Raw genomic sequence first — 55,009 nt, forward strand, 5'->3', positions numbered from 1 at the left:
TGGCCAACTACTTGTTTTCTTTCTTGTTCTAAACAAATACCATCATGACCTCCAGTTGTGTCAGGTTACATACTGACTGCTGCTGGTCTACTGCCCATTGGTTCACCTCAGCTTATAAGAGAATAGAGTTTTACATTTAACATTGCAACCCTAAAGGACTGGTGGAGGAGGCACTCCACTTTACATGAGTTACAAGACAATAATATCCTAATGGAGTGGAAAATTCCACAGCTAATCTTTTCATGTGTAATAACTGATAACTAGTTGTAAGCCGATATTAAACACTATTAAACTGCTTGAACCTCAGAACAGCCCGCCACTAGCTTGCGAGCTTCTAAGAAATACACACAAAATGTTCAAGTACAATAGGTCATGGATTTCTGCATTAAAATATCAGTCTGTTTGGCAAATAGGCCAATCAAGTACCAATCGAGCAATGTATGTACTGATCGTGCAATGTATGTTGTCCCGAGAATGGACAGTTTGATGAGCTGGTGATCTCTCTTCTCTGCGTCTGAGGGCATTGTGTACATCAACAGGGTACGGATATCATCAGCCTGAGGAAGGAGGAGGATGTGGTCAGAGGGAGAGTTACTGGGTGATAAGGGGTTTCCCTAACCATGTGTGTCAAAATATATTTGATGGGAATTATTATGAACAAACTACGTCCTTGTCAGACAGTTGTGTAACTAGAAAAATATAGCACATGCATACATTCACTATGTCTACCATTTTGAACAAAAAAACTAATGACAGCTCTTGTTTATGTTGAAAATCAACATATATTACTGATAGTAACACTTTTCATTTCACATCTTTGTTACGTTCCCCAGTTTCTGTGTTGTGGTTTTGTATGTGTGTGTTGCAGGATGGCTTCCTGAAATTCCCACAAGCAGCTGATTGGTCGGCCTCAATGATGATTGGAGAGCTGACCCCGCCCCCTCGTCAGGATACAGGTGTATCCCATTAGACTCCTTCTCCAGCTATATAAGCCAGTGTTCTGTGGCTCAGAAGAGAGCTGAGGGTTACATCATATGTTGGTTGTTTCTCAGAAAGAGATTTGGTATGTACTATGTTAGTTGTTGCTAAGGGAGCTGATTGTTATGTGTTAGTTTGTTGCTCAGAGAGAGAGTGTTTCTTTAATGTCTTCAACACCCTGACTAGCTGCAGGGTGCTAGAGTGGAGGGAAGACCATAAAACACAACATAAGTAAATAATTGTTACATATCCAACAAATAAGGTGAATACAATTGTTCCCTCAAGTGACAGCGAGGAAAGGAGGGGGAGAGGATTTTGATTTAACCTAATGACTTGCCCAAAAATGTATGACATCCAAGCGGTTACATAGCTAGGTGTTTTTCCATTGTATGTGCTGTACGGTTTTGTAAACAAAATAATCACACAATGTCTCATAAAGCCTGATGACACCTAAGCTGTCAAATATCCTAGGCCACAAGGTCACCCTGTAGGTATTCTGTATCAGGTATGAAGGTAAGATGCAGATGCAGACAATGTCGAATTAACAATGGTTTAATAATCCAACAGGGGCAATAGACAGGCAGGGCTCAGTAAACCAGAGGTGGGTACCGGACGGCAGGCAGGCTCAGGGTAGGCAGAGGTCAATAATCCAGAGGTGGGGCAATGGTGCAGGTCGGCAGGCAGGGTCAGGCAGAGTGGTCAGGCAGGCGGGTTCCGAGTCAGGACCGGCAAAGGTCAAAGAAAAGGAGAAACTGGGAAAAGCAGGAGCTGAGGCAAAACTGCTGGTTGACTTGACAAACTGGCAACAGATTAACAGAGAACACGTGTATAAATACACAGGGGATAATAGGGAAGATGGGCGACACCTGGAGTGGTGTGGAGACAATCACAAAGACAGGTCAGACAGAAACAGATCAGTGTCAATTCTGTATGCACTGTCTATGTTATAAAACCATATTACAAACCGTACAGCATGTAAAACGTCTTCAAAAGCCTGATGTAATCTTTGAGTTGACGGACCATGTATTAGGCAGCGTGCAAACGGATGAGGCCTCCCTTGTCCTGTGCGTTAATGTCAGCCCTTTGCTTCTGGAGATACTCTGCCACCTCCAGGTTGTTGTAGCAAGCTGAGGTGGGAAACAAGAGGAATGTCAAAATAAGTCAGTCTGCCTTCCAAAAAACTTTAAAACGCAAGATCTTCCTGTAAAGGCCGTCAAAGTAATAACATAGCTCCACATTTCCCAAAGTCCCCGGGTTTGATGACCTGGCTGTCATCCTTTCATGCATTTCTGTTTATGAGTAGGTGTCTAAACGGTGTGCTGTCCACATTTGCCTTGAAATTAATTGAATTTAAAAAAAAATGTAAACAGTCAGTAGTCTATTTTTATTTTCACATCCACATGAAATAGCCTATGTTGAATAGGCGGAACTAAGCTATTCACAAGTTGTAACATGGCTGATTGTGTTGTCTTCGCGTAATGTCAACCAGACCTCTTTGAATGCAAAATATTTTAAATGATTAGTCAAAGTATATTAGCTCATGTTCATTGTCATGAGCCAATTTGTGTCAGATAGAATGCACGTTTCATGGCACTAGTATTCCACGATGAAGTTGCTGTTTCTGGGGCAAAGAAGAGGCTCGTAGTGTCAACATCTGACACCTTGGGTTCAGACACAATAAGTTGGTTTATTTTATAACACTTTATAAGGTGTTTTAGCCATTTTCAGAATGCATTGAGTTCAATAGCAATGTTGACAACATAACATGGATTGACAATTACATCAATAACTCCAATAATCCACTAAAAACAATACATTGGAGATTCTACAATTAAGGAAAGAGTGATAAAGGGTCCACATTTAAAAACCGAGGATCAACTCTTTTTAATGGTACAAAAAGTGAGTGACCAGCCATAGAAAATTGAGTTTACAAAAAGTGTAGATTAGAGAAATGTTACCATTCTCAAATTCACAGAAAAGGCTCTGGATGCAAGTCTGACATCCAAATAACTGTTATAAAGATATGTTGAATGCAATACATTTTTATTTACAAATGTTTGTAAAGTCATTATCTAGTCTAGTCATAATCTATTACAATCAGTGGCTAATGGCTATATCATAAATGTTGGCCCTACAAAACCTTCCTTAGTCTCCTTTGATTGTGAGTTTTGTTTTCACATACACATGAAATGACCATGCATGTCATACTGTACAAAACAATTATTCATGTTGAATAGGCGTAAGCTTTGCATTCATATTGTCTCACATGCATGCACAGGTTATAGCTAACACATGGCTGATTGTGAAATGTTCATGTAATAGCAACCAGAGCTCTATGAATGTGAATTTATTTTCATGATTGATCTAAATATTTTAGCTGACGCTGGATTTTGTAGTATATAGTACCGCACACTTATACTATCAGTGACACGCGCGTACTAATACAGGGTTGTCATACAGTTGGAAAGTGGTTCTGGTCTAGAAGCTATCGATGAATGAACATGTAATCTGAGGTCAACTAGAGCCTTGCAATGCCAGTGTAGTGGGTTTGATTCCTGGCACCACCCATAAGTAAAATGTATGCAAGCATGACTAAGTCACTTTGGATAAAAGTCGTTAGATTATTATTATTTTGTATTTAAAGTCAAGCTTCACTAGTCATCTATATACCTACCTAGTCCTCCAGTCATACGAATCCACAACATGGTCCGGTTTCAGAATTTCGTCGAGCACAAACAACAGAGTTAACATAAAAACAGCTGCCAAGCTAAGGGGGAGAGGCTATATGGACATGCCTGGTGCCCAAATTGATGATGTATGTCGAATGGATTTGGTTCAGTAAATTGTCCTGACGAACAGTTCTTAGCTAGCCAGCAACAATAGCATGGTGCGAGTTAAAACTTGTAAAAAAAAGTCTTTATTTCGATGGGCGAGGGAGAAATAACTTGCAGTATTGGTTCACCATCTAGAATCTGGATGTCACAGTACTGCTGCTCAAAGGGAGCGTTTGCCCTGCAAGCCGGCAACACAACAACACGGGGCACAGTGTGTCCTTCGCTCCTGATTCCCACCTGCTGAGCACTGCTGTCCTGCAGTAACTTAAGAGGGAAGTAACTAGATACTGTAGCTTAATATCAGGCCAGGGTGACAGGCAGCTAAAGCACATCTGTTGATTTTGTAGTCCGATAAGTTCCGACTTCGGGCAGACAAGTTTCAAATTCTCACTGAAGTTTCTAGCCACAAGCATGAACTAGCTAGCTGGGTAGGGCTCATCAAAGCAAATGACTGAACTGACTGAAACTAATCCTGGAGAACATCACATCCATGTAAACCCAGACGTCCCACCTGTCATACATGGTTGCAGAAAGATTCAATAGGCAGTCATGGACAGAGTAAAAAGATCACTGAATCAGCTACTGGAGGCTGATGTCATAGGATAGACCATGTGACAGAGCCCACTGCAGGGTATGCAGTCACAGAGAAGATTGGGAAACTACGAGTTTGCTTGGATCCCCACGACCTGAACAAAGCTGTTCTCTGGAAACACTACTCCATCCCAACTACAGAGGACATGCTGAGTGATCTGATTGGAAATATATTCATCATCTTGGTTGAAAAGGACGGCTACTGGCAAGTGAAGCTAATCAAAGAGTCCTCACTGCTGTGTACATGTAACACTCCATGGGGACCATACAGGGTCAAATGCCTACCCTGCAGGATCAAATCATCCAATGAAGTGTTCCAGCAACACAACTGTGACACATTCAGAGACATCGAAGCTGTTCACACCATTGCAGATGACATGATCATCGCTGTAGTCACAGAGCAAGAACATAACAAGATACAAAATGTGATGGGAAGAGCTGAGCAGGTCAACGTGACATTCAAAAAAGGGAAGATAAAGTACAAGGTGAGCACTGTCAAGTTCATGGGCCACGTAATTACACTAGATGGCGTGAAAGCAGATGAAGGGAAGATGCGAGCAATAGCTGAAATGCAGCCAGCTGCTAACAAAGCAGCACTACAATGACTGCTGGGCATGACAAAGTATTTGACAGTACATCCCTGATGAAGCATCACTCACAGCATCACTACGACAGCTGCAACGCAAAGACATGGCCTGGCAATGGCAGCACGAGCTCCAGGAAGTGCTGAAGAAGCTCAAAACAGCTCTGATCCCTGCTCCAACACTGAAATTACTTGATCCACAGAAACAACTTGTCATACAGGCCAGCGTATCCAAAGACTGAGTAGGGGCGTGTCTACTGTCTATTACAAGAGGGACGACCGATCGCCTACGCATCTGTCTTCTAGAGATGAACGTACTTTGGTGCGAAAAGTGCAAATCAATTGCCGAACAACAGCAAAGGACCTTGTGAAGATGCTGGTAAAACAGGTACAAAAGTATCTATATCCACAGTTAAACAAGTCATATAATGACATAACATGAAAGGCCGCTCAGCAAGGAAGAAGCCACTGCTCCATACCCGCCATAAAAAGCCAGACTACGGTTTGCAACTGCACATGGGGACAAAGATCGTACTTTTTGGAGAAATGTCCTGTAGTCTGATGAAAAAAAAAAAAAACTGTTTGGTCATAATGACCATCGTTATGTTTGGAGGAAAAGGGGAACGCTTGCAAGCCGAAGAACACCATCCCAACTGTGAAGCATGAGGGTGGCAGCATCATGTTGTGGGAGTGCTTTGCTGCAGGAGGGACTGGTGCACTTCAGAAAATAGATGCATCATGAGGATAGAAAATTACGTGGATATATTGAAGCAACATCTCAAGACATCAGTCAGGAAGTTAAAGCTTGGCCGCAATTGGGTCTTCCAAATGGACAATGACCCCAAGCACACTTCCAAAATTGTGGCAAAACAGCTTAAGGACAACAAAGTCAAGATATTGGAGTGGCCATCACAAATCCCTGACCTCAATCCTGTAGAAAATGTGTGGGCAGACCTGAAAATGTATGTGCGAGCTAGGAGGCCTACAAACCTGACTCAGTTACACCAGCTCTGTCAGGAGGAATGGGACAAAATTCACTTTATTGTGGGAAGCTTGTGGAAGGCCTCCCGAAAATGTTTGTCCCAAGTTAAACAATTTAAAGGCAATGCTACCAAATACTAATTGAGTGTTTGTAAACCTCTGACCCACTGGGAATGTGATGAAAGAAATAAAAAGCTGAAATAAATCATTCTCTCTACTATTATCCTAACATTTCACATTCTTAAAATAAAGTGGTGATCGTAACTGTCCTAAAACAGGGAATTTCTACTCAGATTAAATGTCAGTAATTGTGAAAACTTAGTTTAAATGTATTTGTCTCAGGTGCATGTAAACTTCCGACTTCAACTGTACACCTTTTCTGGGATATTTTATTTCAGCTCATGAAACATGGGACCAACACTTTACATGTTGCGTTTATATTTTTGTTCAGTATATTTTTCTAGACATTGAAGTTAGGTTAATTTTATTTTTTTAATGAAAGGTGAAAATACATATTTTCCGGACGTTTGAATCAGGTTAATTTCCGGTTCTGAATAAAAGTGTCATGTATTGTCATGTATTGTCATGTCTTGTCCCTGTGCTTTCTCTTCTCTTTGTTTCCCCCTGCTGGTTTTATTAGGTTTCTTTCTCTCTCTCTATCCCTCTCTCTCTCTATCGTTCTGTTCCTGCTCCCAGCTGTTCCTCATTCTCCTAACGACCTCGTTTACTCTCTCACACCTGTCCCCTATTTTGCCCTCTGATTAGGTCTCTATTTCTCTCTCGGTTTCTGCCTCTGTCCTTGTCGGATTCTTGTTTGCTGTGTCCTTGTTCCGTCCTGTCGTGTTTTGCCTTTTCATCAGATGCTGCGTGTGAGCAGGTGTCTCTGTCCGCTACGGCCCGCGCCTACCCGAAGGGACCTGCAGTCTGTTGCCGCTTATCCTGCAATTCTCCTCAACAACTATAGAGGATTTATGTTTTCCCTGTTTGGACATTTCCTGTAAAGGATTGAGGATTATGTTTTCTCTGTTTGGACTTTAATAAACTCAGTTTCTGTTAAGTCGCTTTTGGGTCCTCACTCACCTGCATAACAGAAGAATCCGAGCAATAATGGACCCAGCGACTACGGATCCTCGCTACTCAGCCGTCGAGATCCAGGGAGCGATGCTCGGCAGACACGAGCAGGAATTGTCTGCTGCTCTGCATGCCGTTGAGACCCTGGCCGCTCAGGTCTCCGACCTCTCAAAACATTTTCACAATCTCCGTCTCGATCCACCAGCTACTTCCTGGGCTTCCGGGTCTCCGGAGCCCAGAATTAATAACCCACCATGTTACTCTGGGCAGCCCACTGAATGCCGCTCGTTTCTCACCCAGTGTGATATTGTGTTCTCTCTCCAGCCCAACACATACTCAAGGGGTAGAGCTCGTATCGCCTACGTCATATCTCTCCTTACTGGACGGGCTCGTGAGTGGGGCACGGCAATCTGGGAGGCAAGGGCTGAGTGTACTAACGAGTATCAGAACTTTAAAGAGGAGATGATACGGGTTTTTGATCGTTCAGTTTTTGGGAAAGAAGCTTCCAGGGCCCTGGCTTCCCTATGTCAAGGTGATCGATCCATAACGGATTACTCTATAGAGTTTCGCACTCTTGCTGCCTCCAGTGACTGGAACGAGCCGGCGTTGCTCGCTCGTTTTCTGGAGGGTCTCCACGCTGAGGTTAAGGATGAGATTCTCTCCCGGGAGGTTCCTTCCAGCGTGGATTCTTTGATTGAACTCGCCATCCGCATAGAACGACGGGTAGATCTTCGTCACCGAGCTCGTGGAAGAGAGCTCGCGTTAACAGTGTCCCCCCTCTCCGCATCACTACCATCTCCCCCCACTGGCTCAGGTGTTGAGCCCATGCAGCTGGGGGGTATTCGCATCTCGACTAAGGAGAGGGAACGGAGAATCACCAACCGCCTCTGTCTCTATTGCGGTTCCGCTGGACATTTTGTCATTTCATGCCCAGTAAAAGCCAGAGCTCATCAGTAAGCGGAGGGCTACTGGTGAGCGCTACTACTCAGGTCTCTCCGTCAAGATCCTGTACTACCTTGTCGGTCCATCTATGCTGGACCGTTCGCTGATCGATGATTTCCTCCGTTGCCGCCAGGTTTCCTCCTCGAGTGCGCCAGGAGGCGCTCGGTGAGTGGGGGGGTACTGTCATGTATTGTCATGTATTATCATGTCTTGTCCCTGTGCTTTCTCTTCTCTTCGTTTCCCCCTGCTGGTCTTATTAGGTTTCTTTCTCTCTCTCTATCCCTCTCTCTCTCTATCGTTCCGTTCCTGCTCCCAGCTGTTCCTCATTCTCCTAACGACCTCGTTTACTCTCTCACACCTGTCCCCTATTTTGCCCTCTGATTAGGTCTCTATTTCTCTCTCGGTTTCTGCCTCTGTCCTTGTCGGATTCTTGTTTGCTGTGTCCTTGTTCCGTCCTGTCGTGTTTTGCCTTTTCATCAGATGCTGCGTGTGAGCAGGTGTCTCTGTCCGCTACGGCCCGCGCCTACCCGAAGGGACCTGCAGTCTGTTGCCGCTTATCCTGCAATTCTCCTCAACAACTATAGAGGATTTATGTTTTCCCTGTTTGGACATTTCCTGTAAAGGATTGAGGATTATGTTTTCTCTGTTTGGACTTTAATAAACTCAGTTTCTGTTAAGTCGCTTTTGGGTCCTCACTCACCTGCATAACAAAAAGTTGAAAAGACATATTGAGTAGAGTGCATTAGAGTAAGGCAGGATACAATGCAATCAATGACTGTATATATGAATGGACAAAGCCATCGATCACGTGACACCATTCATTCCTATGTGAAGACTCAATTGTGCATTGAAGCCAAATGAAGTTGGTTAAGATGGCTTCTCATAGAAACATAACATGCGTAGTTTGAGCTACTTCAGAAAGTGCCATTGCAGGCTAGGGCTCAGGTGATTTGCTAAATCATAAATGATTATTATTACTTATTCTGTGTGAGGTTTTAAAATAATTTGCAGGGACATACACAGATTGATTACTTTTCACAAGCTCCAACAGTGCAGGTCAAAAAGATAATCTGGTGTATTAGAATAAATTATTGGTACCATGATTGTCTCGAAAACAAATTTTATTTACACGAAGATTGACCACTAATATTGACATTTTTTCATTCACTATAATGGGGGATCCTGTTTTCTGATAACAATGTCTGCAGTACAAAAGTTGGCCTTGAACTTCCGTGGTTTGAATGAGGGGGCAGTCGCTCTCCCCTGAATACGGTACTATAATCTACTGTGCTGGACTGTTGAACTATACTTTACTGTACTTTACTGTGCTCTATTGTATGTTGCTGTATTATACTCTTATTTTCTTTACTGTACTGTAAATGTACTCTGATGTGCTGTACTTTGCTGTCCAAATTTGTGAAACATAGATGTATTTATTTAACTAGGAAAGACAGTTAAGAACAAATTCTTACTGTCATTGACGTCTATGATTGGTTAATATTTGGTTCGGTCAAAGGTTTGAGCCAAATCACGATCGGGCCAGACACACCCAAGAAATACCCACATCAAACCACACCCCCAAGCTAACTCACGTTTGGTTTCTGTCATGGGCCGCCAGCATTTCTTGAAGAGCAAGCCAAATAAACAAAGTGAAATCAGCAGGTGAAGTTCCCCTTTAACCTTTTACTGCAGTGGGCTGAATCAGGTTCACAGCGAGTGTTTTTTGGTAAATCTACTTTGAAACAAAAGTATACACCTCACACACATGGTTATGGGCTTAAAAAAAGAAGACACCTGTACCTTGTCAGATATAGAGTTGAAATGTACTACATTTTGAGAATTTTTATATACATCACAGATGACTGAAATATAACAACCCGTTTGACATAGAAACACTGGATGTTCTGTTTAAAAACAAATTATGTTTATTAATTCTGAAATTCTGAAAAATATGAATAACAGTCCGCCCATGAGGCCACTAAGTAATTCAACTGCAGGAAAGGGCTACAGATAATTTCCTGCAATTCTACACATTTTGCATGTTTTAATGCAAAATGTGGCTCAGTTGGTAGAGCATGGCGCTTGTAACGCCAGGGTAGTGGGTTCGATCCCCGGGACCACCAATACGTAGAATGTATGCACACATGACTGTAAGTCGCTTTGGATAAAAGCGTCTGCTAAATGGCATATATTATTATTATTATTATTATATCAGAGTCGAGAGTGACAAACAAAATAAAAGGGGGCAGTTTACTGTAGGTCGGTGGATACACTAACTTACCAATCTAAAATATTTTAGCCGAACATGGGCTAATGGAGTGACTGTCAGTAACTGACATAACATGAAAAAACAGGTGATGCACAACCAAATTAGAAATTGTACTATTCTAACTCTCCACAGTAGGTTGAGACCCTGAATGAAAAACACCAAAAGAAAGATGCCCAGGGTCCCTGCTCATCTGCGTGAACGTGCCTTAGGCATGCTGCGAGGAGGCATGATGACTGCAGATGTGGCCAGGGCAATAAATTGCAATGTCTGTACTATGAGACGCCTAAGACAGCACTACAGGGAGACAGGACGGACGTCCTCTCAGTGGCAGACCCCTTTTTTTAACCTTTATTTAAATAGGCAAGTCAGTTAAGAACAAAATCTTATTTTCAATGACGGCCTAGGAACAGTGGGTAAACTGCCTGTTCAGGGGCAGAATGACAGATTTGTACCTTGTCAGCTCGGGGGTTTGAACTTGCAACCTTCCAGTTGCTAGTCCAACGCTCTAACCACTAGGCTACCCTGCCGCCGTGTAACAACATCTGCACAGGATCGGTACATCCGAACATCACACCTGGGGGAAAGGTACAGGATGGCAACAACAACTGCCCGAGTTTCACCAGGAATGCACAATTCCTTCATCAGTGCTCAGACTGTTCGCAATAGGCTGAGAGAGGCTGGACTGAGGCCTTGTAGGCCTGTTGTAAGGCAGGTTCTCACCAGACATCACCGGCAACAATATCGCCTATGGGCACAAACCCACCGTCGCTGGACCAGACAAGACTGGCAAAAAGTGCTCTTCACTGATGAGTCGCGATTTTGTCTCACCAGGGGTGATGGTCGGATTCGCCTTTATCGTTGAAGGAATGAGCGTTACACCGAGGCCTGTACTCTGGAGCGGGATCGATTTGGAGTTGGAGGGTCCGTCATGGTCTGGGGTGGTGTGTCACCATATCATCGGACTGAGCTTGTTGTCATTGCAGGCAATCTCAATGCTGTGCGTTACAGGGAAGACATCCTCTTCCCAGGCTCATCCTGACATGACCCTCCAGCATGACAATGCCACCAAATCAAATCAAATCAAATTTTATTTGTCACACACACATGGTTAGCAGATGTTAATGCGAGTGTAGCGAAATGCTTGTGCTTCTAGTTCCGACAATGCAGTGATAACCAACAAGTAATCTAACTAACAATTCCAAAACTACTGTCTTATACACAGTGTAAGGGGATAAGGAATATGTACATAAGGATATATGAATGAGTGATGGTACAGAGCAGCATACAGTAGATGGTATCGAGTACAGTATATACATATGAGATGAGTATGTAGACAAAGTAAACAAAGTGGCATAGTTAAAGTGGGTAGTGATACATGTATTACATAAGGATGCAGTCGATGATGTAGAGTACAGTATATACATATGCATATGAGATGAATAATGTAGGGTAAGTAACATTATATAAGGTAGCATTGTTTAAAGTGGCTAGTGATATATTTGACATCATTTCCCATCAATTCCCCTTATTAAAGTGGCTGGAGTTGGGTCAGTGTCAATGACAGTGTGTTGGCAGCAGCCACTCAATGTTAGTGGTGGCTGTTTAACAGTCTGACGGCCTTGAGATTGAAAAACAGCTTCTGTCTCTCGGTCCCAGCTTTGATGCACCTGTACAGACCTCGCCTTCTGGATGATAGCGGGGTGAACAGGCAGTGGTTCGGGTGGTTGATGTCCTTGATGATCTTTATGGCCTTCCTGTAACATCGGGTGGTGTAGGTGTCCTGGAGGGCAGGTAGTTTGCCCCCCGGTGATGCGTTGTGCAGACCTCACTACCCTCTGGAGAGCCTTACGGTTGAGGGCGGAGCAGTTGCTGTACCAGGCGGTGATACAGCCCGCCAGGATGCTCTCGATTGTGCATCTGTAGAAGTTTGTGAGTGCTTTTGGTGACAAGCCAAATTTCTTCAGCCTCCTGAGGTTGAAGAGGCGCTGCTGCGCCTTCTTCACGACGCTGTCAGTGTGAGTGGACCAATTCAGTTTTTCTGTGATGTGTATGCCGAGGAACTTAAAACTTGCTACCCTCTCCACTACTGTTCCATCGATGTGGATAGGGGGGTGTTCCCTCTGCTGTTTCCTGAAGTCCACAATCATCTCCTTAGTTTTGTTGACGTTGAGTGTGAGGTTATTTTCCTGACACCACACTCCGAGGGCCCTCACCTCCTCCCTGTAGGCCGTCTCGTTGTTATTGGTAATCAAGCCTACCACTGTTGTGTCGTCCACAAACTTGATGATTGAGTTGGAGGCGTGCGTGGCCACGCAGTCGTGTGTGAACAGGGAGTACAGGAGAGGGCTCAGAACGCACCCTTGTGGGGCCCCCGTGTTGAGGATCAGCGGGGAGATGTTGTTGCCTACCCTCACCACCTGGGGCGGCCCGTCAGGAAGTCCAGTACCCAGTTGCACAGGGCGAGACCCAGGGTCTCGAGCTTGATGACGAGCTTGGAGGGTACTATGGTGTTGAATGCCGAGCTGTAGTCGATGAACAGCATTCTCACATAGGTATTCCTCTTGTCCAGGTGGGTTAGGGCAGTGTGCAGTGTGGTTGAGATTGCATCGTCTGTGGACCTATTTGGGCGGTAAGCAAATTGGAGTGGGTCTAGGGTGTCAGGTAGGGTGGAGGTGATATGGTCCTTGACGAGTCTCTCAAAGCACTTCATGATGACGGAAGTGAGTGCTACTGGGCGGTAGTCGTTTAGCTCAGTTACCTTAGCTTTCTTGGGAACATAGTGCTCATTCTGTGCGTGATTTCCTGCAAGACAGGAATCTCAGTGTTCTGCCATGGCCAGCGAAGTGCCAGAATCTCAATCCCATTGAGCACGTCTGGGACCTGTTGGATCGGAGTGTGAGAGCTAACGCCATTCCCCCGAGAAATGTCCGGGAACTTGTAGGTGCCTTGGAAGAGTGGAGTAATATCTCACAGCAAGAACTGGCAAATCTGGTGCAGTCCATGAGGAGGAGATGCACTGTCGTACTTAATGTAGCTGGTGGCCACAACAGATACTGACTGTTACTTTTGATTTTGACCCTCCCTTTGTTCAGGGACACATTATTCCATTTCTGTTAGTCATATGTCTGTGGAACTTGTTCAGTTTATGTCTCAGTATAATCGTATGTTCATACAAATATTTACACATGTTGAGTTTGCTGAAAATAAAAGCAGTTGACAGTGATAGGACGTTTCTTTTTTTGCTGAGTTTATTTGAACCAAAATGACAGAATCTTATAGCCCCGAGATCTCGAGTTACTGGTAGGTAGGTATGTGTGGTTTATCTACAAAAGTAAAAAAGGTACAAATAATAAAACACAATAATGTGCATAATTATGTGGCTGTTAACTTGTATAATATGAATATCAATGCAATGACAATATACAAATACAATGTAAATGAGTAAAGTTATACATAATTAGTGCAGCAATGCAACAAATCTCATGGCCAAGAGGCTGCAATAGCATGTGGCATAGAAGACAAAAGCTAGAGCAAGCTAGCGGTGGCTACATAGGATAGCATATGGCAGGCAATCAAACAATATAAAGCTCACGAAAAGGTTTCAAGCAGCAATGCAATAGCCACAAAAAAAATAGGCCTTCATTAGCATAATATAAACAAATGCTCAAAAGGTGTGTAGTGATTTAAGGTGTGTCAATTAGCAACTACATGTAACAGAAAAAAAACAGATAAATTAATCAAAATGGTTACGTGACTTGGTGTTGGTACCATAGAGATAGTTAGAGGACGAAACATTGTAGATATCCCATTATGTCGTCTGTGAGAGAAGACTCCTTTCTGCGTTTGCAAACATTGCTGCACAAGGGTAACCGAACCTAGAAAGTGAAAAAAATCTGTGGATGTGCCCTTGAGCAAGGCACTTAACCCTAATTGCGCCAGGGTCGCCGTTGATAATGGCCATGACCCCACTCTCCGAGGGTGTATCAGGGGGAGTTGGGATATGCAAAAAACATTTCCAAAAGGAAAAATATAACCCACCATTTATTATATTGGTTGCAGAACACGGGGGAGTTCTCATAGAGCACCAGCAAAAGAAGGATCCATTTACATGTTGTTATGAGTACATTTCAGACTACTTTAGGATTCAAATTTGATTTTAAGACTTGTATGAATGTCTTGCTTAATATAATGTAAAAACTGCATTATACTTAAAAAGCTCAACTTCAACCAGTAAAATGGGTGTTAGCATTCTAGCTAACAACTGCTGGATCCAAATAGGTATTTTTGCAAAGGTCACAAACAAATATAATCTTAACGACTGTTCATGCAATAATCAAAACAACATTGTAAGCATACAAGAACCCAAAGTAGGGTTTTTGTTTAGACGTAAATCTAGATATTACTTATAAACAAAAATGGGTGCAGTTGACAATGGGGTCTTTCTGCCTCCAAGAATCCTGTGCATCCTTGCCTGATGTGAGTGTGTCATGTACTGAAGAGTTGACTATGGGCAGCGCCATTGAGGGTATCTCCATTTTGAAGTAGTACATTTTCTTCTTCTACTACTTGAAGTTAGGGCTGGGCATGGCCTAAAAATTATATCTCGATTTTATTTTTTAACTTGTGGGTTTTTCCCGATATATTTCCATTTAAAAAAATGTTTTCTCTAAATATGCTTTGTTGTACAATTAATGGTAAAATACACTGCATTTTAAACAGTCAGCAAAATTATATTTAGGCTCAATATAAGCCTTCCACAAGCATAAGACCCACTAATAAATGCAGTATTTTATCAAAAACTACTAACAATTAACTATGTAACACTTATCATCAAAAAATATTCTCAGACAAAAGTAAGAGTCACTCCATGTTGGTCTTTGGACTCATCACAATAGTCCCTAAAGAGTTAACATTGATGCATTCAAAAGATATTCACACTATACCAGCAGATGCACAGTAGCACATACGCTAATATGCTCAAATATGCTAAAGATACTTTAAGCATGCTTTCCAGTGTGAGCTCACTGCCTCTATAATATCTGGCATGCTCACATGAGAGGGAACAGCTGTCGCTGGTCTACTTATTGTCCCCTATCCCACTCGCTCCACCCTCCCCCCCCCCCCCCCCCCCCAAAAAGCCAGTGAGATATCTCCTTTCCCTACAGTCTCTGGGGCACCCCTTCCTGCAGGGTGAGGGCAATAAGTAGACCAGAGTGGCCCTACCTAGATCAGGAAAAATGTGGGTGTGGGATGTTTTGCTTCTCTGCCGGAATAGAAAGGAGGTGTATAGGTATATCTCTCTGGTCACCCCCAAAACCAATTCTTTCTTTGGCCGCCTCTCCTTCCAGTTCTCTGCTGCCAGTGACTGGAACGAACTGCAAAAATCTCTGAAACTGGAAACACTTATCTCCCTCACTAGCTTTAAGCACCAACTGTCAGAGCATCTTACAGATTACTGCACCTGTACATAGCCCACCTATAATTTAGCCCAAACAACTACCTCTTTCCCAACTGTATTTAATTTATTTATTTATTTTGCTCCTTTGCACCCCATTATTTTTATGTCTACTTTGCACATTCTTCCATTGCAAAACTACCATTCCAGTGTTTTACTTGCTATATTGTATTTACTCTGCCACCATGGCCTTTTTTGCCTTTACCTCCCTTCTCACCTCATTTGCTCACATTGTATATAGACTTGTTTATACTGTATTATTGACTGTATGTTTGTTTTACTCCATGTGTAACTCTGTGTCGTTGTATCTGTCGAACTGCTTTGCTTTACCTTGGCCAGGTCGCAATTGTAAATGAGAACTTGTTCTCAACTTGCCTACCTGGTTAAATAAAGGTGAAATAAATAAAATAAAATAAAAAACCTGCCCGTTTTTGTACCTGGCCATAGAGCTGGTTAGAGGGCACACCTGTCATGAATGCCATCTGTCCTCAAGTGACCATAGAGATGGCTAGAGGACACAACTGCCTTGAATGCTTCTCTCCACTTTTACCCCACAGACTAGAGAATTCTTAACAATTTCCATTCTAGTATGCATTCTAATTTTCTGATTATAAGCCTGCAATCCATCCAGTTTATGTTGAATGAAGCGTGCTAGACAAACTGCACAATACATTACAGTGTAATAAATACAAGAACAAGCAATCTAGTAATTGATATCATCTGATGGACAGTATACCTTAGCTTGGTCCCATATCTGTTTATGCTATCATTCCACTCCTTGCCACTCCATGTCATGCAAAACATTCCAAGTACAAGCAGTCCAATGTTAGCACAAATCAATGACTGTATCTATGAATGGACAAAGACATCCATCACATGACACCATTCATTCCTATGTGAAGATGCAATAGCGCATTGACCACGAAGATTGACATTTTTTCATTCACTATAATGGGGATCCTGTTTTTGCTATCAATGCCTGCAAAACCGCAGTCAGCCATGAACTTCCGTGGCTTCAATGAAAGTGGGCATTTGTTGTCATCTGGCACAAATAGGCTGGTACCAGGGCTAAGTATACCTTGCCTGTGACTAATTATATTTTTAAGAACCATTAAATTACAACATAAAGCCATATTTAGTTCTGTTATATAGCAACACTTAGACATAATACTCAAAACATACACCAATGAATATCATAAATGTTCCCCATTACGAACTGAGGGGTATAGTGTTTAGAGTTTGATCATGATGAGCTAAGTATACAGTAAAATCTACCATTTTGGTCGACTATGATTGTCGGATTAAGACAAGATTGGCATTTTATTTTTGCACAGACATGTAAATTGGCTTGTCCAAGCCAGAATGGCCCATATGGCAGAAGCCAATCTCCTGTTTATGTAAGGCAGCTTGATGTACAAGTACACCCCCTGGACAGGATGGCAGGGCCTTTTGCATAGATACTGTAAAGCATTTCACTCAGCCTTCATTTTATCTCTGATATCCGAAGGCAAGGTTTCAAACAGGACGTCCTCCACCACTAGGCCGCCACGCTTCAACGCCCGGCAGAACCGCAGCTCTGGAGGCAGGAGCTCAAAATGGTTGCCCTTCAGTTCCAGGTGTGTCAATAGAACCAGGTATGAGATCTTTGGTGAGAGCAAAGACAGCATATTCTTGCCCAGCTTGAGGGTTTTGAGCTTCTTGCAAAAGAAGAGCTCGTCTGGGAGGTTCTCGATCTTGTTGCACGTGACAGAGAAATACTGAAGACTCTGTAGGACGCCAATCTCCGGCGGAATGAACCGGATGTCGTTGTTGGACAGGTCCAGGTAACGAAGCTTGTTGCATAAGAACAGGTGCGGGGACAATATCTCTATCTTGTTGTGACTGAAGTAGAGGCGCTCCAGGCTGCCAAGCTTCTTGATGTGCTCAGGGATGTAGCAGATACTGTTGTGCCAGAGTTTCAGGCACGTCAGCTTGTGGAGGTGCTGGCAGCTGACTATCTCCTCAATGGAGCGCAGGTTGTTTTCCTTCAGGTCCAACTCCTGTAGAGTTAAGAGTAAAACATTTTTATTAGAAGTGTCATTCCACAAAATTACAGCAATTGGCCATACATATATTGTTTTGCAACCCTAGTTGTGTGACACTGTATGCAATCATAGCAGGCAGTTATAGTAAATCACGCCTGTAGGCTGACTACTCAGAGTTTTGAGACACTGTAGACATATCAGGCAGTCATAGTATGGTATATCATACCTGTAGGTTCGTGAGGCTAAAGACAGCATGTGGGATGCGTTCCAGGTCACAGTGGACCAGCTCCAATTCAGTCAAGTTCACCATTTTCTTCAGGTTGTTGAGCATCACCAGCTTGGTGCCATCGTTGTAAACGTACAGCCTCTGCAGGTGGCTGGACACATCTACGATGGACTGGGGGATCTTTGTAAAGTTACTTTTGAGCGAGAGTGTCTTCAGATGCTTCAGCTCCCTCAGGGACTCCAGACCGACATTCTTCGAAGCGTCAGGACTCAATGAGCCAATGAGGTAGAGTTCCTCTAGATTCCGCAGGTGGTACAGCCAATGAGGCAGCTCCCTGCTGTCATCAAACTTTACCCTGAGCACCTTAGATAGAGATAGATAGATACTTCATTAATCCCTGCGTGGAAATTAAATGTCAACGACAACAGCAGACAAAATACACATGGGTTGTTCCAATAAATTGAGTGCCTTTTGAGTCCCTTTGATATTTTAAGTATAAATTGTACACAAATGTTGCATTTTAAAAGCATTCCTGAGTCGCCTTTACACTGTTGATGTTGAGGCTGGTGTTTTGCGGGTACTATTTAATGAAGCTGCAAGTTGAGGACTTGTGAGGCGTCTTTCTCAAACTAGACACTAATGTACTTGTCTTCTTGCTCAGTTTTGCACCGGGGCCTCCCACTCCTCTCTATTCTAATTAGACCCAGTGTGCTCTGTTCTGTGAAGGTAGTACACAGCGTTGTATGAGATCTTCAGTTTCTTGGGAATTTCACGCACATTCATTTCTCAGAACAAGAATAGACTGACGAGTTTCTGGATATTTTGAGCCTGTAATCAAACCCACAAATGCTGATGCTCCAGATACTCAACTAGTCTAAAGAAGACCAGTTTTATTGCTTATTTAATCAGGGGAACAGTTTTCAGCTGTACTAACATAATTGCAAAAGGGATTTCTAATGATCAATTAGCATTTTTAAAATGAATAACTAGGATTAGCTAACACAACATGCCATTGGAACACAGGAGTGATGGTGGCTGTTAATAATGTAGATATTCCATAAAAAATCTTCCGTTTCCAGGTGCAATAGTCATTTACAACATTAACAATGTCTACACGGTATTTCTGATCAATATGATGTTATTTTAATGGACAACAAAAGTATATTTTCTTTCAAAAACAAGAACATTTCTAAGTGACCCCAAACTTTTGAACGGTAGTGTACATTCAACACCGAGGTGCATACGCTGATTACTCACATAGATGCACATATTCCTTCAGGTTACAGACCATGTACAGTGCCTTCAGAAAGTATTCCCACCCCTTGACTTTTCACATTTTGTTGTGTTACAGCCTGAATATGAACTTGATAAAATTATGTTTTGGTCACTGGAATACCCCATAAAGTGAAATTATGTTTTACATATTTTACAAATGAATAAAAAATGAAAAGCTGAAATGTCTTGAGTCAATAAGTATATACCCCCTTTGCTATGGCAAGCCTTAATAAGTTCACGAGTAAAAACATGCTTAACAAGTCACAAAATAAGTTGCATGGCAATAATTGTGTTTAACATTATGTTTTTTATGCCTACCTCATCTCTGTACCAAACACTTACAATTATCTGTAAGTTCCCTCAGTCGAGCAGTGAATTTCGAACACAGATTCAACCACAAAGACCAGGCAGGTTTTCCAATGCCTCGCAAAAAAGGGCACCTATTGCTAGGCTTATCAATACTTCCAGTCACTACAAAGATACAGGCGTCCTTCCTAACGGAATTGCCGGAGAGGAAGGAAACCATTCAATGGTGACTTTAAAACGGTTACAGAGTTTAATGGCTGTGATAGGAGAAAACTGAGAATGGTTCAACAACATTGCAGTTACTCCACAATACTAATCGAATTGACAGAGCGAAAAGAAATAAGCCTGTACAGAATATACATTTTCTAAAACATTCATCCTGTTTGCAACAAGGTACTAATGTAATACTGCAAAAAATGTGGCAAAGCAATTCACTTTTTGTGCCGGATACAAAGTGTTAAGTTTGGGCCAAATCCAATGCAAGACATTACTGAGTACCAATCTCCATGTTTTCAAGCATAGCGGTGGCTGCATCATTTTATGGGTATGCTTGTAATCGTTAAAGACTGTGGAGTTTTTCCGGATAAAAAAACAAAAACAGAATGGAGCTAAGCACAGGCAAAATCATAGAGGAAAACCTGGTTCGGTCTGCTTTCCACCAGACACTGGTGTCACGCCTTGGTCTTAGTATTTTGTGTTTTAATTTATTATTTGGTCAGGCCAGGTTGTGACATGGGTTTATTTTGTTGTATTTCGTATTGGGGTTTTGTAGTTATTGGGATTGCGGCTGAGTAGGGGTGTTGCATGGGCTTGGCTGCCTGAGGCGGTTCTCAATCAGAGTCAGGTGATTCTCGTTGTCTCTGATTGGGAACCGCATTTAGGTAGCCTGGGTTTCACTTTGTATTTCGTGGGTGATTGTTCCTGTCTCTGTGTAGTTTCACCAAATAGCCTGTAATTAGGTTTCACGTTCCGTTTGTTGTTTTTGTATTTGTATAGTTATTTCATGTGTCACTTTTTTCATTAAAGTCATGAGTAACCACCACGCTGCATTTCGGTCCGACTCTCTTTCTACAAACGAAGAACGACGTTACAACTGGAAGACTAATTTACCTTTCGCAGGACAATAACCGAAAACACAAGGCCAAATCTACATTGTAGTTGCTTACCAAGAAGACAGTGAACGTTCATCAGTGGCCGAGTTACAGTTTTGACTTAAATCTGCATACAAATCAAAGTGGTTAACTAACAACGATCAACAACCAATTTGTCAGAGCTTGAATTTTGAAAAGAATAATTGGCAAAAAAAGAAAATCTTTACAAATGTTAGAATTTTTCTTCTATCACATATTTCATGTAGACCGTTGACAAAATATGACAATTAAATCCATTTTAATCCCACTTTGTAACAACAAAATGTGGAAAATGACAAGAGGTGTGAATAACATTTGAAGGCCCTATAACTAGGCCTAGGACCTCTAGACAAAGCGAGTGCATTTATATCCATAGGCTAGTTATTGGGTTCATAACAATACTTTACTCCAAAAACACTACAGTAAATACTACAGTAATGTCATCAAAAACACTACAGTAAATACTACAGTAATGTCATCAAAAACACTACAGTCCGCAAAACACTACATAAATTACTATAGTATATACTACATGATAAACTGGGTGGTTTGAGCCGGAATGCTGACCCACATACTGTACGAGACAAAAACAGAATACAAAGTCAAGAGAAATAAAAAAAAACATGCCACACCAAATTCACTACCAGAAAAGCATACCTTCAGTTTCTCCTTGAGGAAGGAAGTGGCTGTGGTGTGGATCTTTAAGCAACACTGATACAGAGACAGCTCCTGGAGGTTTTCCAGCTGGGCGATGGAAGCTGGGATGGTTACGTTGTTGATGATCTCTAGCTTCAGGGACTGGAGCTCTGTCACCTCAAAGATGGTGTCCGGGAGCCCAGACAGCATGAACAGCTGCAGCTCCAGTCTGTCATTGTGGTTGGTCAGCAGTCTCTGACGAAGCTTCTCTGGTGTCCATTCATGGTTCAGGTTCAGCTGTTTCAGTTTGTTCTCGCTGACCTCCGACAGGAACACTGCGAACCTGAGAGAGAGACCGAAAGAGAGAATAAGAAGATTACTTTATTGTCCAAAAACAATGTAAAATGATGTGCAATGGAAACTTTTCTTCTGCTTTATTCAAATCAAAATCACATATATTTGTCACATGCGCTGAATAAAAAATGTGTAGACCTTAGCATGAAATGCTTACTTACAAGCCCTTAACCAACAATGCAGAGTATTTAAAAAGTAAGTTTGAAAAATGTGCTAAATAAACTAAAGGAAAAATAGTAACACAATAACCCCTTCGAAGGGTTGGAGCAGAGGGCAGCTATGCATTAGCACATGACTAGTTTAGTTTATAACTGGAGGCATTACATACTTATCAATAACAACAAAGAGATGAATCACTTGAAAGAATTTACAATTGTCTAATTTAAGAAAAAGTTTTGCACCTCTTGGAATACAGTGGATCATACTGGTCGATCATGTGCAGCATGAAGGCAAAGTCATTCTTCACATCTGGGATGTCATCGATTCCCGTTTCTTGCCTCACGTATTCAAAGGAGTACTCCTTCAGTGAGCGGTAGAAGAGCCAATAGGAAGTGTAGAGGCAGGTGAATCCGTACACAGCCACGAAGCACAGGTAACAGTACGACAATTTAGAGAACAGGTGGGCCATGGTGTGATTACAGGAGAAATGCTTATATCCCGTCATGTCCTGTATGTCCACACTGCACTTCACTGTGATCTGCACCTCAGAGACTAAAGCACTGTTATACGCGATGATGAGGAGGAACTTGAACACTTTGAGAACAGTCTGGCGAACATACATAACGTAGAGGATGTCCCCCTCTTCTACGTGCAGGCGGAACTTCTTCACCTTCTCAAATAGAGCTTTGGCCTGTTCTCCTTCCTTCTTATCCAGCGCGCTGGCTGTGGGCTTGTCCACTACGATCTTCTCTGGAATGGATTTGAGGGACTGGGTCTTCTCCAGGTTGTCCAGGTTCCCCTCTACAGACACATTGAGGATCGCCCTACTCTTCTTGATGTCCTTGAATCAATTCATGAATGAATGGATTAATGCATTTTATTTCAAATATATACAATATAGGGCTGTTTTCCGGGATACAGATTGAGCCTAGTCCTAGACAAAACATAATTTTACACATGCACACACCCACACACAGTAAATACAAACACATACCAACAATACCTTCTCCTCTGGGTTCTCTCCAGACACCTCAGACAGAGCTCTAGTAGTCCAGGGGGAGTCAAAGCACTTTCCCAAGATGGAGATGAAATGCTCTATCTTAGAGCTGGAGCCTGGGAACTTGAACCAGAAATTGCTACACACCATGAAGATGAGGGTGTGTATGAGGACTAGGTAAGGGAAGTACTTGGCGTACCAGTGCAGAGCTTTCTCATAGCACATCTGGTTGATGAAGCTATACTGCTGGAAGTCCAGGTTCGTTTTCCGGCCCATCATCTCATGCACATCCGGCTGCACAGCAGTTTTATTTGGTAAGAGTATTGTTTGGTTGTACATGGTCATTTTTTGGGGAAGGCAGATGATTTTGTCCTGCCTCACCTGAAAGAAGACAAAGAACAAACAATAACTCTGTAAACCAAAATTGTTTCTGTGAAAGTTCCAAGAACATTCGTTAGGTCACGACAAATGTTCTCATAACACAAAAACTGTCCAGTTGTGCTGATGATTATACAATGTTTAACCTAATAAATAGGTTACATGGGTCTATATATTTCAAATCTATTGAAATAGATTCTACAGTATGTTCAATCAATTGAGTTCTATTTTGACAATAGGCTACGGTCTGTCATTTATGACTCAGTGTATTGCATGTGTAACATGTGCACAAGGATCTTATTGGGTAAGCATTATAAGCCGCCTCGATATTTAAAGCCATATGTGGTAATATCTCTAGGAGCTGATCCGTCATCAGTATTGCAGCGTAAATCTAATGTTATGGTAACATTTGAATGGAGTAAGCTGATCTGAGAGAAGCGCTGCTTTTCTTTTGATTTTATCAGTATCAACACATGGTCTAACGACACATTTAGCAAACATTCTCTCTATGTGGTGTTTGGGAAACGCATTTTTACATCTTTAGCTGTTGTAGGAATGATGCATCGTTAAAAACACTCGTAAGCCTAAGTTCCATTGTTATCAGGAAACCAGGCCATGTCTCATTTTCTGCTCTGACGTCACTGGTAGAGATGTGACTCAGCCAGGAAATAACCAATTAGTGCTTTAGCCAACCGCAGACTGAAGAGGGAGACACTCACTCTAATGCAATACTGTACCAAAAAATTCATTTGTTATGCTTTGACCTGCCATTGCATATTTTATAAACACTTACAACATATATTTTTAACTATGGAGATCATAGATGAATCATGGACCCAAGTTGTAGTGATGTAATTATAGTGAACTAAAAAACATTTTTTTTTTTTCTTCTTCAGCTTCGAAAGGTTTTACATAGATCAAGATCAGTGACATGTGGTTTATGGGACAGAGGAAATTAGCCTCATGGTTGTGCTGCAGCAATACAGGGCAGGAAAGGAGAAACACAGTCAGGCCTGCTGAGTATAATCTCTGGAGAGAGGAGCAGCAGAATTATTTCTCTCATCTTAATATAATAATAATAATAATAATAATAATAATAATAATAATAATAATATAATAATAATAATAATAATAATAATAATAATAATAATAATAATAAATAATAATATATGCCATTTAGCTCTCTCTCAATCTCTCATCTTGCTCACGTTCTCTCACTCTCACTATCCCTTTCCCTCTCACTCTCTCCCCTCTCTTACTCTCACTCATTCTCCTGCTCTGTCTCTCTCTGCCCTCCCCCCTTCTCTCCCTATATGTGGTGGCTAGCGTGTAGAGCTATTCATTGGCTTCTCTCTGTTAAAATGTCCCTTTGGTGAAGGTTAACACTGGTTCTGCCAATCTAAACTCAGACACACAGTCCCATAAAGGCAGGAAATGTATTAATTAGAGCTTGTACACTGTCTTATTTGACAAGGCTGCAGTTCACCAATATAAACTAATGGGAGTTATCACATGGGTGGTGTTTGGACAAACTGGTCCCAGGCAGTGGTGTAAAGTCATTTTTTTGGAGTATCTGTACTTTTTATATTTTTGTACTTTTTCTCCACTACATTCCAAAGAAAATAATGTACTTTCTACTCCATACATTTTTCTTGACACCCAAAAATACTCGTTACATTTTGAATGCTTAGCAGGACAGGAAAATAGTGTAATTCACACACTTAAAGAGAAAATACCTGGTCAGCCATACTGCATCTGATCTGGTGGACTCACTAAACACGAATGCTTTGTTTGTAAATTATGTCTGAGTGTTGGAGTGTGCCCCTGGCTGACAGTAAATAAAAACTTAAATTGTGTCTGGTTTGCTTAATATAAGAGATTTAAAATGGTTTATACTTTTGATACTTAAGCATATTTCAGCAATTACATTTACTTCTGATACTTAAGTATATTTAAAACCAAATGCTTTTTTACTTTTACTCAAGTAGGAGTTTACTGGGTGACTTTCAGAGGAGCCTCTTAAAGAAGAAGTTACAGGTCTGTGAGAGCCAGAAATCTTGCATGTTTGTAGGTGACCAAATACTTATTTTCCACCTTAATTTGCAAATAAATCCATTAAAAATCCTACAATGTGATTTTCTGGATTTTTTCCCCTCATTTTGTCTGTCATAGTTGAAGTGTACCTATGATAAAAATGACAGACCTCTCTCATCTTTTTAAGTGGGAGAACTTGCACAATTGGTGGCGGACTAAATACTTTTTTGCCCCACTGTAGATGGAGCCCCTATGGGCACTGGTCAAAAGTAAGTCACTACTTAGGGAATAGGGTTCATTTGGGATGCAGCCCAGAATCGTCAGATCGAGCTCCACCATCTCCAATTGATCAGAGTGGTGAAGAGAAGTGACAGGTTATGGGCAGCTGGATGACTACATCCCAAATGGCCTCCTATTCTGTATTTATTGCATTACTTTTGACCAGTGCACTATAGGGAATAGGGTGCCATTTTGGACAAATCCCATTTGTTTGTGAAGAGGGGGTGGGGCAGGCGAGGTGCCATTTTCGGTGCACGGTGCAGTGTGTGTTTCCCATGTGTTCCCCATGTGTTTATGAAGAGGAGGTGGGGCAGGTGGTGGGGGCCATGTTTGGTGCACGGTGTGGTCTGTGTGTGTTTCTGTGTGTTTGTTTGTGGAGTGCAGAAATTTCTTCCCCTTCCGCTGGTAAACTCCAGCCAGACTGCTGCTTATATGAACCTAACCTCCTCCCCAGGCTTGAATTGATGGGAAGTAAAAAAATAAAAAATAAAAAAATGAAAATCACCCATCAAAATGAATGTTCTATCACAGCATACATACTATTCTTGCAGTGCCCAATTTATTCTTAGTTCGGGGATATAAAGTTTATATTTGAAAACTTTCTGAAATTCCCAAACTCACTTCCTTGTTTAGCACATTACTTGCTATGCTTGCACATTGAAATCAACAAAGAGGGGGAGGTTCTAGATGGAGCTGGAGTGGAAGATCAGCCAATTAAAACCTGCAGATGTTTTTTCCAGGCCTGCCATTGACTGCCATTTAAGTCCCGTTCTGAAGCGCTCTGAAACCAGATGTCTCGCCAGAGAGAGCCCGCTGGTGGGTGAGATTAACATGAACCCAACATTGGGTTGTTTGTCACTGCAGGACCGGCCACAATAAAAGGTCTAGAGCTGTCACCCTAATTACTTCTTATTTACCATTTATTTTCATATCTGCTGTTCAGCAAGTCACTTTAAGACTTGATTTAAGCATTTCAACATATCTCGAATTATAGCTAGGTGGTACTAGCGGATGAAGTATATATAATATATGCTATAAAAACATGACTGTACTATACACAGAACATAAGGCAGACTATATGAACTACAAGAGTTAAACTTAAATTACATAATTACAACCAGAAATCTGAAACATAACTTCAACCAGTTTTGACTTTTTGGTATAGGCGTATGCTACAAAATGTTTAGAATGTGTATGCACCTCATAGAAACAATTGCTTGTTCATAAATACTTTATTGGAAGAGATTTTGAAGCTGTCTGATGCTACTGACCTGTCGGGTGCATCCGAACACTCCGATCATTAGCATGACCACAGAGACATAGTCTGTGCACTAACCTGTAGGGTGCATCCGAACACTCCGATCATTAGCATGACCACAGAGAGATAGTCTGTGCACTAACCTGTAGGGTGCATCCGAACACTCCGATCATTAACATGACCACAGAGAGGAAGTCTGTGCACTAACCTGTAGGGTGCATCCGAACACTCCGATCATTAACATGACCACAGAGAGGTAGTCTGTGCACTAACCTGTAGGGTGCATCTGAACACTCCGATCATTAACATGACCACAGAGAGGTAGTCTGTGCACTAACCTGTAGGGTGCATCCGAACACTCCGATCATTAGCATGACCACAGAGAGGTAGTCTGTGCACTAACCTGTAGGGTGCATCTGAACACTCCGCTCATTAACATGACCACAGAGAGGTAGTCTGTGCACTAACCTGTAGGGTGCATCCGAACACTCCGATCATTAACATGACCACAGAGAGGTAGTCTGTGCACTAACCTGTAGGGTGCATCCGAACACTCCGATCATTAACATGACCACAGAGAGGTAGTCTGTGCACTAACCTGTAGGGTGCATCCGAACACTCCGATCATTAACATGACCACAGAGAGGTAGTCTGTGCACTAACCTGTAGGGTGCATCCGAACACTCCGATCATTAACATGACCACAGAGAGGTAGTCTGTGCACTAACCTGTAGGGTGCATCTGAACACTCCGATCATTAACATGACCACAGAGAGGTAGTCTGTGCACTAACCTGTAGGGTGCATCCGAACACTCCGATCATTAACATGACCACAGAGAGGTAGTCTGTGCACTAACCTGTAGGGTGCATCCGAACACTCCGATCATTAACATGACCACAGAGAGGTAGTCTGTGCACTAACCTGTAGGGTGCATGCACTAACCTGTAGGGTGAACACTCCGATCATTAACATGACCACAGAGAGGTAGTCTGTGCACTAACCTGTAGGGTGCATCCGAACACTCCGATCATTAACATGACCACAGAGAGGTAGTCTGTGCATCATTAACATGACCACAGAGAGGTAGTCTAACTGTAACCTCCGATCATTAACATGACCACAGAGAGGGGTGCATCCTGTAGGGTGCATCCGAACACTCCGATCATTAGCATGACCACAGAGAGGTAGTCTGTGCACTAACCTGTAGGGTGCATCCGAACACTCCGATCATTAACATGACCACAGAGAGGTAGTCTGTGAACACATCCCACCAGGGCTTCAGAACCCGGAACTGTGGCTGCTGCTCTGAGAACTGCCGGAACTCCGTCACAGGAATCATGGCTCCTGCTGGGACAGAGCTGACATTTGGATTGCTTGCAAACAATGCATTTGTAAATAAACAAATGTATAGCTTAAAAATATGTTTAGTCCTTGCGTGCCAGTTATTACAACCATAGCCCCATTTATGAATTTAAGTGTGGTGATATTTCTCCATCCTCATCCCTTTGCTTTGGAGCAAACCAAGTAGCAGGGCAGATTTTATTCCCCAACAAATTAAGGATTTTGCCTTTAAGCCTCCATTTAAATCCACTTGTCACTTTCCTTGAGGATTCTGACCTATACTATCAATATTGTCACGTATACTCCCTCTCCAGCCTCTAGGTCATCAGGCTGCTGATTATCCCGCACACCTGTCACCATCGTCATGTGCTCCAGCGCCTCATGGCACAACTGGACTCATCACCTCCTTGATTATCTTCCCTGTATCTGTCACTCCGCTTGGTTCTTTTCTCAGGTGTTATTGACTCTGTTTCATGTCGGTGCGTTGTTTGAGTTTGGCATGTAGTGTTTTGTTTATTTTTTTAAACACTCACTCCCTGTACTTGCTTCCCGACTCTCAGCGCACTCGTTACAAATATGGCCAGCTTCCAGACTAGTTTGATAACGTTGAAGATTTGACTGTACAATAAACTGGTGTGATGTATCAATAAACAGAGGCATGATAAAAGCAACATGCATGCCTTGCCCACCTGAGGATCTGTCTTTTCCTGTGTTTAGGGGTGCCAAATCCACTTGTCAGTTAAATCTTGCTGGATTGATTACTATGATTTTACTCCTGCGACTCTTTCATACTTTTATTTGTGACTTGTCGTTTTTATCCCGGTAACATTACGACCTCAGAAATGTTTAAGTAATGATCTGTCAAAAACACCCCGGTAATGGCTGAAATGGGTTTCATGGAATACATTGGCTTAAAGTTGAATCTATAAGAACGCCAAAGCTTAGTCTAAGATTTAACACACCGTCTCGACACTTACTGTACATCACAAGAAAGAGAAGAAATAACTTTATTTTGATGGGTGTTCATTTGTGTAATTGAAAATAGGTACAATTTAATACAGTTGATTCAGTTTGTCTACAAATTAGACAGAGCAAGTGTTTGGTAGTTGCAGCCAGGGACTTAGTGGAAGGGTAAATGCCATTTATGCCCCTTTTTATTTGTGAAATTTCATTTACTCGCCTTTTTATTGGGTTTATTATTGTTTACCCACATATTATTGCATTCCCGAGCATTTATCAATGGTCAGAACGCTAATATTATTGATCTGAGTTCTAATTACGCCTGCCTCTGCAAAGGAATGGAATCATGATTACGTTATGCTTGTTATACTACAGCGACTGAAATGACTGCAACACTCAGAGCTGCAGTTAGTTTGAGTGTGTGGCAAGGAATAAGTTAGCCCTAAATATTTCAAAAATTAAAAGTATTGTATTTGGAACAATACACCCACTAAACCCTAAACCTCAACTAAATATTGTAAAAAATAATGTGGAAATTGAGCAAGTTGAGATGACTAAACTGCTTGGAGTAACACTAGATTGTAAACTGTCATGGTCAAAACATATTGATGCAGTAGTAGCTAAGATGGGGAGAAGTCTGTCTTTAATAAAGTGATGCTCTGCCTTCTTAACAACACTAGGTCCTACAGGCCCTAGTTTGTTGCACCTTGACAACTGTTCAGTCATGTGGTCAGGTGCCACAAAAAAGGACTTGGGAAAATTGCAATTGGCTCAGAACAGGGCAGCACGGCTGGCCCTTGGATGTACACAGAGATCTAATATTAATAATATGCATGTCAATCTCTCCTGGCTGAAAGTGGAGGAGAGATTGAATTCATCACTACTTTTATTTATGAGAGATATTGACATGTTGAATGCACCGAGCTGTCTAAACGACTGGCACACAGCTCGGACACCCATGCATACCCCACAAGACATGCCACAAGAGGTCTCTTCACAGTCCCCAAGTCCAGAACAGACTATGGGAGGCACACAGTACTACATAGAGCCATGACTACATGGAACTCCATTCCATATCATGTAACTGATGCAAGCAGTAAAATTAAGATTTTTTTTTAAACACATAAAAAACACCTTATGGAACAGCGGGAACTGTGAAGCAACACAAACATTGGCACAGACACACACACACACAAATATACGATAAGATACGCACTACACATACACCTGGGTTTAGTACTGTAGATATGTGGTAGTGGTAGAGTAGGGGCCTGAGGGCACACAGTCTGTTGTGAAATCGGTGAATGTATTGTAATGTTATAAACTGCCTTAATTTTGCTGGACCACAGGAAGAGTAATGGAGATCCATAGTAAATACAAATACAAATGTTTGCCTGATACCCCCAGATTTGCATTGTTAGCAGCGCATTCATTCACCAACAGAAAACTGCCCACGGCACAGGCCGAGACGTGAAACAATCTACCTCAGCCCAGGCCAAAGCTGGCAAAATGTCCATAGACTCCTGCCTTTTCAACAGACATCCCTCAAACAAACCCAAAAAATTGATATTTCAGTCAGGTGGCTAGCTAGTTCAAGGGCTCTAGCTACTGTTAGCCAGATAGCTAGCTAACATTAGCTATAACTAGCTGGCTAGAAGGAAGAAGTTAGAACCTAACGTTAAAAGGAGCCTGACCTAAGCAGGAGCAGTTGACTGAAATTAAGATAGCTATAATCTTAACAAAAGACAGGATAAATAAATCCTCATAACAGAATACATTTGCTTTACTATCCAGGTTTCCATCCAATCGTTTTATGCGAGTAAAGTACATTCTGGATTTTAAAAAATGTAATGACATGTCTGATGGAAACAGTACATTTTTGTTAAACTTTACAGATTGTTGACAAAACAAAATAGCCAGACAAGGTAGTATATTTTTGTCTGGGTAAAATGAATTATGCGAGAAATGCTTTTAATGTGCAAATATTGATATAATAACCATCATATCGAAGTAAACTTAGAGTCATGTGATGACGTGTGGTCCTCCCACCCCAAGAAGTCTTATAAGGCTAAAGATGAAAAGAGTTATGATAAACTTAACAAGGTGGTGAAAGTGCTAGGTGATGAGCTAGATGCTCCTGTCCAATAAACATTGAGGGTCTTATTCTGGTGACATGATCATCGATGCTTGGCTGCCATTTGACATATATATATATATATTTAGTTTTTTATCAAATCAAATTTTATTTGTCACATGCGCCAAATACAACAGGTAGGTAGACCTTAGTGAAATGCTTCCTTACGAGCCCCTAACCAACAATGCAGTTTAAAAACAGAGAGAAATAAAAGTAACAAGTAATTAAAGAGCAGCAGTAAAATAACAATAGCGAGACTATATACTGGGGGGTACGGGTACCGGTTAGTCAAGGTAATTGAAGTAATATGTACATGTAGGTAGAGTTATTAAAGTAACTATGCATAGATGATAACAGAAAGCAGCAATGGTGTAAAGGGGGGGGGGCAATGCAAATAGTCTGGGTAGCCATTTGATTAGATGTTCAGGAGTGGCTTGGGGGTAGAAGCTGTTTAGAAGCCTCCTGGACCTAGGCTTGGCACTCCGGTACCGCTTGTTGTGTGGTAACAGAGAGAACTGTCTATGACTAGGGTGGCTGGAGTCTTTGAAAATATTTATGGCCTTCCTCTGACACCACTGTTATAGAGGTCCTGGACGATAGGAAACGCTGTCCCAGTAATGTACTGGACCGTACGCACTATCCTCTGTAGTGCCTTGCGGTTGGAGGCTGAGCAGTTGCCATACCAGGCAGTGATGAAATCAGTCAAGATGCTCTCGATGGTGCATCTGTAGAACCTTTTGAGGAAATGAGGACCCATGCCAAATCTTTCCAGTCTCATGAGGGGGAATAGGTTTTGTCATACCCTCTTCACGACTGACTTGGTGTGCTTGGATCATGTTAGTTTGTTGGTGATGTGGACACCAAGGAACTTGAAGCTCTCAACCTGCTTCACTACAGCCCCGTAGCATACTCTGTCCTCTTTTCCTGTAGTCCTCTTTTTCCTTCCACTCCTGCGTTGTCTTGGCTGTGTGTTTCGGGTTGTCCTGTTCGAAGGTGAACCTTCGCCCCAGTCTGACGTCCTGAGTGCTCTGAGTACCCAGTCCCTGCCACTGAAAAACATCCCCACAGCATGATGTTGCCAACACCATGCTTCACGATAGGGATGGTGCCAAGTTTCCTCCAGATGTGATGCTTGGCATTCAGGCCAAAGTGTTTAATCTTGGCTTCATCAGACCAGGGAATGTTGTTTCTCATAGTCTGATAATCCTTTAGGTGACTTTTGGAAAACACCAAGAGTGCTGTCATGTGCCTTTTACTGACGAGTTGCTTCCGTCTGGGCACTCTACCATAAAGGCCTTATTGGTGGAGATGGTTGTCCTTCGAGAAGATTCTCCCATCTCCACAGAGGAACTCTGGAGCTCTCTCAGTGACCATCAGGTTCTTGGTCACCTCCCTGACCAAGGTGGCCAGCTCTAGAGTCTTGGTGGTTCCAAACAAATGTTTTTAGAATGATGGAGGCCACTGTTTTCTCAGGGACCTTCAATGCTGCAGAATCGTTTTGGAAACCTTCACCAGATCTGTGCCGACACAATCCTGTCTCTGAGCTCTATGGACAATGTTACTTGGTTTTTGCTCTGCCATGCACTGTCAACTGTGGGACCTTATATAGACAGGTGTGTGCCTTTCCAAATCATGTCCAATCAATTCTATATACCACAGGTGGACTCCAATCAAGTTGTAGGAACATCTCAAGGATGATGAATGGAAACAGCATGCACCCGAGCTCAATTTCGAGTCTCATAGCAAAGGGTCTGAATACTTATGCAAGCATTTCTTTAAAAAAATGGTTTTGCTTTGTCATTATCAGGTAGTGTGTAGATTGATGAGAAAAAAATATATTCAATACATTTTATAATAAGGCTGCACCATAACAAAATGGGGAAAATGTCAAGGGATCTGAATACTTTCTGAATGCATTGTTTATGGAACAATTTCTGGCTCATTTTTCCAAAGACCAGCATGCAACTCTTTCTAAAGACTGTTGACATCTAGTGGAATCCCTAGGAACTGCAATCTGGGAGGATTTCGCCTTATAATAAAAGTGACAGCCATTGAAAACAGTGGCAGGCTGAATCTTTTTTTTTTTAGATGGTTTGTCCTCGGGGATTCACCTGCCATATCAGTTATGTTATACTCACAGACACTGGAAACTTTAGAGTGTTTTCTATCCAAATCTACCAATTATATGCATATCCTAGCCTCTGGGCCTGAGTAACAGGCAGTTTACTTTGGGCAAGCTTTTCATCCGGATGTGAAAATACTGCCCCCTACCCAAGAGAGGTTAACAATAAATTTGTGGAGTGGTTGAAAAACGAGTTTTAAATGACTCCCACCTAAGTGTATGTAAACCTCCGACTTCAACTGTAGGTACAATCGTCCCAGCGCCTCTGTTAGAAGGTGTGCCAATACCAGTAGGAAACGGATGCACAGAAAACATTTTATTTCACACACACACCAATATAGCAAGAGGGGACTGGTAATAGTGGTAGTGCTGGTGGTATCTGTAATAGAACAGAAGATAGAGAGTATGCATGTAGAATAGGCATAGAGAAAGATATAGGCCTCTGGTGATCAGAAGTCAATTTTAGCATAAGCAGCGCCATTGAGGGCATTCACCATTTTAAAATTGTCAAAGAAGTCAACTGGGTTGGGATTCCTATGGGTTGTAGCCTCATTGGCGCTGCCCATGCTGTCACAAATGCTATAATGGTACAGATATAAAGATGAGTCCTCTATTTTAAACATAACACTCAATATTAACAATATAGCAGTGGGCTAGCACGTTAGGTCAGGGGCTTGTAAACTAGGTACAGTACAAGGCATACAGGGAAGCTACAATTAGCAAGGCTAACAGCGATGGCTACCAGGAAAAAGAGCTACCATTGACCAAAGGACTAAGACGGCACACAGAATGGCAATATACAATAGCAGATAGCTTAGGGCTAGTATGCTATGTGACCATGCTATGTAAACAACAAAAGGCCATGGGGCAGCCATCACAACACAGCAGCCATCTTGAGGCCTATATGATCAAGCCTGGGGTGTATTCATTCTGCCAATTCTGTTGCAAAATGTTTCTTAAGCGGAAGCAAGCAGAATGAAACGGGGATGGACCTACCTGAATTTGTCCAATAGAAACTAGTTTGGCTTTGTTTGCTTCCATTTGGTTCTTAAACGGTAAACGATTCCCATAATGACTACACCCTCGTAGAGCTACTGGCTGGCCTAAATATAAACAAGCAGTTTTCAATACACCCACACCCAGCAAAGTACACTTACTATATCATGGACGCACGCACTAACACTAGCGTGTGTTGTCAGAGTCCAGGGCTCTGGAAAAAAGGTCAGTTGGGTGTGTCCCAGCTGTTGGTGTGCAGGGCAGAGGTTTATAAGAGAGCTCCTCACTCTGCCACTGCTTGCTGAAGACTGAGAGAATGTGGCAGGAATTGGGTATCTGTGACCCCAGATGACTGGCTGTGATTGGCTGACCCCACAGTTGAATAAGGCAACCCTAGCAACCTGGCCTGGCAACAGAGGTGTGAAGTGCAAGTTTATGGCCCCTTAGGCTCCAGTGGGAGTGGGGGGCCTAGTTTGTGCAGTTAGAAGCCCCAAAGTTGTTCTTCTTTGTCCGAGTTTTTGTCTCTCTCTCAATTCAATTCAAGGGCTTTATTGGCATGGGAAACATGTGTTAACATTGCCAAAGCAAGTGAAGTAGATAATATATAGTGAATATATAAAGTGAAATAAACAATAAAAATTAACAGTAAACATTACACATACAGAAGTTTCAAAACAATAAAGACATTACAAATGTCATATTATATATATATATATACAGTGTTTTAACAATGTACAAATGGTAAAGGACACAAGATAAAATAAATAAGCATAAATATGGGTTGTATTTCCAAAGGTGTGTGTTCTTCACTGGTTGCCCTTTTCTCGTGGCAACAATTCACAAATCTTGCTGCTGTGATGGCACACTCTGGAATTTCACCCAGTAGATATGGGAGTTTTTCAAAATTGGATTTGTTTTCGAATTCTTTGTGGATCTGTGTAATCTGAGTGAAATATGTCTCTCTAATATGGTCATACATTGTGCAGGAGGTTAGGAAGTGCAGCTCAGTTTCCACCTCATTTTGTGGGCAGTGAGCACATAGCCTGTCTTCTCTTGAGAGCCATGTCTGCCTACGGCGGCCTTTCTCAATAGCAAGGCTATGCTCACTGAGTCTGTACATAGTCAAAGTTTTCCTTAATTTTGGGTCAGTCACAGTGGTCAGGTATTCTGCCGCTGTGTACTCTCTGTGTAGGGCCAAATAGCATTCTAGTTTGCTCTGTTTTTTTGTTAATTCTTTCCAATGAGTCAAGTAATTATCTTTTTGTTTTCTCATGATTTGGTTGGGTCTAATTGTGCTGCTGTCCTGGGGCTCTGTAGGGTATGTTTGTGTTTGTGAACAGAGCCCCAGGACCAGCTTGCTTAGGGGACTCTTCTCCAGGTTCATCTCTCTGTAGGTGATGGCTTTGTTGTGGAAAGTTTGGGAATCGCTTCCTTTTAGGTGGTTATAGAATTTAACGGCTCTCTGATCATTAGTGGGTATCAGCCTAATTCTGCTCTGCATGCATTATTTGGTGTTATACGTTGTACACAGAGGATATTTTTGCAGAATTCTGCGTGCAGAGTCTCAATTTGGTGTTTGTGAAGTCTTGGTTGGTGAGCGGACCCCAGACCTCACAACCATAAAAAGCAATGGGCTCTATGACTGATTCAAGTATTTTTAGCCAAATGCTAATTGGTATGTTGAAATTTATGTTCCTTTTGATGGCATAGAATGCCCTTCTTGCCTTGTCTCTCAGATCGTTCACAGCTTTGTGGAAGTTACCTGTGGCGCTGATGTTTAGACCAAGGTATGTATTGTTTTTGTGTGCTCTAGGGCAACAGTGTCTAGATGGAATTTGTATTTGTGGTCCTGGTGACTGGACCTTTTTTGGAACACCATTATTTTGGTCTTACTGAGATTTACTGTCAGGGCCCAGGTCTGACAGAATCTGTGCATAAGATCTAGGTGTTGCTGTAGGCCCTCCTTGGTTGGTGAAAGAAGCACTAGATCATCAGCAAACAGCAGACATTTGACTTTGGATTCTAAACCAATTCGTTGATATATATGTTGAAGAGGGTGGGGCTTAAGCTGCATCCCTGTCTAACCCCACGACCCTGTGTGAAGAAATTTGTGTGTTTTTTGCCAATTTTAACCACACACTTGTTGTTTGTGTACATGGATGTTATAATGTCGTATGTTTTACCCCCAACACCACTTTCCATCAGTTTGTATAGCAGACCCTCATGCCAAATTGAGTCGAAGGCTTTTTTGAAATCAACAAAGCATGAGAAGACTTTGCCTTTGTTTTGGTTTGTTTGGTTGTCAATTAGGGTGTGCAGGGTGAATACATGGTCTTTTGTACGGTAATTTGGTAAAAAGCCAATTTGACATTTGCTCAGTACATTGTTTTCATTGAGGAAAATGTACGAGTCTGCTGTTAATGATAATGCAGAGGATTCGCAAAACTTCTAGAGCTCTGGAAATGCAAATGCACTACGCTAAATGCTAATAGTATTAGTTAAAACTCAAACGTTCATTAAAATACACATGCAGGGTATTGAATTAAAGCTACACTCGTTGTGAATCCAGGCAACAAGTCAGATTTTTAAAATGCTTTTCGGCGAAAGCATGAGAAGCTATTATCTGAGAGCATGTAACACCACAAAAGACCCACAGGGGACGTAAACAAAATAATTAGCATATTCGGCGATACACAAACCGCACAATAAAATATAAAACATTCATTACCTTTGACCATCTTCTTTGTTGGCACTCCTAGATGTCCCATAATCACTATTGGGTCTTTTTTCCGATTAAATCGGTCCATAGCGTTTCATAACGTAACGTCATTTTTTTAAATTCAAAAAGTCGACGATAAACTTTTACAAAACACTTCGAAATACTTTTGTAATGCAACTTTAGGTATTAGTACACGTTAATAAGCGATAAAATTCATCAGGAGGCGATGTAAATTCTATAGGTGTCGTCTGGAAAAAAACATGGCCGGAGAGAGCTCGACCAAAACATCCGGTCGGAGACCGGAGGGAAGGAGTTCCCTTGAACCGGTTAGACCAAGAATCAAAGCTGAATCAAATGACAAGACTCTAGACAACGTGTGGTAGCTGTAGGCGCTGAAACCTCGGTCTCATGTAATTCGGTTCACTTTGAACAATTCCTGGAAGTAGCGCAAGGATATTTATTTCCATTTTCAGTGATCAGGTTTTCCTGCGCTATTCGATGAAACTCACGTTCTGGTATAGTCACAGCCGTGATTTAACCAGTTTTATAAACGTCTGAGTGTTTTCTATCCACACATACCAATCATATGCATATACTATATTCCTGGCATTAGTGGCAGGGCTCTGAAATGTTGCGCGATTTTTAACAGAATGTTCGAAAAATTGGGGGGTAGAAGGAAGAGGTTAAGGTTGCTGCCCCTGTCATCAACAAGCATATCTTCAACCTTTTAAACCTGCCTCACCTTTCTGGGGAGGTTCCCATTTCTTGAAAGCCAGCCACAGTTCGTCCTTTATTTAAATTGGAAGATTAAGCTGATCCTAACTGTTTTAGGCCTTCTATTTGGCCCTGTTTATCAAAAGTGTTGGAAAAACTTGTCAATAATCAACTGACTGGCTTTCTTGATGTCTATGTTATTCTCTCTGGTATGTAATCTGGTTTCCGCACAGGTTATGAATGTGTCACTGCAACCTTAAAGGTCCTCAATGACGTTACCATTGCCCTGGATTCTAATCAATGTTGTGCTGCTATTTTTATTGACTTGGCCAAAGCTTCTGATATGGTAGACCATTCCATTCTTCTGGGCCAGCTAAGGAGTATTGGTGTCTCTGAGGGGTCTTTGGCCTGGTTTGCTAACTATTTCTATCAAAGAGTGCAGTGTATAAAGTCAGAACATCTGCTGTCTCAGCCACTGCCTGTCGGCAAAGGGAGTACCCCAAGGCTCAATCCAAGGCCCCACGCTCTTCTCAATTTACATCAACAGCATAGCTCAGGCAGTAGGAAGCTCTCTCATCCATTTATATGCAGATGATAATCTTATACACAGCTGGCTCCTCCCCAGATTTTGTGTTAAACTCTCTACAACAAAACTTTCTTAGTGTCCAATAAGCTTTCTCTACCCTTTATCTTGTTCTGAACACCTCCAAAACAAAGGTCATGTGGTTTGGTAAGAAGAATGCCCCTCTCCCCACAGATGTGATTAATACATCTGAGGGTTTAGAGCTTGAGATAGTCACCTCATACAAGTACTTGTGAGTATGGCTAGATGGTACATTGTCCTTCTCTCAACACATTAAAGCTGCAGGCTAAAGTTAAATCTAGACTTGGATTCCTCTATTGTAATCGCTCCTCTTTCACCCCAGCTGCCAAAATAACCCTAACTCAGATGACCATCCTACCCATGCTAGATTACGGAGACATAATCTATATGTAAAGGGTGAGGGTGCTCTCGAGCGGCTAAATGTTATTTACCATTCGGCCATCAGATTTTCCACTAACACTCCTTCTAGGACACATCACTGCAATCTATACTCCTCTGTATACACGTTGCAAGACCCATCGGTTGATGCTTACTAATAAAACCCTCTTAGACCTCACCCCCCCTATCTGAGATATTTACTGCAGCCCTCATCCTCCACATACACCTGTTCTGCCAGTCACATTCTGTTAAAGGTCCCCAAACACACACATCCCTGGTAAGCTCATCTTTTCAGTTCGATGCAGCTTGCGACTGGAATGAGCTGCAACAAAACCTCAAACTGGACAGTTTTATCTAAATCTTTTTTTATTTTCTTTATTTAACTAGGTAAGTCAGTTAAGAACAAATTCTTATTTTCAATGACGGCCTAGGAACAGTGGGTTAACTGCCTGTTCAGGGGCAGAACAACTGATTTTGTACCTTGTCAGCTCGGGGATTTGAACTTGCAACCTTTCGGTTATTAGCCCAACCAACAGTTGTGGCTGCTTTGCATTATGTATTGTTATCTCTACCTTCTTGCCCTTTGTGCTGTTATCTGTGCCCAATAATGCTTGTACCATGTTGTACTGCTGCCATGTTGTGTTGTCATGTGTTGCTGCCTTGCTATGTTGTTGTCTTAGCTCTATCTTTATGTGGTCTTGTGTTGTCTCTCTTGTTGTGATGTGTGTTTTGTCCTATATTTAAATTTTATTTATATACAACCATTCAAAAGTTTGGGGTCACTTAGAAATGGCCTTGTTTTCGAAAGAAAAGCAATTTTTTTGTACATTAAAATAACACCAAATTGATCCGATATACAGTGTAGACATTGGTAATGTTGGAAATTATTATTATAGCTGGAAACGGCTGATTTTTATGGAATATCAAACATATGTGTACAGAGTCCCATTATCAGCAACCATCACTCCTGTTCCAATGACACGTTGTGTTAGCTAATCCACGTTTCTCATTTTAAAAGGATAATTGATCATTAGAAATTCCTTTTGCATTTATGTTAGCACAGCTGAAAACTGTTGTTCTGCTTAAAGAAGCAATAAAACTGTCCTTTTTTTAGACTAGTTGAGTATCTGGAGCATCAGCACCTGTGGGTTCAATTACAGGCTCAAAATGGCCAGAAACAAAAAACTTTCTTCTGATACTCGTCAGTCTATTCTTGTTCTGAGAAATGACGGTGCGAGACATTGCCAATAAACTGAAGATCTCATACAACGCTGTGTACTACTCCCTTCACAGAACAGCGTAAACTGGGTCTAAGCAGAATAGAAAGAGGAGTGGGAGGCCCCAGTGCACAACTGAGCAAGAGGACAATGAGGTATCTGTTTTTCTAAAAATCTGTTTTCACTTTGTCATTATGGGGTATTGTGTATAGATTGCTGAGGATTGTTTTTTACTTAATCCATTTTAGAATAGTCTGTAATGTAACAAAATGTGGGAAAAAACATTAGAATAAACATTCTATTTCCATGATTCCAACAGTGAACCCATGTGTTTTCCTCTAAATCGTACGTCAAATCGCAACATTTGGTTAAAAATAAGGCCCAGATTGCTTGCCCATATTGTGCAGCCCTATGTGGCAGTGTGGAAATTAATGAAAAGTATGACTTTTTTGGGGTTGAAGTTGAATTGAACAGTATAAAACAATCAGAATGGAGAAAGACCCATTGAAATCACTTAAAATGTATGTGTTGCTACCCTAGGGTCACGCACTGCTCATAAAGCAAATGTACAACTTTTATTATTAAAAAACATAAAATGTCGTCATACTGTTAATTTTTTGGAAAATACTGTGATATAATATTTTGGCCATATCACCCAGCCCTAATAGCATGTATAAGGAAGCAACTGAAGAATTAACAGATTTATCATATTCTAGAAAGAAGATTAGCAAACTAGATGGTCATGGTTTGACAGTAATTTTCATTCTGTTCTTGAATGCTTCCATTTGAAATCAGGACAAAGAAAAACCATGATATTGGGGATTTTCACGAAATGTAATCCATAGAAGGGTCCTTTGGAGGAAGGATTGTTGACATATACACTAAGTGTACAAAATATTATCCATGACACAGACTGACCAGGTGAATCCAAGAGAAAGCTATGATCCCTTATTGATGCCACTTGTTAAATCCACTTCAATCAGTGTAGATGAAGGGTAGGAGACAGGTTAAAGAAGGATTTATAAAGCCTTGATACAATTGAGACATTAATTGTGTATGTGTGCCATTCAGAGGGTGAACGGCCAAGACACAATATTTAAATGCCTTTGAATGGGGTATGGTAGTAGGTGCCAGGTGCACCGGTTTGTGTCAAGAACTGCAACGCTGCTATGTTTTTCATGCTCAACAGTTTCCCTTGGGTATCAAGAAGTGTCCACCACCCAAAGGATATCCAGCCAAATTGACACAACTGTTGGAAACATTGTCGTCAACATGGGCCAGCATCCCATTAATGTGTATGTAGTCTTTAGCACTAAACAACTCTATCAAAACATGTCTCAAGAGTGCTAGAGCAAAATATTTTCGTACATCAAATAACACTAACATTTTAGCACTTTCAAGCCCAAAAATGTGATATTTTTGTTATAGATGTTTCTTTAAGTCAAAATATGAATGTATCTGTAGTGAGGATTTAGAGCATCCAGACCAGGCCTGGTCTAAGGGATGGCTTACTCTGGAGATTCCTTCAATATTTGTGTAATTACAAGACACTCTGAAACAGAGACCTTGGTCTCAGTATGACTCTGTTTTAAAATAAAGGTTCAATTAAAAACAGCTGCACTGTTTTAAATAGGCCACCATGCCAGTAAAAAAACAATCATCTTTAACCAGGGTTGGTCAGCATACAACTTTGTCTGAAAGTCACAGACAGATTCTGAGTATTTCACTGTGGAGACTAATACAGTACTACTAACATCTCTAATTGTACTTCACAATATTGAGTATGTTTACATGCAGAATAATAATTAGATGTTAAACTGATTGTAGCAGTAGGCCCAGTATTGAAATAGTCATGTTAACACCTTACCTTGCTTATCTTAATTGGCATAAGGTTAAAATTGAAGTAAGCATAAGCCGATTAAAACATCTAGTTTAGTTCTAAGCAATCTTTCAAATTATTAGGACATGTAAACAGCTTAATTGGCATTCCAGGTGTATTTGATCTACACATATGCCAGCACCGTTGGCAAAGCCTCCCTTTTATGAGTGAAGTGATTTCGGAAAAACTGAAAGCATGCATCTTAGAAATAGTTTTCACATACAAACCTTATATGTTCCAACTCAGAATCAAAAAGGTTTCGCTAAAATAACATGGTCACTGTGGTAGAATTTTTATTTTGATTGCCGATGTTCTGCATTCATCGAAAGTCCCATCAGGTAGCCTGATTTTTATCATATGAATTATATTAATCTGACAATCAACAAAAATCATGTTATTATGTGTTTGCTCATTGTTTCTTTGAAGAGTTCATGAGTAAAAGGACCACCAAGTTAAGGAGTAAAAGGACTACCAACTTTACCCATTTCATGTTAAAAAAAATGTAAAACTGCTATTGGGTCAACTATAGCTACTTGAATATAACGTTGAATCTCCCTTTCTCTTAAAATCAACGTATTAAGATGATTTGACGTTCATTTATTTGTTCACTGTTATTGTCCATGGATGCCGGTTACACTATAATACGACAATTGTGCCAGCGCTAGATCACACCCAGTCCCCAGTCAGTCCCCAGGATAACACATCCTGTTCAATATCGGTTCATTAGTTATTCATGAGGACCAGGGAAAAACACTGTAGAAAATATTAGTCTCTAGGGTCCCTTTGAGAGAATAGTGGAATGAACTTGCAACAATAGGTCTTAAATGTTAACAATAATGCAATAACGTCAGACTTACGTAGGACAAATCTTTTAACAATAACTTGTACAATGGAAACCGGAAATATATTATAAGCTACAACTGGTAAACATTATTCAACTGCATAATGCAAACTGCTGAGCCTATTTTCTGATCTTAAAGCAGACTGTTATCCTTGTTCAACTTCAAAACACATACTATGAATGGTCTTTCCCAAAAAACAACAACCATAAACCATCCCCTCTGGACAGGATATTGACAAACTCAAAGGTGTTAGTATTAGGCTATACAGTATAAGGCTAATCTATGGTGTGAATTCTCTGCCTCGCAAAAATAGACACTCATTCTGCTAACCCAGGGGTGTCAAAGTCAAATGGACGGAGGGCCAAATAAAAATTTTAGCTACAAGCCGAGGGCCGGACTGTTCGAATGTTCATTGAAAAATTTTTAAATGACGCATATAGTCTAGTGAACCTAATTGAACCTACTGAAAACCTAACAAATATATTCCAATATGATCAGATAAATAAAGCAATATTTTCTTATGGCTCTGTCAGTAATCTTTAATTTTCAACAGACACAAAAGACAAATTTCCTTTATATAAAAATCCCCATAACATGAACATTAAATGAAAGAAACCGGTATTCAAGGCACCATCAGTAGCCTATATTTTCTATTTTAGCAAAAGTGGGCTAAATTTACTTCAAAGAAAAAAACAATAATAGCAATTTTCTATCATCCACTCAACTTGGTTTTAAATGCCTTCACTGTACTGTACATATCAGAGATGACACGATCCCGACCCTGCAGCTGCAAGTTCATTGCATTCAGATGACTCGTAATGTCACACAGAAAAGCCATTTCACACAGAAACATTTCGTCTCGGAGTTGTGTTGTGTCTTTCCCTTTGCTGTCCAAGAACAGACAAATCTCCTCACGAAGCTCGAAACATCTTTGAAGCACCTTTCCCTGGCTTAGCCATCGCACCTCTGTGTGATAAGGCAAATCACCATGCTCCGTTTCTAACTCCGTCAGAAATGCCTTGAACTGGCGGTGATTCAAACCTTTGGCTCTGATAAAGTTAACTGTGCGCGTGATGATGCTCATTACATGCTCCATTTTCAAGGCTTTACCGCACAACGCTTCCTGGTGTATGATACAATGATAAGCTGTCAGCTCACCTGTCGCGTTTTCCTCTTGCATCTTTTCCCGTATCTTCGCAACCAGTCCGCTCCTGTGTCCACACATCGCAGGTGCTCCGTCGGTTGTCAAACCCACGAGTTTTTCCCAAGGCAGCTCCATCTCATTTACACATCTTGACACCTCTTCATACAAATCATGCCCCGTAGTTGTGCCATGCATAGGACGTAAAGCCAAAAACTCCTCTGTCACGCTTAGGCTGGAGTCCACTCCGCGGATGAAAATTGACAACTGGGCAATGTCAGAAATGTCGGTGCTCTCATCCACAGCCAAGGAATATGCAATGAAATCTTTTCCCTTTTTCACAAGCTGCTCTTTTAGATTGATGGACAACTGGTCTACTCTCTCGGCAATGGTGTTTCTGCTCAGACTCACATTTAAAAAGAGTTGCCTTTTTTCTGGGCAAACTTCGTCACAAACTTTAATCATGCAGTTTTTGATGAAATCCCCCTCCGTAAATGGCCGGGCTGATTTAGCGATCTCTTCTGCCAAAATAAAACTGGCCTTGACAGCAGCCTGGCCTTGTGATTTGGCTTTTTTGAACAGAGACTGTCGAGATTTGAGGCCTCGTTTTAATTCCTCTGCCTTTTGTAGCCTTTGTTCCATGTCCATATTCTTGTTTTTGTCCGCGTGTTTCGTTTCATAATGTCGTCTCAGATTATACTCTTTCAGTACCGCCACACTTTCTCCACACAGAAGACACACAGGTTTTCCAGCTACCTCCGTGAACAAATACTCCGACTCCCACCTTGTTTGAAACCCCCGGTTCTCAGTGTCCACCTTCCGTTTTGCCATTTTTGATGGGTATCTGAAAGTTAATTTTACTGTGATGCTGACAACTGCTGTGCCAATAAATATTGAAATGAAGCAGCCTACTGCTCGGTGCGTCACCGTTGCATTGTGGGAAATGTAGTATTGGTGCGTGTAAAAGATCTGCGGGCTGCCGGCTTGCTGCGGTCTGCGGGCCGGTTCTAATAACAAATCAAGATCATCCCAGGGGCCGTAAAAAACCTTCTCGCGGGCCGGATCCGGCCCGCGGGCCTTGACTCTGACATATGTGTGCTAACCAGTTAATCATATACTCTGTGAAGCCATGGGGTGGAGAAGCAGAGGGGTAGGAAATGAGGAATAGGTGATATCATTATCCACTAGAGTAATCCCCACCACTTTCATATTTCTACCCTTTTAACAAAATAATATAGGCTAAGTGTGAGCAGTCAACTAATTGAGTTATGTGGTATATGCTAAACTCAATATCAGCACTCTTTAGTAGCAGTACCAGAGTGCAGAAAGATCAGGTTACATGGGCTATAGACAGTAAAAATCTTCATATTTCTTAAAATAACATGTCTCTGTGGTAGAACGTTTATTTCGATTTCCCCATCAAGTAGCCTATTTCAGATGTGTCCGTGTAAACAGGATTATTAGGTCAATTGCTGTTCTTGCAACGGAGGTAAACATTAAAATCAAACTATCAAATTAATCTGACTATTCACAACAATCATATTATTGTGTGCATGTAACTACTTATTCTAACGAAATATGCGCTATGTAAACATCATGGACCTTTACAATCAATCATAATACAATAACAAAATGTGCCTTATGCCTAATTCACATTATATCTGAGCAGTCCGTTGCATGGCGCCGGATGTCATTAATTTCAAGGGGGACCGTCGCAACGGAGTCGTATCGCAATGTTTCAGTTGAAGGCTCTGTTGCGAAACGGATGCCGCATACATATCATTTTTTACAAACTTTGAGTTGTCTTTAGTGCAGCTAGAGTCCGTCAAAAGAACAGGAATTACCAAACCACAGAACAAGATGAAAATGAGGTTTTCGGTGATGGCTTTATCGAATAAGTAGCCATGTGTAAACAATTACCCATTCCTATAAGTGAATTAATAGTAATAACTAAATTAATAGTAATGTTAAATAATACACTTTGGCTGTTAAGCAAATTACAATGCATTCGGAAAGTATTCAGACCCCTTGACTTTTTCCACATTTTGATACGTTATAGCCTTATTCTAAATAGCATCATCAATCTACACACAATATCCCACAATGCCAAAGCAAAAATAGGCTTTTAGAAATTTTACACATTTCATAAAAATTAAAAACTGAAATATCACATTTACATAAGTATTCAGACCCTTTACTCAGTACTTTCTTGAAGCACCTTTGGCAGCAATTACAGCCTTGAGACTTTTTGGATATGACGCTTCAAACTTGGTTACACCTGTATTTGGGGAGTTTCTCCCAGTCCTCTCCACAGATCCTCTCAAGCTCTGTTAGGTTGGATGGAGAGCGTCTCTGCACAGCTATATTCAGGTCTCTCCAGAGATGTTGGATCGGGTTCAAGTCCGGGCTCTGGCTGGGCCACTCAAGGACATTCAGAGACTTGTCCCGAAGCCACTCCTGCATTGTCTTGGCTGTGTGCTTAGGGTCGTTGTCCTGTTGGAAGGTGAACCTTCGCCCCCAGTCTGAGGTCCTGAGCTCTCTGGAGCAGGTTTTCATCAGGCATCTCTCTGTACTTGGCTCTGTTCATCTTTCCTTCAATCCTGACTAGTCTCCCAGTCCCTGCCACTGAAAAACATCTCCAAATCATCATTCTGCCAACACCATGCTTCACCATAGGGATGATGCCAGGTTTCCTCCAGATGTGAGGCTTGTCACTCAAACCAAATAGTTCAATCTTGGTTTCATCAGACCAGAGAATCATGTTTCTTATGGTCTGATTCCTTTAGGTGCCTTTTAGCAAACTCCAAGCAGACTGTCATATGCCTTTTACTGAGGAGTGGCTTCTGTCTGACCACTCTACCATAAAGGCCTGATTGATGGAGTGCTGCAGAGATGGTTGTCCATCTGGAAGGTTCTCCCATCTCCACAGAGGAACTCTGGAGCTCTCTCAGAGTGACCATCAGGTTATTGATGATTACCCTGACCAACGCTTGTGGTTCCAAACTTCTTCCATTTAAGAATGATGGACCACTGTGTTCTTGGGGACCTTCAATGCTGCATTTTTGTGGTACTCTTCCCCAGATCTGTGCCTCGACACAATTCTCTCACAGAGCTTTACGGACAATTCCTTCAACCTCATGGCTTGGTTTTTGTTCTGACAAGCACTGTCAACTGTGGGACCTTTTATAGACAGATGTGTGCCTTTCCAAATCATGTCCAATCAATTCAATTTACCACAGGTGGACTCAAATCAAGTTGCAGAAACATCTCAAGGATGATCAATGGAAACAGCATGCACCTGAGCACAATTTAAAGTCTCATAGCAAAGGGTCTGAATACTTATGTAAATAAGTTTACTTTGTTTTTTATTTTGTAATAAGTTTGCAAAACTTTCTACAAACCTGTTTTCGCTTTGTCATTATGGGGTATTGTGTATGTAGGTTGTTTTTTGAATCCATTTTAGAATAAGGCTGAAACGCAACAAAATATGGAAAAAGTCAAATGGTCTGAATACTTTCCGAATGCACTGTATATTATATGACTGTTGTCTGACGTTTTACTTTCTGGTAATGGTAATGACGTTTGTTTTTAATGATAATTATTAGGTGGCGGTCGCTAGCTACAGTATCTTCAACATAGCTTATAGATTTTATCTACCTAGCCGCTCTGTAGGTTAGTGTGACTCGGCAGAAAGATAGAGAAAGAAGTTGAGGAAAATGTAACTAAGTGAACCATGTTTTATTATCACTTGAAACAACTTCTTGTGACTCCCCATCCTGGATCCGGGAGCGTAATCATCGCCTGACACTAATTAGCATAACGCAACGGACATAAATATCCCTAGAAAATATTCCTATTCATTAAAATCACAAATTAAATATATTGAGACACAGCTTAGCCTTTTTTTAATCACCCTGTTATCTCAGATTTTCAAAATATGCTTCACAGCCAAAGCTAGACAAGTATTTGCGTAGGTTTATCGATAGCCTAGCATAGCATTATGCCTTCCTAGCAGCAGGTAACCTTGTCACAAAAGCAATCAAATTAAATCGTTTACCTTTGATGAACTTCGGATGTTTTCACTCATGAGACTCCCAGGTAGATAGCCAAAGTTAATTTTTTCCCAAAATATAATTTTTGTAGGTCGAAATAGTTCAGTTTGTTCTTCACATTTGGCTGAGAAATCGACCGGAAATTGCAGTCACGAAACATATTCAAAATTAGCTCCATAATATGGACAGAAACATGGCAAACGTTGTTTAGAATCAATCCTCAAGGTGTTTTTCTAATATCTATTTGATAATATATCCGTCGGGACAATTCATTTTTCAGTAGGACCGATTGGAGTAATGGCTACCTCTCTATTTTACGCGAGAATCTCTCTCGGAGCCACCATGTGACCACTTACGCAATGTGGCCGCCTACGGCTATTCTTCAACCAGAAATGAGTAAAACTACGTCACAATGCTGTAGACACCTTGGGGAATACGTCGAAAGCGTAAGCTCGTTGAAGGCACATTCACAGCTGAATAGGGACTCATTGGAACGCAGCGCTTTCAAAACCTGGGGCACTTCCGGATTGGATTTTTCTCAGGCTTTCGCCTGCAACATCAGTTCTGTTATACTCACAGACAATATCTTTACCGTTTTGGAAACGTTAGAGTGTTTTCTATCCAAAGCTGTCAATTATATGCATATTCTAGCATCTTGTCCTGACAAAATATCCCGTTTAAAATGGGAACGTTTTTTTTTTCCAAAAATGAAAATACTGCCCCTCGAGTCGCAACAGGTTTTAAATGAAAAGGTTTAATTTTGCAATCTCCCAAACCAAATGTGATCACTGACGAGAGACTAGGCTCTCCTCCATCATGTTCTGCATTGTGAGGCTTAGTCCCATGTGACTCAGTTGGTAGGTCATGGCACTTGCAATGCTAGGGTTATGGGTTCGATTCCCACGGGGGACCAGTACAAACAATAACGAAAATGTATGCACTCACTACTGTGTGTTGCTCTGGATAAGAGTGTCTGCTAAATTACTAAAATGTCAATCTTATGCTCTCCGTAGCAGAACAAGATTGTATGAAGATGATGTACGGTGTAATGAAATACAATAAGTCACAATGTGTACAGGGCTCATCCCTAGTGATGTCCGTCCGACAGGCTTGGTTCTATAGTGGATGTCGATGGGTGTTTTTTAGGGTAGCTGTGTTCTTGTGGATCCAGGCTGCGTTCAGTACAAAAAATCAGAATGCAACATTCAATTAAAACGGAAATAGTGCTGTTCTGAACAACTAGTTGAAAAATGGTGAGGGGTTGGGTTGTGGGTTGGGGAACACTGTCAGAATGGGCATTGCCTTTTAAATACATCACTCATTGCTTCAAGCCACACCCCGCCACAAGAAAGGGAAAGGGGTACCTAGTCAGTTGCACAACGGAATCCATTCAATCTAAATGTGCCTTCTGCATTTAACCATACCCCTCTAAATCAGAGAGGTGCGGGGGGCTGCCTTAATCGACGTCATCAGTGCCCGGGAGCAGTTGTTGTTGGGGGTTGACTGCCTGGCTCAAGGGCAGAAAGGCAGACTTTTCCACCTTGCCGACTCGGGGATTCGAACCAGTGTGTGTACCTTTCGGTTAATGGCCCAACAACCTAAGCCTACCGAAACCCGATTATGACAATACTTTTTGGGGGGGTTCAAGGTTATTGTCAATAATTGTCGTTACACTATTATACGATAGTCTATAATATAAGATATACATTTAAAAAAATAACATTCCCTCTAGACAGGATATTGAGAAACTCAAGGAGTTAGTCTTAGGCTATACAGTATAAGGCTAATAATCTATGGTGTGAATTATCTGCCTCGCATAATAAATAGGCACTCATACAGTTAACCAGGTATTCATATGGCCTGTGAAGCCATTTCACAACTACTTTTCTCCTATTTTCTATTTTCTCCCATTTTCTATTTTATATTATCCAAACTTGAGAAATCCCCACAACTTTTCATATTTCTTGCCTTTAAACAAAATAATAAAGCCTAGACAATGTGTGGGCATAAAACTAATTGAGATATGTGGTGTTTGCCTAACTCAATATTAACACTCTTCAGTAGCAGCAGTACCAGCTAGAGCAGGAGGCTCAGGTTACATGGGCTATAGACAGGCGAAAGTTAAAATGTTTATCTATATCGCTTACCGGCAACAATGTGTAGGCTAATTTACAGTAAAACCAAAATACAGTCACAGATAATGTTACGAAATTTGCTCTATGTAAACAACATTGACCGTTACCATCAGTACAATAACAAAATATTCCTTACCCTTGCTGTTCGTCCGCCTATAGGTACTGTTTTTTTAGTGTAACGGCAGCAATCATGTCATTATGGACCAGTGCTGCGTTCAGTAGGCTACGAAAAATCGGGGTGCAACGTTCAACTTAACGGAAACGGTGCTGCTCTTTATGACCAGTTGAAAACCGGGGAGGGGTTGGAGTCGGAACGCTTTCGGAATGGCTGCTTCCCTTTAAAACGTCACTAATTGCTTCAAGCCACACCCCGCCACACCCATCAAACCAAGCAAATGTAGACCTGTCGAAAGTCTGTTCAAGAACGTTGAAGATTGTTTTTGAGAAACGTGTCTTCCATTATAAACAACCACGCAATATAGCAAACGTTTAATCTAACTGAATGCACCAGTGGTGTGTCCTCCGCTTTTTGTGAGCTAGCTAGTTCAATGCTAATGGCAAATTGCTTGTGGGGTAGACTGTTGTATTATCTGGAAGACCATCTCAGATTTGTTCCAGAAAAGGAAGGACTACTCTTGATTGGTTCCAGTTATAAAGAATCAAAGCTTTGACAATGAAGGAAGTGATGTCAATACTCAAGGCTGTGCACAGACCTTTTGGGGGGAAAGTTCTCAAACAAAAAAGGTCACTCTTTGAGAAATTATTATTTTAAATTAAGAGGGGAAAGCAGCATGAGTTAAGTATTTAGCAAAAACGTTTTTGAACTGCTGCACTTATTATTAACAATGACCCAACACAATTCCAGTCAAAATAAAATATTGTAAAAAATACTGTAGCCATCCGTCATACACTGTGATTGTGTATTGAAATCATGAAAAGTAGGGACTCTAAACTGAGATCTTGGGAGGGTGTTTGAATGTAAACCCAATGTAAGTGGGATTACACACAGAATGTGTTTTAAAACAGAAATGCAGTACTCTGAAACACCAAAAGTGTTTTTAAGAAAGCTTTGTGAAAGCCCTTTTTGGAGTTTCATCGCATGTAAAAGGAAGCATAAAAACACAAAAAATGTGTTTCTCATACAATCAAAATACAAATGGTTTATAGCCTAAATGTTGATTGATGAGGCTCTATGGAGAATATTTTTTGGTAGAATACCACCTTTAATTATTTATGCTTTATTTTGACAGATCAGAAACAGGAGAGGCAGTAAGATGGTACATTTCATAAACATGTTACCCACTCAACCACATAGCCACACTGTAAGAAATTATTCTGAGGTGAATTGAAACTGACACCCCAAAACATAAAACATACACTGAGTGTACAAAACATTAAGAACACCTTCCTAATATTAAGTTGTACCTCCTTTAGCCCTCAGAACAGCCGCAATTCTTCTGGGCATGGACTCTATAAGTCGAAAGCGTTCCACAGGGATGCTGGACCATTTCGACTCCAATGCTTCCCACAGTTGTGTCAAGTTAACTGGATGTCCTTTGGGTGGTAGACCATTCTTGATACACACAGGAAACTGTTGTGAAAACCCAGCTAAGTTGCTTGACACACTCAAACCGGTGCGCTTGGCAACTACTACCATACCCCACAATTCAATCTTTTGTCTTGCCCTTTCACCCTCTGAATGGCACACATACACAATCCACGTCTAAATTGTCTCAAAGTTTCCCACGCCAGTGAGGTTGGGACAGACAGCTGTTTTTATGGCGTTTCTATATGTTGTTCTTTCATTCTGAGGCTTGGTTATTATCGAGGCCTGGAAGATTTGGGAAAAATATTTTTTCAGATATTGTGAGGACCTATTATCATTTGCAATGGATGTTGAAAAAATAAACTTTGTTGACTTACTGTGTGAGGTGAAGAAAAACTGAAAAACTTAGCTTAATAGTGGTGAGTTAAGACAATCAGAAAACAGACATCCCCAAATGGGCACTTCCCTGCATTTGCACATAGCAGGCCAGGTAGGCCAATTTCTATACATGCTCAGGTGTGTGCTTCCTCAACGTTATCAGGACAGAGAAACCAGACACATGCCCGTTGCGCACATGGAGCACTCCAAACAAAAGACTATGCAAAAATTGACAAAACTTGTAAATGATGGTCAGGTTATAAACCAAAACTTGATTCTCTGTCATTAATACGTGCATTAACAGAACTTAATGTAACCAAATGATGGGGATTAACAATACATTTACTAGGCCTACTGGTGACAATAATGGGGCAGTGATAAAAATAAACAATCAAAGGGCAAACAATTCACACAATGAAAAAATGAATGCACGAGAATTGACGGGAGACCATTGAGTGCATTCTGGAGAGCTGAGAGCATGCATTCTGGAATGGAGAGAGACCCACCATATCTTAGCCACACGTCTCCCCTTCTTCTTGTCTCAACATTTTAAATTATACTCAAGACACACAGAGCCGGCACTGGGCATAAGAATGGAAAACAACAATGTAAATGTATATGTATATTTTTAAGATCTCAGTTGAGGTCTCAACTTACTGTAGAGAGTTAGAATAGTAGAATACACAAGGTGTTAGTTCGAAATTGGGTTGTGCATCATACATTTTTCCCTTGTCATGTCAGTCACTGACAGTCACTCAATTAGCCATGTCAGCTAACAATGTTTAGATTGGTAAAGTAGTCTAGCCAGCTATCTAAACTTGTAGTAATCATGGCCTGATACCTACCGGTCACACAGGGCATGTGCCCAGGGGCCCTGACCTTCAGAGAGCCCTCATTCATTTTGTTAGTCACTCTCACTCAGATATCATTAACATGGCGTAAGCTAAGGCAAAAAAATATTTGCTTTATAACTGAAAACATGTCTCTCCACCGCATGGCAAAATGAGTGTAGTCGCAGTAAATTAGCTATAAAACTTTGAAATGTTTCTCTGTGCCCCATTGCAAAATATAAATTCATCTCTCCGCCATCAAGAGGGGGAGACCACAAAAATGTTTTACCCTCAAGGTGCCCAATCAAATCTCGCTTAGGACCCCGAAAAGGCATAGAGCCGGCCCTGAAAACACATTATCTTCACACATAGTCAGCTCCAACTCAATAATCAGCTAGGCCTATTGCCAAAAGGGGCATGTGCTCGGCACAGGTAGAGCCCTATCTGTGCACGTGCCCAGGGCCGGCCCGCCCATTATGGGCAGATTGATGAGGGCGGCAGTTTGACTGAATAAGACACACCTCCAACAACACATAAAACCAGTCACTACAACCAGTCACTACAAAGAACAGGCGTCCTTCCTAACTCAGATGACGAAAAGGAAGGAAACCGCTCAGGGATTTCACCATGAGACAAATGGTGACTTTAGAACAATTTCAGAGTTTAATGACTGTAATTGGAGAAAACTGAGGATAGATCAACAACACTGTAGTTACTCAACAATATTAACTTAATTAACAGAGGGAAAAGAAGGAAGCCTGTACAGAATAAACATATTCCAAAACATGCAGCCTGTTTGCAATTAAGGCACTAAAATGTGTCAAAGAAATACATTTTATGTCCTGAATACAAAGCATTACGTTTGAGGCAAATTCAACACAACACATCGCTGAGAACCACTCTTCAAATTCTCAAGAACGCTGGTGGCTGCATCATGTTACGGGTATGCTTATCATCGACAAGGTCTGGGGAGTTTTGTAGGATGGAAATAAATGGAATAGAGCTAAGCATAGGCAAACTCCTAAACGAAAACATGATTCCGTTTGCTTTCCAACAGACACTGGGAGACAAATTCACCTTTCAGCAGGACAATAACTAAAACACATGGCCAAATATACACTGGAGTTGCTTACCAAGGCAACACTGAATGCTCCTGAGTGGGCTGGTTACAGTTGTGACTCGAATCAGCTCAAAAATGGCTGTTTAACAATGATCAACAACTAACTTGACAGAGCTTGAAGAATTGTAAAAATAATCAATTGCAAATATTGTAAAATCCAGGTGTGCAAAGCTCTTAAGAGACTTTCCCAGACAGACACACAGCTGTAATCGCTGCCAAATGTGATTCTAACATGTATAGACTCAAGGAGTTGAATACTTATGTAATCTGGATATATTCATGTTTTATATTACATTTGATATATTCAGATATTCGTGCTTTGCTTATATATATATTAATATATATATATTATAATTTTTCTTTTTTTCACATTCCACTATGCATATTTAGCGTAGATCTTTGACACAAAAAAGACAATTAAGTACATTTTAATCCCACCTTGAACACAACAAAATATGTAAATAGTCAAGAGGGTATGAATACTTTCTGAAGGCACTTTGATAAGAAAACAAAAAAGAGCTTTGATGTAAATATGGCATATTAACAAACATCCTAAAACCAGGACAGGTCAAAGTAAAATGGACAATATGGAACGGAAAATCCGGCTACTCACAACTGCTGTCCATGAGGTTTACCCCGTGGGCTAAATTGTCATGATAGTCAAGGTTTCAAGCTAGTATCCATCAGTTTTGTGATGAGATGATTAAATGCTTTTGCATTTCCTAATGTGTAAACACTTAGATTCCCATTGCAATTAGGCTCAGGATAACTCCTGATAAAGTTGGGTAGCTGATATTTAGCTTAGTTAAATAGCCAAAATCATTAGTCACAGGAATCAGGACTAATAAAGCCAATGCAACTGCCTGTTTTACAAATGGTAGGCCTACCACGTTGATGGGAAACACAACCAAGAAACACTCTGTGTGACCCTGATTCAGCCCACTGCAGTAAAATGTTAAATTAAATGGAATGGGTAAGCTATTGGTGGAAGAATATATAAATGAATAATGGATTTCTTGTTTGATCAAACTGCTGTTTCAGCAGTGGACAAAAGTATGTGGACAACTGCTCATCGAACATCTCATTCCAAAATCATGGGCATTAATATGGAGTTGGTCCCCCCTTTGCTGCTATACCAG

General features: G+C 41.3%; 1 protein-coding gene across 3 annotated transcripts; it reads right to left on the reverse strand.

Annotated features, from left to right (window-relative positions):
- Positions 1-16,011: 16,011 nt before the first annotated feature.
- Positions 16,012-50,248, reverse strand: LOC123996873 (volume-regulated anion channel subunit LRRC8C-like). Of its 3 annotated transcripts, none has more exons than XM_046300670.1 (7): positions 50,133-50,248; positions 27,964-28,106; positions 22,818-23,192; positions 22,057-22,655; positions 21,323-21,644; positions 17,955-18,317; positions 16,012-17,743 (listed from the first exon to the last, which is right to left on the reverse strand). In XM_046300670.1, exons 2-7 carry the CDS (start codon positions 28,099-28,101, stop codon positions 17,177-17,179), a joined length of 2,364 nt encoding a protein of 787 aa, XP_046156626.1. In that variant the 5' UTR covers positions 28,102-28,106; positions 50,133-50,248; the 3' UTR covers positions 16,012-17,176. The 3 variants fall into 3 exon arrangements, with proteins under 3 accessions (XP_046156626.1, XP_046156623.1, XP_046156624.1); XM_046300667.1 differs by having other exon boundaries at positions 22,809-23,192; XM_046300668.1 differs by lacking the exon at positions 50,133-50,248 and adding an exon at positions 34,477-34,616 and having other exon boundaries at positions 22,809-23,192; positions 27,964-28,109.
- Positions 50,249-55,009: the final 4,761 nt, after the last annotated feature.

Source organism: Oncorhynchus gorbuscha, linkage group LG15 (assembly GCF_021184085.1).
Source record: "Oncorhynchus gorbuscha isolate QuinsamMale2020 ecotype Even-year linkage group LG15, OgorEven_v1.0, whole genome shotgun sequence".
NCBI classification, from domain to species: domain Eukaryota; kingdom Metazoa; phylum Chordata; class Actinopteri; order Salmoniformes; family Salmonidae; genus Oncorhynchus; species Oncorhynchus gorbuscha.

What these genes read in the sequence shown, in the direction of transcription:
- LOC123996873 (XM_046300667.1), bottom strand. Translation starts at nt 28,101, where the DNA reads ATGATTCCTGTGACGGAGTTCCGGCAGTTCTCAGAGCAGCAGCCACAG. An exon ending in CAGAGGAGAAGGTATTGTTG is followed by an intron (nt 22,656 to 22,808) that starts GTATGTGTTTGT and finishes AATTGATTCAAG; the next exon opens with GACATCAAGAAGAGTAGGGC. An exon ending in TTAGCCTCACGAACCTACAG is followed by an intron (nt 17,744 to 17,954) that starts GTATGATATACC and finishes TTAACTCTACAG; the next exon opens with GAGTTGGACCTGAAGGAAAA.